Below are 72,089 nucleotides of genomic sequence, written 5' to 3'. Positions count from 1 at the left end.
TTTCTACTTCTTCCCATCGCCTGCAAATCATTACAGAGATGTGAGCCACATCCGGTATCCAATACCCAAGAAGTAGAGTTAATTGAAATGTTTACTTCGATATAGAACATACCGTTTCCAGAACTCTTCTGGGCCAGATATTCCTTGCAATTTTGCCTCCAATGTCCAGGCTTCTTGCAGTGATGACAAACATCACTAGTCTTGTCAGCCTTAACTGGTGTGGCTGCCACAACGGGATTCTGAGATTGCCTCAACAAGGGCACATTCTTCTTGGGACGTTGGAAAGAACGCTTCTTTCCCTTCCCATGTGGATCAATCTTCGTACCAGATGAAGAACTCACATAAAGAACCAGCTTCTCTTTCTTGATGGTTGATTCAAACGTAACAAGCATATTCACCAACTCCTCAAGGGTCGGCTCCATCTTGTTCATGTTGAAGTTCAACACAAAAGGATCAAATGAGCTAGGCAATGATAACAGCAACACGTCGATGGTCAACTCCGAAGGCAAGATCAGATCCATGCTAACGAGCTTATCCACGAGCCCAATCAACTTCAGGCCATGCTCATGGACCGAGGCCCCATCTCGCATGCGCAAAGTGATCAGCTCCTTGACGGTAGCATGCCTAAGAGGCCGTGTTTGCTCACCAAAGAGCTCCTTGAGATGCAAATGAATGTCAGCAGCACTCTTTGCATCCTCAAAACGCCTCTGCAGCTCATCATTCATAGAAGTCAGCATAGAACACCTGGCTATCAAGTCATGGTCACACCATTCCTTGTAAGCCTGCAATTCCTCAGGAGTGCAGTCAGTCGGAGCCTCAACAGGGGGCGACTCAGTCAGTGTATATGCTACCCTTCCCGAATTCAAGACGATTTTCAGGTTTCTTAGCCAAGTGAGGTAATTAGGTCCAGTTAATATGTGTTTGTCGAGTATTGCAGATATCGGATTGCGAATCGAAGACATTGTCAATTTTTACTGAAAAGTAAAAACAGATAAATGTTGATGACTATTTTAAAATATTTAGTAAGATATGAAGTTTGGACTTTTATTTCATAAATATGTGCTCCCACTCTTTTGACATCTTTCACTACCCTCTAGTGAAAATGGGAAACTCCTTTCCTCAGTAGGTATGTAAGGTCCAATTAGCGAATTATGATCCCGAATAGTATAAGCCAATCACAATTCCTAAAAGGTAGTTTTCAATTGCATCACAATGCAACCCTTACGTAAACTTTCGTCTCACGTTTAATTAGGACCCAATAATATGACGTCGTTCATCTTTACTTGTCAAGCCTTACCCATCGATGTAGAACCTTAATGGACGGTCGCCATGAGTTCCCACAATAATATGAGCCGAAATCATGGGAGTTCCACGTAGTTCATATCACCATGTCAATGAATGTCACAGCTTTCCGGCACCCAGAGCTCCCCCAATAATATGAGCCGAGCCCCGAGTACGAGTAGCGTTCATCATGCACCCATTGTCGATGGAAGACAAGGAAATTATAAACAAATTTATAATTCCCCTTTTCGGGCTTGATATTAGTTTTGAATCTTATTCAAAATGAGGGTTTTTAATTTTGAAAGGTCTCATCATTAATTTTATTTAAAAGCTCTCCATGTTTGATTGTATGTTTGCCGGATTCATGCAACTTTGTTATTATCATAATAATAACGCACATACTCATTATTTATAACATATCATGCATATATTATAAACAGTAAACAAACAAGGATGATCAATCGCCCAATACTAATGGCTCGTGTGAGCTAAACACGGGCCTAGGTCCAATCCTAGGGAAATGCAAGGGATGCAAATGCAATTATTACATTAGCTTCCAATATTTACATGTCTTCGATCTTCATAATCATCATGGCCACCATCTTCATATCTTGATCTTCCACTATACTAATATTTACAAATAAATATCCATGGCAAATTGGGATACATCTCATGGGGTGGGAACGGGCGATAAACCAAGCCCACTTTAAATTTGATAATTATTACAATAATTCAACACAAAATATCCTAGCATACACCTAGCGAATTGGGCTTGGGCTTTTGATCATCCTTATTGCATAATATCACATATCATACACCATCAATTAATTATCACAATAATTAATTGATCCAATATTATATATCTTGATCCAATCACTAACCGCCACGATTATAAACTAAATTAACAAAGTATACAAACACCTTTGTCTACTTTCAAATTAATTTATTTATAACTCAATTTCTTGTAAATCACCATTTACTATAAATATTTAAATTCCAACTTAAAATATTTATTTCATGAGAAAATATTTGCAACTTTTGTAATTCTAAACTTAAGGGCCCAAAAACTTATTTTTCACCAAAAACATTTTGGCCCATTTAAAATTCACAAATATGTTAGCCATCCAATGACCCAACAACTCAAGGCCCATGACAGTTTGATATTCCAAAACACTTTTGGAAACCCTAGTCGTCATCGCCGTCGCCGGAACTCCGTCACCAGATTCCGGCAACAAAAAAAAATTTTTTTTTATAATTTTTTAAAGGAACCTTCGGGGCTGCCCTTGCTGCACGAAATGGGCTGCCCAATGCTGCCCGAAACATGAAAAATTTTCGGCCTCTTTTGTTGCAAAATTTTGGTCTCATGCGGTTAGAAATCAATCTCAATATAATATCTTGTAATTGCTACACAAAATCGTAACCTTAGCTCGGATACCACTTGAAAGGGGATCGGTTACGGTGACCATATGCGCAACGGAAGTTAAAAATTTTAAATTTTACATCAAGAAATTTCGGCCACCTCATATTTTGTGTAGCAAATATGATAAAACACCAAAACATACATAGGGTGTTTTAGAATTTCCCTATCAATCTCAAGAGATTGATGAATGGCACCAACCAAGTTGTAAACAACTTGGCTCTTCAAGGATGACAAGTCTACAAGCTCTCCTTCCTTCAAAAATTAGGCCCACCACTTGCTATGTAAATCCCCTCTTAATTTGCACTAGAAAATTAAGAGGATTTTTCAAGGAGAAGAATATTTCTTCCTCAACACTTGAAGAAGAAATTGAGAGAAAAACTTGGGGAGAAAATCCCCTAAGATTTCGGCCAAGGTAGGTCTTGAAATGAGGGAGGATGAGTTGCCTTGGTTGTGGAAAAAGTTGATCCAAAAAGTTGCATGCCATGCAATATTTTAATTAAAAGTATTCCACAACCTTTCACCTCCCAAGCATGCATATCAAGTGGGCTTGTAACAATTACAATGTCCATGGACTTTTATTTAACTGTCCCAAACATATTTGAGCCCATTTATAGTTTACTTGATTTTAGTCAAGCCCACTAGTTAAATAATTATTTCCAATTGGGCTCTACAAGGTCCAATGTTATTTAATTAATTCAACACTTGAATTAATTTAATTATTTGGACTCTACTAGGCTTACTAGTGTTTAATTAATTCAACACTTGAATTAATTTAATTTAGTCCATAATAATGTTTATGAAAATCACAATTTTCAAATACATTATTCACTTGGCCTACTTTTAATTTAGGAACACATTCATAAATTAAAAGTTACATTTCTCTCATAGAAGTCATACTTCTATTTTTCCTTACGCTTATAAACTCATTTATAAGCCGTTCAACACTTTGAACTATTTTACTTCTCAACGAGATCTAGAAAGCTAGTACTTGTACGGCCCTCAATGATTCATTGATACAACTAGCCGTGGGTTCACATCTCCATGTGATTCGGACTAAACATGTCCTTATTGTTAGAGTAGGTGCCCGTCGAGCCAAGTGTTGGCCAAGGGTTCATGATTAAACTCTATGTATAAACAGTCTTTATTTTAATAATATTTGAATTTATAGTTTTGGCACTTCTTTATCTGTATACTCATGCTAGTTGCATAGATAAAGCCCTTGAATATACAAATAGTAGAAAGAATATGAGATGCTCATATGATGAGTATCATGAAACTTATATTTGTAATACTGTATATTCTAAACAGTTCCTAGTCGATTCAGTTTCCACTAAGAAGGATATAGGCCGCTCGAGTTCGAGACTAGTATTTGCGATGTGAGTACTATGTTTCATTGGTAGGGGATATTGTGATGTCCGAACATGCAGATAGGTGCTCCTTGTAGAGTGCACTGAACAACCCTCCATAAAAGGACTTTCCAAGTGGTTCTCACTTATCGAGTGGAAAAGTCCTAGTTTATGGTTGTACACCATTAGTCCTTATGACCCGGGACAACATTGAGACTCTATGTGCTAGAATTACACTTTGACTTGTTTACAGACTCTCATGGGGTCATCAGGTGGCAAGGTTGGGTGTTCTGTCGAAACATATAGGATTCGATGCATTGTAGTCGGGGATTCACCGCTTACCTACGGGTATGGATATCCTATGTGTTTTCATGTATATGTAGTTTGAAATCTCTGATCAGAGTATGGTGGTAATTATGAAAGGGGTTTCATAGATTACACCATCGATGCAACTACGACATGACACATAGTATCGATTCATTGACAACTCTCGATAAACCAATGATTGTCGAATCGATCGGGATATATGAGTTGAAGGGACCGTACTGTACGCTAACCATAATTGAATGGTTCTTGCAGGCACTATCATTTGATACCTAGGGAATCATGTAAGCGATGCTGCGAGGCGTTTAACATGATTGGTTGGGTACTATCAGACTTAAGTTCTGACGTTCTTGTTAACAAGGAGTTGATAAGTAAGAATGGAGCAATTGGGGTATGCTAATATAAGGACATGTTTAGTCCGAATCACATGGAGATGTGAACCAATTGAGGGCCACACAAGTACTAGCTTTCTAGATCCCGTTGAGAAGTAAAATAGTTCAATGTGTTGAACGGCTTATAAATGAGTTTATAAGCGTAGAGAAAAATAGAAGTATGACTTCTATGAGAGAAATGTAACTTTTAATTTATGAATGTGTTCCTAAATTAAAAGTAGGCCAAGTGAGTAATGTATTTGAAAATTGTGATTTTCATAAACATTATTATGGACTAAATTAAATTAATTTAAGTGTTGAATTAATTAAACACTAGTAGGTCTAGTAGAGTCCAAATAATCAAATTAATTCGAGTGTTGAATTAATTAAATAATATTGGGCATTGTAGAGTCCAATTGGAAATAATTATTTAACTAGTGGGCTTGAGTAAAATCAAGTAAACTATAAATGGGCTCAAATATGTTTGGGACATTTAAATAAAAGTCCTTGGGCCTTGTAATTGTTACAAGCCCACTTGATATGCATGCTTGGGAGGTGAAAGGTTGGAGAATACTTTTGATAAAAAAATTGGTATGCATGCAACTTTTTGCAACACCTTTTTCCACACCCAAGACAAGTCTTCCCCCTCTCATTATTATGTGTTGGCCGAAATTTTTGAAGGGATCTCTCTCAAAAATTTTTCTCTCCTCTTGTGTTCTTTAATAGTTGGAGAAACAAGTCACTTTTCTTTGAAAAAGCCTTATATTTTCTAGTGCAAGTGTGAGGTGGATCTACAAAGTTAGGTGGTGGGCCTAATTCTTGAAGGAAAGGAGGAGAGCCTTGTAGATTGCCATCCACTTAAGAGCTTTGTTGTTTGACAACAAAGTTGGAGCCATCATCAACCTCAAGAGGTTGATAGGTAACGATTTTTCTCAAAACACCATATGTATGATTTTTGGTGTTTGTTGTATTTGCTACACAAAATAAAATGAGGTGGCCGAAATTTCCTAGCAAAATTTCAATTTTTTTTAACTTCCGTTGCGCTTCCGGTCACCGTAACCGATCCCCTTTCAAGTGGTATCCGAGCTATGGTTACGATTTTGTGTAGCATTTACAAGATATTATATTGAGATTGATTTCTAACCGCATGAGAACAAAATTTTGCAACAAAATCAAGGCCACCTTGGGGCACATTTCGGCAGCTTGTTGCTGCCCATTTCGGGCAGCCCAAAGGGCTTCCCGAAACCCCCCCCCTTTTAAAATAAAAAAAAATATTTTTGTTGCTGGAATCCGGCGATGGAGCTCCGGCAACGGCGATGACGACTAGGGTTTCCAAAAGTGTTTTGGATTATCAAAGTGTCATGGGCCTTGAGTTGTTGGGCCATTGGATGACTAACATATTTGTGAATTTTGAATGGGCCAAAATGTTTTTAGTGAAAAATAAGTTTTTGGGCCCTTAAGTTTAAAATTACAAAAGTTGCAAATTTTTCTCATAAAATAAATAATTGAAGTTGGACTTTAATTATTTATAGTAAATTGTGATTTATAAGAAATTCGGTTATAAATAATTTAATTGGAAAGTAGACAAAGGTGTTTGTATACTTGTTAATTTAGTTTATAATCGTGGCGTTTAGTGATTGGATCAAGATATATAATATTGGATCAATTAATTATTGTGATAATTAATTGATACTGACCTCTGCCGAAAATCAATAGTAGCCCCATTTAGTGTGAGGCAATCCATGCCCAAAATCAAATCGTACTCGGTCATTTGTAATACAATAAGGTCCGCCCGTATAACATTTTTTTGCAATTTGAGTTCCACATCCTTAACCATGCTTGTAGAGACCATATGTTTGCCGGAAGGCACTGTAACTCTGAATCCCGGCTCTACGTCCACTGGTAAATTCTCAATTGCTTTACAAAGGATTCAGATATGAAAGAATGCGTAGCTCCAGAATCTAGCAAATCATAAGTAGATACGTCCGCTAACAAAATTCGTCTTGTAATAAGCGCAGTGTTTGGCTCCGCTTGCTCATCGTGCATCACACAAGTCTTTCCAGTTGTGGGTTGCTTAAGCTTTGGGCAATCATCAGCCTTATGCTCCATTCCTACGCACTTGTAGGTACCCCACATGCACTTGTCATAGTGATGGCGATCGCACTCCTTCCAAAGTGGTTTCTCAGTAGTCTTCGTGACGTTTTCTCTAGGTGTCTTTCCTTATGGTTTGTACTGTCCTGGCTGCTTCAATGGTCCCGTAAACGGCTTCTTGTTCTGCTGACTTGATTGTTGGGCACGGTTACTCTTGCGCTGCATCTCCCAGTCAATATCCTTCAGAGATTGCTCGGCTCGAAAAGCTTTAGCAATGGCAACAGTATAGTCAATAGGATGAAGAGGATCGATTAAGGTGCCCTTTAGCGCAACGGAAGTTTCAAAAAAATTTGTTTTTCAACAAGAAAATCGAGCACCCTATGCCTATAGTGTGTAGCAAATACGAAAACACGAAATAGTCATACATAGGGTGTTTAAGAAATTACCTATCAATCACAAGGATTGATGTTATGGCTCCAACTAAGGTGTAAACACCTTAGCTCTTGATGACAAGACAATCTTCAAGCTCTCCTTGCTCCAAAATTAGGCCCACCACCAACTAGCTAGTTCCCCTCTTATTTTGCACTAGAAAAATAAAATGATTTTTCTTTGAGAAGTGTATGGTTTCCTCAACAATTGAAGAAAGAAAATCGAGGAGAAAATATGATAGAAATTTTGGCCAAGGTGGAGTAGAGGAGAGAAGGGAGTTCTTTCATGGTGTGTGAAAAAGCAAAAAGCAAGCATGAGCATGCCATGCATAGATTATTGAAAAAAAGGTCCCTCCAACTCTTCACCTCCCAAGCATGCATTTTGACTTGGGCTTGTAACTATTATAAGGCCCATGAACTTTTATTTTAAATGTCTCAAACACATTTGAGTCCATTTAAACTTTACTTGATTTTACTCGAGCCCACTAGTTTAATAATTATTTCTAATTGAGCTCCACAAGGCCCAATGTTATTTTATTAATCCAACAATTGAATTAATTTAATTATTTGAACTCTACTAGGTCCACTAGTGTTTAATTAATTCAACACTTGAATTAATTTAATTTAGTCCATAATAATGTTTATGAAAATCACAATTTTCAAATACATTACTCGTTTGGCCAACTTTTAATTTAGGAACACTTCCTCAAATTAAAAGTTACATTCTCCTTATAGAAGTCATACTTCTATTTTATTTAAGCTTATAAACTCCTTTATAAGCCGTTCAACACATTGAACTATTTTAACTTCTCAACGGGATCTAGAAAGCTAGCACTTGTGTAGCCCTCAATGGTTCATTGATACAACTAGCCGTGGGTTCACATCTCTATGTGATTCGGACTAAACATGTCCTTATTCGAGCATACCCCAGTTGCTCCATTCTTACTTATCAACTCCTTGATAGTAAAAACGTCAGAACTCATGTCTGATAGTACTCAACCAATCATGTTAAACGCCTAGCAGCATCGCTTACATGATTCTCTAGGTATCAAATGATAGTGCCTGCAAGAACCATTCAATTATGGTTAGCGTACAGTACGGTCCCTTCAACTCATATATCCCGACCGATTCGACAACCATTGATATATCGAGAGTTTTCAATGAATCGATACTATGTGTCATGTCATAGTTGCATCGATGGTGTAATCTATGAAACCCCTTTCATAATTGCCACCATACTCTGATCAGAGATTTCATACTACATATACATGTGATCACATAGGATATCCATACCCGAAGGTAAGCGGTGAGTCCCCGACTACAATGCATCGACTCCTATATGTTTCCACAAAACACCCAACCTTGCCACCTAATGACCCCATGAGAGTCGGTAAATAAGTCAAAGTGTAATGCTAGCACATAGAGTCTCAATGTTGTCCCGGGTCATAAGGACTAATGGTGTACAACCATAAACCAGGACGTTTCCACTCGATAAGTGAGAACCACTTGGAAAGTCCTTTATGGAGGGTTGTTCAGTGCACTCTACCAGGAGCACCTATCTGTATGCTCGGACATCACAATGTCCCCTACCAATGAAACATGGTACTCACATCGCAGATACTAGTCTCGAACTCTAGCGGCCTATATCCTTCTTAGAGGCGGCTGAATCGACTAGGAACTGTTTAGAATATACAGTATTACAAATATGAGTTTCATGATACTCATCATATGAGCATCTCATATTCTTTCTACTATTTGTATATTCAAGGACTTTATCTATGCAACTAGCATGGGTATACAGATAAAGAAGTGCCAAAACAATAATTTTAAATATTATTAAAATAAAGATTGTTTATACATAGAGTTTAAACATGAACCATCGGCCAACACTTGGCTAGACGGGCACCTACTCTAACAATCTCTCACTTGCACTAGAGCCAACTACCCATATGCTTCAAACCCATCGATTCGCGATGCTTCTCGAATAATGGTCCAGGTAAAGGCTTAGTTAGCGGATCAGCAACATTATCTGCGGAGCGGACTTTGTCAATAGAGACATCTCCTCTTTCCACGATCTCTCTGAGGATGTGGTACTTTCTCAATACGTGTTTGGACTTCTGATGTGACCTCGGCTCCTTTGCTTGAACAATGGCTCCCGTGTTGTCACAAAACACCGGGACAGGAGCAACTCCATTAGGAATGACGCCCAACTCTTGGACGAAATTCCTTATCCAAACAGCCTCCTTTGCTGCAGCTGATGCAACAATGTATTCTGCCTCAGTGGTGGAATCCGCTGTACTATCTTGCTTGGAACTCTTCCAAGAGACAGCAGCACCATTGAGCATGAATATGAACCCAGAGGTTGACTTCGAGTCATCGATATCGCTTTGGAAGCTAGAGTCGGTAGAGCCTTCCAATTTCAGTTCTCCACCCCCATAGACCAAGAACAATTTATTGGTCCTTCTCAAATACTTGAGGATGTCTTTCACAGCTTTCCAATGTGGAAGACCAGGGTTCGATTGATATCTACTCACTACACTTAGTGCGAAAGCCACGTCAGGACGTGTAGATATCATCTCATACATGATGTTACCAATCGCAGATGCATATGGAATGCGTGTCATCGCCGCTATCTCTGCATCAGTCTTGGGAGACATAGACTTGGATAGGGACACGCCATGACACATTGGTAGATGTCCTCTCTTGGACTCGTCCATCGAGAACCTCTTCACGATGGTATCAATGTATGTGGACTGGGCGAGACCAAGCAATCTTCTTGATCTATTTCTATAGATCTGTATTCCCAATACAAAAGATGCTTCACCCAAGTCCTGCATCGAGAACTTACTCGCTAACCATATCTTAGTTGATTGCAACATTCCTACATCATTCCCAATGAGTAGAATGTCATCAACATAAAGCACCAGGAATGTCACAGCACTCCCACTGACCTTCTTATACACACAGGATTCCTCAGGATTCTTAGTAAAACCAAACTCTTTGATTGTACTATCGAATCTAAGGTTCCAACTCCTAGATGTCTGCTTTAGACCATAAATAGATCTCTGAAGTTTGCATACCATATGCTCACTTCCGACAGATGTAAACCCTTCAGGTTGAGACATGTAAATCTCTTCCTTAATATCCCCATTAAGAAAGGATGTCTTGACATCCATCTACCATATCTCATAGTCATACCATGCAGCTATGGCTAGCAATATCCTTATAGACTTGAACATTGCAACTGGAGAAAAGGTTTCCTCAAAGTCAACTCCTTGTCTTTGAGTATATCCTTTTGCCACCAATCACGCCTTGAAGGTCAATACCTTCCCATCCGCCCCAAGTTTCCTCTTGTAAATCCATTTACACCCTATGGGAACAATTCTTTCAGGTGGATCCACGAGATTCCACACTTGGTTCGAATGCATGAAATTCATCTCAGATTCCATTGCTTCAAGCCACTTGATGAATCGGCATCAGATAACGCTTTTGAAGGTCCTTGGATCACATCCATAGTTAGGCTCATCATGGCCCTCTTCAAGAAGCAGACCATACCTCATAGGTGATCTCGAGACTCTCTCGGATCTTCTAGGAGCTTGTATCTCCTCTCTTGGCTCTTCGGGTGTGGGTTCTATAATTGTGGGTGTCTCTCGAACCTCTTCGAGTTCTATCATCTCCCCTTTTCTATCCAATAGAAATTCCTTTTCCAAAAATGTCTCATTCCTAGAAACAAACACCTTTGTTTCTTGGGGATGATAGAAATAATATCCAACAGAATTCCTTGGATATCCAACAAAATAACATAAAATGGATCGACTATCCAATTTATCTCCCACTACCTGCTTCACATAAGCAGGGCACCCCCATATTCTAAGATAAGAATACTTGGGAGGCTTACCCATCCATATCTCATATGGTGTCTTATCAACTGCCTTTGAATGGACATTGTTCAACAACAGTGCCGCTGTCTCAAGCCATATCCCCAAAAGGATGGCGGCAACTCCGTGAACCCCATTATAGACCGAACCATGTCCATCAAAGTCCGGTTACGACGCTCCGAAACACCATTCAACTGCGGTGTAGCAGGCGGAGTCCACTGCGAGAGAATCTCATTCTCCCTAAGATACTCTTGGAACTCTGCACTCAAGTACTCACCACCTCGATCCGATCGAAGTGTCTTAATGCTTCGTCCCAACTGTTTCTCTACTTCACTTCTGAATTCTTTGAACCTTTCAATGGCTTCAGACTTGTATTTCATCAAATACACATACCCATACCTGGAAAAATCATCGGTAAAGGTGATGAAGTAGGCATGTCCATGCTTATTGGTGATGCTAAGCGAACCACATACATCGGTATGGATCAAATCCAATAACCCTTTGGCTCGCTCCACGTGGCCCTTAAAGGGAATTTTGGTCATCTTTCCTTTTAGACAGGATTCACAAGTCGTGAAAGCATTAATATCAGATATATCAAACATACTCAATCCCACTAGCTTGTTCATCCTTCTTAGGGAAATATGTCCTAATCGAGCATACCACAATTGTGCCGAATTTAGAGTATCTAGTTTTCGCTTGTTTGTTGTTGTTATTGTTTGGACGTTGTTTAGTGGAATATCTTTCAATTTTAAGGTGTAGAGATCGTTTTCAAGTTTTCCGGTACCAATTAAACATTCATTCCTGTAAATGTTGCAAACACCTTTGCTAAATAAACAAGAAAATCCATCTTTATCAAACATAGAAATGGAAGTAATGTTTTTCACCAATTCAGGTGCAAAAAAAACATCTCTTAACATTAACTTAAAATCATTGTTCAAATGCAAGCAAACATCTCCTACGGCCTTGGCAGCAACTCTTGCTCCATTGCCCATCCTCAAGAAGGTCTCACCTTTCCTAAGCCTTCTACTTCTTCCCATCACCTGCAAATCATTACAGAGATGTGAGCCACAGCCGGTATCCAATACCCAAGAAGTAGAGTTAATTGAAATGTTTACTTCAATATAGAACATACCATTTCTAGAACTCTTCTGGGCAAGATATTCCCTACAATTATGCCTCCAATTTCCAGGCTTCTTGCAGTGATGACAAATATCAACAGTCTTGTCAGCCTTGACTGGTGTGGCTGCCACAGCGGGAATCAGAGTTTGCCTCTTCAAGGGCACGTTCTTCTTGGGACGTTGGAAAGAACGCTTCTGTCCCTTCCCACGCGGACCGATTTTTGTACCAGATGAAGAACCCACATAAAGAACCGGCTTCTCTTTCTTGATGGTGGACTCAAAGGTCACAAGCATGTTCACCAACTCCTCAAGGGTCGGCTCCATCTTGTTCATATTGAAATTCACCACAAAAGGATCAAACGATCTAGGCAGTGACAAGAGCAACACGTCGGTGGTCAACTCCGAAGGCAACATCAAATCCATGCCAACGAGCTTGTCCACGAGCCCAATCATCTTTAGGCCATGCTCATGGACCGAGGTCCCCATCTCGCATGCACAAAGTGATCAGCTCCTTGATGGTAGCATGACTAAGAGGCCGCGTCTGCTCACCAAAGAGCTCCTTGAGATGCAAATGAATGTCAGCAGCACTCTTTGCATCCTCAAAATGCCTCTGCAGCTCATCATTCATAGAATCCTGCATATAGCACCTGGCTTTCAAGTCATGGTCACATCATTCCTTATAAGTCTACAATTCCTCAGGAGTGCAGTCAGTTGGAGCCTCAACAGGGGGCGACTCAGTCAGTGTATATGCTATCCTTTCCGAATTCAAGACGATCTTTAAGTTTCTTAACCAATTGAGGTAATTAGGTCCGGTTAATACGTGTTTGTCGAGTATTGCAGATAGCGGATTGCGAATCGAAGACATTGTCAAAAAGTACTGAAAAGTAAAACAGATAAATGTTAATGACTATTTTAAAATATTTAGTAAGATATTAAGTATGGACTTTTACTTTATTGATTTTCGCTCCCACTGTTTTGACATTTTTCACTACCCTCTAGTGAAAACAGGAAACTCCTTTCCTCAGTAGGTACGCAAGGTCCAATTAGCGAATTATGATCTCGAATAATATCAGCCAATCATAATTCCTAAAAGGTAGTTTCCAATTGCATCACTATGCAACCCTCTGCGTAAACTTTTGTCTCACGTTTGATTAGGACCCAATAATATGACGTCGTTCATCTTTACGTGTCAAGCCTTACCCATCGATGTTGAACCTTAATGGACGGTCGCCATGAGTTCCCTCAATAATATGAGCTGAAATCATGGGAGTTCCACGTAGTTCACATCACCATGTCAATGGATGTCACAGCTTTCCGGCACCCAGGGCCCCCCCAATAATATAAGCCGAGCCCCGAGCACGGGTAGCGTTCATCATGCACCCATTGTCGATGGAAGACATGAAAATTATAAACAACTTTATAATTCCCCTTTTCGGACTTGATATTAATTTTGAATCTTATTCAAAATCAGGGTTTTTAATTTTGAAAGGTCTCATCATTAATTTTATTTAAAAACTCGCCATGTTTGATCGTATGTTTGCCGGATTCATGCAACTTTGTTATTATCATAATAATAACGTACATACTCATTATTTACAACATATCATGCATATATTATAAACAGTAAACAAAACAAGGATGACCAATCGCCCCAAAACTAATGGCCCGTGTGAGCTAAGCACGGGCCTAGGTCCAATCCTAGGGAAATACATGGGATGCAAATACAACTATTACATAAGCTTCCAATATTTACATGTCTTCGATCTTCATAATCATCAAGGTCACCATCTTCCAATCTTGATCTTCCACTATTCTAATATTTACAAATAAATATTCATGGCAAATAGGGATACATCTCATGGGGTGGGAACAGGTCATAAACCAAGCCCACTTTAAATTTGATAATTATTACAATCATTCAACACAAAATATCCTAGCATACACCTAGCAAATTGGGCTTAGGTTTTTGATAATCCTTCATGCATAATATCACATATCATATTATATATCTTGATCCAATCACTAACCGCCACGATTATAAACTAAATTAACTAAGTATACAAACTCCTTTGTCTACTTTCTAATTAATTTATTTATAACCGAATTTCTTGTAAATCACAATTTACTATAAATAATTAAAATTCACTTCAATTATTTATTTCATGAGATAATATGTACAACTTTTGTAAATTTAAACTTAAGGGCCCAAAAAATCATTTTTCACCAAAAAAACATTTTGGCCCATTTAAATTCACAAATTGTATTAGCCATCTAATGGCCCAACAACTTCAAGGCCCATGACACTTTGATATTCCAAAACACTTTTGGAAAACCTAGTCGTCATCGCCGTCGCCGGAGTTCCTTCGCCGGATTCCGGACAACTTAAAAAAAAATTTATTAAAACTTAAGGGTCTGTTCGTGCAGCCCCTCAGGCTGCCCTTGCCCCCCGAAACGGGCAGCCCGAGCTGCCCAAAATCACCCCAAAAATCGGCCCTCGATTTATTGTTTTGGTTGTCTCATGCGGTTAGAAATTGACCTCAACATAATATTATGTAAATGCTACACAAAATAGTATCCTTAGCTCTGATACCACTTGAAAAAGGATCGATTAAGGTGCCCTTTAGCGCAACAGAAGTTTCAAAAAAATTTGTTTTTCAACAAGAAAACCGAGCACCCTAAGCCTATAGTGTGTAGAAAATACGAAAACACGAAATGTCATACATAGGGTGTTTAAGAAATTACCTATCAATCACAAAAATTGATGTTATGGCTCCAACTAAGGTGTAAACACCATAGCTCTTGATGGCAAGACAATCTTCAGGCTCTCCTTGCTCCAAAATTAGGCCCACCACCAACTAGCTAGTTCCCCTTTTATTTTGCACTAGAAAAATAAAATGATTTTTCTTTGAGAAGTGTATGGTTTCCTCAACAATTGAAGAAAGAAAATGGAGGAGAAAATATGATAGAAATTTTGGCCAAGGTGGAGTAGAGGAGAGAAGGGAGTTTTTCTTGGTGTGTGAAAAAGCAAAAAGCAAGCATGAGCATGCCATGCATAGATTATTGAAAAAAAGTCCCTCCAACTCTTCACCTCCCAAGCATGCATTTTGACTTGGGCTTGTAACTATTACAAGGCCCATGGACTTTTATTTTAAATGTCTCTAACACATTTGAGTCCATTTAAAATTTTACTTGATTTTACTCCAGCCCACTAATTTAATAATTATTTCTAATTGGGCTCCACAAGCCCCAATGTTATTTAATTAATCCAACACTTGAATTAATTTAATTATACTAGGTCCACTAGTGCTTAATTAATTCAACACTTGAATTAATTTAATTTAGTCCATAATAATGTTTATGAAAATCACAATTTTCAAATACATTACTCGTTTGGCCAACTTTTAATTTAGAACACTTCCTCAAATTAAAAGTTACATTTTCCTTATAGAAGTCATACTTCTATTTTATTTACGCTTATAAACTTCTTTATAAGCCGTTCAACACATTGAACTATTTTAACTTCTCAACGGGATCTAGAAAGCTAGCACTTTTGTGGCCCTTAATGGTTCATTGATACAACTAGCCGTGGGTTCACATCTCTATGTGATTCGGACTAAACATGTCCTTATTCGAGGATACCCCAGTTGCTCCATTCTTACTTATCAACTCCTTGATAGTAAGAACGTCAGAACTCAAGTCTGATAGTACCCAACCAATCATGTTAAACACCTAGCAGCATCGCTTACATGATTCCCTATGTATCAAATGATAGTGCCTGCAAGAACCATTCAATTATGGTTAGCGTACAGTACGGTCCCTTCAACTCATATATCCCGACCGATTCGACAACCATTGGTATATCGAGAGTTTTCAATGAATCGATACTATGTGTCATGTCGTAGTTGCATCGATGGTGTAATCTATGAAACCCCTTTCATACTTACCACCATACTCTGATCAGAGATTTCAGACTACATATACATGTGATCACATAGGATATCCATGCCCGAAGGTAAGCGGTGAATCCCCGACTACAATGCATCGACTCCTATATGTTTCGACAAAACACCCAACCTTACCACCTAATGACCCCATGAGAGTCGGTAAACAAGTCAAAGTGTAATGCTAGCACATAGAGTCTCAATGTTGTCCCGGGTCATAAGGACTAATGGTGTACAACCATAAACCAGGACGTTTCCACTCGATAAGTGAGAACCACTTGGAAAGTCCTTTATGGAGGGTTGTTCAGTGCACTCTACCAGGAGCACCTATCTGTATGCTCGGACATCACAATGTCCCCTACCAATGAAACATGGTACTCACATCGCAGATAATAGTCTCGAACTCTAGCGGCCTATATCCTTCTTAGCGGCGGCTGAATCGACTAGGAACTGTTTAGAATATACAGTATTACAAATATGAGTTTCATGATACTCATCATATGAGCATCTCATATTCTTTCTACTATTTGTATATTCAAGGACTTTATCTATGCAACTAGCATGAGTATACAGATAAAGAAGTGCCAAAATAATAATTTCAAATATTATTAAAATAAAGATTGTTTATACATAGAGTTTAAACATGAACCCTCGGCCAACACTTGGCTCGACGGGCACCTACTCTAACATAGGATCAGTCATCTTAGACCTGGGCATAGATTCTTAGCTAGGGATTCCAGTTTGACAGGGAGTAGATTCAAGGAGCACATCTCGACGGATTGTCAGCCTCAATCCATCAAAGAAATGTCGTAGATTTTCCACAGCATCATTGGCAATCAAAGGCACAAAATGACAGCCCCTATCTCGATCGTCCTCGGTCTCCTTTCCCCAGCCTATTATCGAATATTCGAATAAAATCTACAGTTCATAAAATCATGCAATTAGACATTTAATCATATAATATGCATCATGTAAGCATTTAAAATCAATTAAATAAAATAATTAAGCAATTTCAATCGTTTGAATGCATGTGGTTTATACGGGTTAGCTTACATTATAATTATATTAAATATTAACCTTCTTTTGAACTGATTAATATTCTTATAAATCATATATACTAAAATGTTTTTTTATTTCAAAATAAATTTAATTTCCATAAAAGATGTCATTTTGACGACATTTTATTTCAATTAATCTATTTTAAAATACACACAAACTTAGCATTATTTGAACAGTTGAATATTGAAATGTAAAAAAAAGGGAAATTATGTACGGGGTACGCTTGGGCGGCCCAAAATCTCGTCCCTGTGCGCGTGCGACTACCTGGACAGTCATGGGCGCAGGGGGAGCCCTGAAAGGCGCCTCTATGCATCTACGTCTGTTTGGTAGCACCATATGTCCATTTTTGTGAAAAAATTTTACCAAAATATTCGATTTTCCTCTAAAACATCTTTTTTTTGGAACAAAATTGGATAGAAAATCGAAGTCTCATACAGAATCGTTAAAATTTTACCAAAATCTCTTTACAAAAACTATAATTTTAAATGATTTGTTTACAAACAAAATACTTTCCAGATCTGAAGCCAAGTAAAATAAATTAAACAAAATTTTCTTTCCAAATATGGAACTAAATAATATCCAAAATCTTTAAACAAATCTCTATTATTCAAGTATGAGTGGCTCTGATACCACTTGTTATGGAATTTTCATAAACCACATAATCCATCATGCTAAATTATGAAGAATTTGATTGAAAACTTGAGCGAAAGCGTATCTGAAGCGATAATTTTGAATTTTTTTAGAACGTGTCTTGATCTCCCAGATCTACGCACTCTTTTATTTGAGAGAATCTTTTAGTTTTCTCTTCTCAATCATTTTCTTAATGGGTAAGAGAATAGTGAACATGATGTCGTGCGATCTAGGGATCATGACTCATATATAGATAATGTCTATCATTATCTTGTTATATTTCTACTTTATCATAAAAATAGAAATTACACTTATGTCTCTACACATCAAAGACTCGCAACCTATTAGATACATTAAAGTCCAATAATCAAAATTTTAATTGATCACTTTAATTTTGGACTTAACTTAATAGACAACTCACAACGTATAATTATTCACATTTAAACTCATATAAATAAAATTGATCCATCACATAATAGTCATTGATATGATTTTGAATAATAGTTTTTATTTCAAATTCATTCTTTAAATCATTCTTATATCAATCAAACATACATGCTTTTTGAAGATGATGATATCTAAGATTTAAATTCATCTCGCTTATTTGGACACACTTGAAATCCATAAATTTGAAATCGTTTCTTTCTAGTTTTAACTTGTTTATTAACCGATGTCATGGATTTCAAATTCCTATAAAATGGACGAATTTGAAATCTTTACTCGAATCTTTTTTTCAAGTCATTCAATTTCTCATTCTCAAGGGCAACAAATTATATCTTCTATTTTTTGTTCTCACAGCCAATTACTAGTAACTTTATTACAGTCTCATATACATGCAGGTTTTAAGTTAGTTTCCACTTTGGTGGCTCTATTAATCCAGCACTCTCTCGATGCTCAAGTTTTCGTGGTTGTTTCTGTTGTGTTCCTCCGGGAGACTCCGACAAGGCCAAACCCATCGGTCTCTTAGTCTCTCTATCATTTTCGATCCATTTGGTGGCCTTTTGACACTACTTCTTGCAGAAGAAACTTCCAAACCTAGTGCCAGAAACAAGATCAATAAACAATTAGTTTTAATGGATTTATCTAATTTTTTCGTCAATAAATTAAAATCGAAATCAACCCTTCTATTTGAGCGAGGGAATAGATTTAAAACCATGGAAAAAATTATCAAATTTAAAAGAGCTTAAAACATGAAATATGTGTTAAAATATAAGTTAAGAGACCAAGTAAAAAAAAAAAGGAATAACCTTTGGTCAAAATCGATCGGAGCAGTTCTCCTACTCTTCACATGATTTCTCGGTTTATTTTATCCTACCCATGTGGGCATTGCCCCATGATAGGATGGATGGTCAAAATTTGTCCATGCATATATAGAACCCACTTTTTTTTTTTTGAAATTATATGCGTAGCAAAATCTTACCCGTTGAAATTGAAGTGAGGGTAGTGCCCAGGATCTCATTAACCTGATTTCTCATCTTCAAAATATTGACCTAATCTTGCCATCCTTTCGGCGGTCAATTCCAATAAACAACTACTTCACCATATATATATTGGAAATTAATTAATTAATTCGTAGATGATTTTTTTATAAATTTTTTGTGCGAAATTTTTTAAAAACTTTTATTTAGATTGCGTAAAAGGGCATATATTGATCAATTACTTTAATAACACTCTTAATGAAACTTTTTTTGATTAATCAAATTGGAGAAATGGTCACATAGAGCAATCAGGGACATGATTTTAACATTAATAAAATGTGAATTGTAATTCAAGAATAACATATAAATTAAAAGGCATGCTTTATGTTCACTTCTTGCAACAACAATTATAAGACTAAATATTTAATGAACGAACCAATAATATTGGATTGCAAACTATCTAGTGACTTCTGCTAACTAGATATCGATGTATAATTTAAATATTTTATGAACAATCGGATTGTGAAATATGTAATGAATCTACGTTAAAATTGATATATGATTATTATTTTTCCCATATGGTCATCAATACACATAACATGTGCTTATACAAACTAGATTAGTCAATACTAACAATACAAAGTATATAGAAGGGAGCAGGTATGCAGGTGCTTCTAATCCAACTTCTATCAAGTTGTCCATTTTGTCTATCCATTTAGTTTCAACCGAAAACAGCTTACTTTCCGGGCAGACCCCCAGACGGGGACGATTGATCGTCTTATCTCAACATAATTTTAAATTTAACGTAAAAAAATAATCATGTTTCATCCCATCTATACGCGAGATCGCCCCCGTCAAGTACCTGAAGCCATGAACTTTCTACAAGATTTTTTTCCTAAAATCCCACCAACTCCACCCCATTCTTCCTCCCTCTCAATATGTGTTTGAACCACATTCTATAAATACTCACCATTTGTACCTAAAAGTTTCATCAAAACCAAGAACGCGTTTCTTCTCTCAATACATCTTACATCACTGCAGCAAATTGACATCGAATGGCCAAGTCTATTATAATCAACATGTTAATGTTATCTCTCACTCTACTGGTTCTTGCACCTTTTGGCTTCTCCATTAAAACCTATGGAAGCTATCTTTATCCACAGTTTTACGATCGATCATGCCCGCGAGCCCAACAAATCGTTTATTCTATCATTTCAAGAGCTGTCGCTAGAGAAGCTCGTATGGCTGCTTCGCTTCTTAGACTTCATTTTCATGACTGCTTCGTTAAGGTTTGTCACTCTACTTAACATCACAGCCATGCATGGCTTTTTATTAGAATTTTTCACGGTATATATATTAATGTTTTTTATACGCAACGTACTACGTAGTCTGATGCTAAAATATATTTTATTTGACTTGGCAGTTGTTGTCCAAGTAGGAGCAAAACTTGTCATTTTTTAAATGCGACATTAGTTTTTATTGATTCTATCTAGGGGTGCGATGCATCGGTACTTCTGGACAGCAGCGGAAGCATAATCAGTGAGAAGCGGTCGAATCCTAACACGAATTCGGCCCGCGGATTTGAAGTAATTGATGAGATTAAATCGGCACTTGAGCAAGAATGTCCTGACACAGTTTCTTGTGCTGATATCATGGCTCTTGCCGCGAGAGATTCCACAGTTCTTGTGAGTACAAAAGCATGAAAAACAAAATGTTCCAAAATATGATTATACAAATTCATAATCGAATATATATATATATATATATATATATATATAATGATGATGATACTTCTTTTTCACAGGCTGGTGGACCAAGGTGGGAGGTCCCATTGGGAAGAAGGGACTCTCTTGGTGCCAGTCTGAGTGGCTCAAATAGCAACATTCCAGCTCCTAACAATACGTTTCAAACCATCCTCACTAAGTTTAAGCTAAAAGTTCTTGATATTGTTGATCTTGTGGCATTATCTGGTAAATTTTATTTGACTTTTTTGTTCCTTGTTTCAATGTATTTGACAACTCTTTTCTGTTTTAGGAAGCCATACCATTGGAAAATCAAGATGTGTCAGCTTCAGGCAAAGGCTCTATAACCAAAGTGGGAACTCACAACCTGACTTCACTTTAGATGAATCCTATGCATCCCAGTTACGTGCCACGTGCCCGCGTTCCGGTGGGGATCAGAATCTATTTTCATTAGATTTTGTCACCCCAACCAAATTTGACAACAGCTACTTCAAGAATTTATTGAGTTTCAAGGGGCTCTTGAATTCTGATCAAGTACTGGTTACCAAGAATCAAGTGTCATTAGAGTTAGTGAAAAAATATGCTGCGGATAACGAGCTTTTCTTGGAACAATTCGCCAAGTCCATGGTGAAGATGGGAAACATTTTTCCACTGACAGGTGCCAGAGGAGAAATCAGGAAGAATTGCAGAAAGATTAATAGCTAAAATGCCGATATTCACTATGTTTTCAAGAATCAATAAATATGCATACATCTATTTCTGATTTCTTATGTATCCTTGATCTTCCTCATTTGGTTGTTTAACTAGATGATATAAACGATTCTGTTTAATTTACGATCTGTAGTGGGATTATACACAAAAGCACTTTGTGCTATGGTAATGAGAATATTGTTTATGTCATAGCTTTGTGTTCCGAGTCTATTTTTCACTTGAGACAGGTGAGGGTCATTACTATTCGGTGAGCGTGGTCAGTACTATTTTACAGTATCACATGTGAGACAATTCCGCGTAGAATCACTCATATGAAAAAATATTATTTTTTATGTCAAAATATTATTTTTAATTATAAATATAGACATGATTGATCGATTTCACAAATAAAAATATCTGAGATCGTATCACAATAAACATATTATTATAAGAAAGTATTGTATATTTAATCGGGCTTTCAATATATATATAAAAAAATTTATTTTAAGTAATATAAATCTAATAATATCAAGTCAAATTCTAAATAAAACAATATATAAATATGTTTATGTAATAACAAACTTTCCAAATAACAATTGCACAAAGTTATAATTATTCCTGGTTTTACGCAATTGAATTATATATTAAGTTTTAGTATCATTGGATATTATGTGAACTCTAATTTAATTTCATCTTATTCATATCAAGATATTTTTTTTGTGTTGAATGAATTTCAAATTTTTTATTTTTTATGGATAGCGTGTCATATAACAATTTTTTTTTTAAAATAATATTTAAACACTGTTTTTACCCTTTAAAATATCAAAGCATTAATTTAGCCCGATTAACCCTCTATTTAAATGCATGTAATTACAATCAAACAAATATTGGTTAAACTCTCGCTAGAATATCTTATTTTTAATATATATTAAATCAACCATATAATTTAAAAGGAAGGAATTCAAGCAATCGATTCCAGATTTTTTGTTGTATAATAATAATAATAAGAAAAACGATCAAATCAGCTGTTGCTTGATCTTCCCCTGAAGCTGCTGAGAGACCAGGAAACTCAAAAAAGTAGGCAGCCACGCCTTCTCCCCCTGCCTACATATATTTGGTCTTGTGTGCGTGTTCTATATTCTTGTATAAGTTTTTTTGTTTATGTGAATTGGTGAGATTACGGAGAAGATTTTTTAAAAAATTAAATTTTGACAAATTCCCTTTCGTATAGTTAGGAACCCGGAAGAGAATTAACAGGTAATTTTCGGAATTTTAAGCTGAATGCTCTTGTTAGAGGTTGTCTGCCAGTAAATATTCATTTGATTCTATGATGGGTTGTTGAATTCGATTTTTAATAGTTGAAATATTCGATGCCTTGGTCCATTATTTACTTGATTCTTCTGTTTGATATAGGGATGTAATCCTCTAAGGGAAAGAATACCTGACACTTCTTGGACTCGTCGTTCAGGCCACAATGGCTGATGGGGATGATTTTACCTTTTGTCGAGTAAGTGTTTTGTGTTTTCATGATATATTTTATCTTCTCGTTGATAAAGTATCGATCTTTGAAAAAATATGGTACTTCTTGATACGGGCAGTTGGGATGCGCTAACTTTTGTCAAGGAGTGTTTTATTTGGCTTACACATTAGGGTGATTTCTAATATGTTTCCAGTAGACGGCATTATTTTATTTTTTTCCCATGAGTATCTCTTTTCATTCGAGGGGAACAACTGCCTTGCTTATTCCCTCTTGGCCTTTGCTAAGTTTCAGAGCTTATACACCTTTCACCTTGTTTTTCTTCTTTAACTTTCAGTTGTTCTTTCTGTTAAAAATTTAAATATAGTTCACGTGACTAGGTTGAGAAGCCTGTAGATGGTGTTGAAGATCAGCATGTTGCCGTGGGTATTGGTGGAATTCGTATAGACGATAAAAATGCTAATGGTAGTCAAGATAGTGGTAGTATATGGAAAGCTGGTGTTCCTTCTCAGAAAACTGTAGGCACGTTGACTTTTAATGTCATTGATGCATCAACCCAGGAAGTAATGAACGAGCGGCCCAAGTTGGATTTAAAAGAGGTTGCTGGAAGTACAAGTAAGGAGCCGCTGGAACAGAAAACTCTTGTGAAGAAGCCCATGCCCCGAAGAAAGGTTCCTTATGAGATAGGGTATAGCCCACTGGACTGGCTTAAGCTCACAAGAACGCATCCTGACCTGGCAGGTTATGACCATTTGTGGATTTTTGATTGGGTATTTGGTGTTGCACGAATTCTATGATCATGATTTCCGATGAAATTATTTTTGGAACTTGGTTGTTTTGCCATTATGTTTGAAAACGAGAATATTTCAGTAGTGATTTTAAGAGTCTGGGTGCCTGATGTTAAGATGTTGTCAGCTAAGTTAGTGGTGATCAGTTGCTCGTTTGAATATTTAAGAGTTCCATTAAATCTTTCTTTTTGATGTTTCTCATCTTTCCTCTGAGAAGCACTGTTGGCCATTTTTCCTTGTGTAGTTTTCTTTAAATCACTCATAACTAACGTAAGTTGCCCTAAAGTGCATTGATAATTGTAGCGTCCTTACCCGAGTCACTGCTAAGCAGACTAATAAGCATGCATAATTAAACTTGATAACAACAATTAAACAACGTAAACCAAATAACTTAATCATCTTACAACCCAAACGAAAATAGAACAATAATCTTAGTTTTAATCGTTAACACGATCAAACCGAAATCATAATCATACACAAGAATACGAGAAACCAAATAAAACCTCCACTAGATTACCTCTGAAAACCCAACTGCTATGGCCGCTACTCTGGCCACTCAAACCGTCCAACCTCAGACCTGTCCCGTGGAATTAGGTGTCCAAGATGAAAACAAGGACGTGAGCGACAATCGTCAAATACGAGAATGTACAAGTACACAAACTGATACGATGCATATGAAATTCAATATGCTCGGATATCAAGGAATATGTAAGGTCCAAAATACGATAGCGTAATCCAACTGCATGCAAATCTAGGGAAAATAGAAAATGACTAATTAAATGGTTTTAATGTACATGAATTAATTATGGTATGTATGTTAACATGTTTAAAATGTAGCTTTATTTTAGAATGCATAAAAACTGTGCTTTTAAAGGGTATTCGAGACACGATCGAAGAACGGAGACCGGAGACCTATGAGAGAAAATATTTTATTAAATGATTATTTTTAATTATTTAATATATGATATATGTTACACGATATTTTCATAAAGGAAGTGTTTTGAGGTTTTTATACGCCGAGTCGTATTTTTAAACGATATTCGATTTTCGACGAAAATATAAACTTTTCGAGAACTCGGCCATTATTTTCACAAACTTTCCTGAACAAAATATTTTAAATATTAACTAATGGGCTTAATGGGCCTAAGCTTATACCACTTGTTATATATCAAATTTTAAGCCAAAACCCTTCCCCAACCCCACAAAACACACGCCCCCCTCCCCTCCAAATAATACTAGGACTCTCCTAGCAGCAAACCACACGCATACACCCACGATTTTGGAAGGAAACTCACGAAAATTTTGAAGAAAAATCAGCAAGGTCCATCTTCGCCAACGTTCTTCTCATCGCCAAATTGTTTTCGACCGTAATATACGCAAAGACACGCTTTAATCTTTTTTTCTCATCTATCACACAATATTATATGTTTGATGCATGTTTGCATGAAAAAATATGAACCCTTGAATTTATATTCGTTTTTATGCCATGCTATGCCAAAAACTCATGATTTCATGATCCAAAACTCATGTTAATGGTGCATGAAGGGGCTGCCACCATAGGGCCATGGGACTGGACATGAAGGAGGAAGGGGTTGCTCGAAAATAGAACCCTTGTGGGCAAGGACTCTTCGACTAGGAGTCTTTGAGGGCCACGGCTACTAGCTATTGTTAGGGTGTGTCCAGGAGACCTAAAAGGAACCTGCTGGACCGAGCCCTGCGGCTTCTAGGCGTGGAGGGCTCGGTCCAGCAGGTTCCTTAGGGGTTAGACATGGTCCTAGGAGGGTCAACCAAGGTCTGGACATGGTGGCTAAGGGGCTGGAGTCGAGGCAAGCCAAGGAGCGAACCGAAAAGAGCTAGGGTTTTGTGTGCAGAAATTTCAGTAGGTAGCCTAGGCTGGTTCGAGGGTCCTAAATGGTTTGATTTGGGTTGAATATGGTTTATTTAGGTGTTATTAAGTTTTGGTTCAAGTTTGGTAAAGTTTGGTTAAGCTTCGAGTCAATACGAGTCAAAATCGGGATGTACGTCTAAGTTTAAAAATAAATCGAAGAAATTATCGAAAAGCTAATTTTAAGCCTGAGGAATGTGTAATGGAGTGTTTTAAGGTAATAGTTTAAGTTTGGAATGATTGGGACGTCGTTACGAGGTGTAGGGATAATTATGGAAAATTATAAGTCTAGGGGCAAAACGGTCATTTTACACCAAAAAATTGTTAGACGTCCTGGCAGTGCCCTGAATGCTGTAATATATGTTAAAATGTGTATTTCAAATGTTTATGGAATTTTATGATGAAATGTTAATGTTAAAAGACATGTTTCATGCTTGGTTTAAAAAAAAAATGATTTATACGTGCATGAGTTTTTATAAGTGATGGAAATATGAAAAGTTGAAGGAGGGAAATTGATTGTGACTAATACGATGATACGATGATACGATGATATGTAAGGCCAAGGTTCAGTTGACGGATGTGAGTGTCGCTGATGTCCCCGTCGCCCGGTACCGTGGTAATACGTAGATGGATCCATCGACCTTCAGCTAATACGAAAGTCACAATTGAGGATCTGAATTTGATAAAAAGGGAAACATATACGTATATGATGAAAAGAAATATGGTATGATATGTTGAAAGGAAAACGTTAAAGTTTATATTCATGAAAAGCTATTTTATTAAAAGTATTTTCACTGTCGCTTGTGAATGTGTATGTATTACTTGATATCATGGTTAGGGTTTGCTGAATCAATAGACTCACTAGGTGTGATCGATGCAGGTGAGCATGAGATTGATATTGATGGAGGTCTTGATGGTTGATCTTGCTGGACTGAAGGTGCACACAATCCGAGGACCGTCGCTAATTTTTCGCAAATAGAACTATGTTTATGATTTATGATTTCTTGAAGATTTTATGATTATGATGCTTTTTAGAGGTTTTTTTGAAGATGTTAGAGTTAAGTTTATTTTTGAAATAATGTTAGTTTAGATTGGTTGACGTTTTACGATTTTATGCTTTGAATTACTTTCTTTTTTGTTTTAAAATAATAGTTGGTTGGTTTATTTTTAAACGGTGCAAAATATTCATATTTTAAATTCTTTGTGTTCGGCCGAATGAATTAGAAAGAAAAAAATTCTAGTACTTTTTAAGAAAAACTAGTAGTAGACGTTTCAGATGAGTATAGAATCTCATGGTAAGTCTAAAGGCGCCTGAGTGTGTAGTATCTGATCTGCCCTAGACATGTTTTAGCTCCGACACTCATCATCAAGACGTGGACCTATCATGTCCAGGATCATGAGACCTGCGGGTCCCGTCGGACATGTGTCTCGATACCCAACCATGCACAATACAGAAAAAAGGCTGAGCGGCCCCACAAACAAGGCTTATATCAAAAGATATCATGCCCAATGTAATATATCATGCATAATATGTCAAAGCAGTAAAATATGTACCATGCAACAAAGAAATTCATATAAGTGCGTATACTACGCTTGGATATCTTAGTCAGTACATCACGTACCTCACTAATACGGATACTCCGAGCACATATGACTCTCTAACTCCCTAGTCACCTGTGCGGTACCTCGACGTTGCCATTGCACTAGAACAAGTGGAATGGTCTTGATTCTGAGCTTCTTCTCTTTCTTACCCAAGATCAAAAGCGGCTTCTCGACATAAGCCAAGTCTTCTTCAAGTTGAACATCTGTAGGATCAAGAAGGTGATATTCATCTGCTACATACCTTCATAGCAATGATACATGAAAGACATTATGAATACTGGACAGATACGGCGGTAAAGCCAATCGATACGGCAAATTTTCAACACATTCCAAGATCTCGAAAGGTCCAATGAATCTTGGGGACAATTTTCTTTTAAGTCCAAATATCATCACCATGCGGAATGGTGAAACTTTGAGGTCAACTTTTTATGCTGGCTAAAACTGTATGGGTCTATGCTTAGTTTCACGTAACTCGCTTGACGATTCTTTGATCTGTCATAGGCATGTTTAGGATCTCACACTCATAATCAAGATGTGGACCTACAATGTCCAGGGTCATCGGAGCCCGCTGGTCCCGTCGGATATTGTAGCTCTCGATATCCATCCATCCACAATACAGAACTGGGCTGAGCAACCCAAACAAACGAGGTATATCTCAAAATATATCAGGCTCAACGTGATATGTCATGCATAATATGTCAAAGCAATAAAACATGTATCATTTAACAGATAAATATGCAACATATAAGTGTGTATGCTATGTTCGGATATCTCAATCAGTATATCATATACCTCACTAAAACAATCTGACAAAAAGTTTACTCGTCTGAACCTACCTGATACCAACATATTGAAATTACTATCATGCTAGATCCAGAATTGCAAAACATGGTTCAAAGTTCTTCCTAATGATCCTTAAATCGCTATTTAAGACAATAGGATTATAGCTGTGTCCATCATCAGGGGGCTGATGACGTCTCGATCTGAGTCTCCCGGTTCACCGACTTCCCTCGAGTCGACTTTAGCTCCGAAGCTTACGGACACTATACTATCCTAGAACTGGCTAGAAAACCTAAGGTTTATGGCTAGAACTCGAGAGAGTAACTGGAGGAAAGCGGTGTAGGAAAGAAATGAAATCATCTTCCATTTATGGGATGTATGCGGACTAGTTCTGAAGATCCAAACTCAATCTTATCTGTCACGTGTTATAATCTAATTCGTCTAGTTGGATTTCTCGGGTTAATGTGATCTGAAGAAGATTGAGTGGTCAATTTTAAATTCGGTGGATCCCAACATGTTGATCCTCAATTAAGGAGTTCCTTAATAATGATTAATTAACAACTCTTTAATCATGTTTTAATTAGTATTTCATTCAAATAAGGATTCGAGTCATTACAATAATTCAGCTTGAGAATAATGAAATCAGATTGAGGGTTGAGTGTGAATTAATAGAATAAAATATATTTGAGACTCACTAGATCAATGAACATACACTTGTTTATATAAAAGAATATCACCCTTAAAGATAAAGGAAACTATCATAATCAAGAATAAATTACAGCTACAATAAAATCCCTCCAAGTTACGGATTACAATCAATCTAATCCTACAAAATGTGTATTGATATTCTTTCCAACAAATCCATATCTTGACACTCCCCCTCAAGCAGGTGAATGGATTTCGTCCATTCCAAGTTTGCTAACCATTTGTTGGAATATGACTCAGTTGCCCTTTTGTAAGTATATCTGCCAATTGATCTTTAGATGAGATGAACGGTGTGCAAATCAGTCATTTATCCAACTTCTTCTTTATAAAATATCTGTCCATTTGAATGTGTTTGGTTCAAGCATGTTGAATGGGGTTATGTGCAATGCTAATTGCTGATTTCTTATCACAATATAATCTCATAGGACCTATCAACTCGATTCGTAAATCATCCAAGATTATTTTTAATCATAACAGCGCATATATCCCAAGCACCATTTATCTAAATTTAGACTCCACACTTGACCTTGCTACTACATCCTGTTTTTTACTCCTCCATGTTACAATATTTCCACCCAGAAATGTGCAGTAGCCCGAGGTTGATTTTCGATCAACTATAGAACCCGCATAGTCCGCATCTGTGTAGGCTTCCACTGTCATGTTTTCCCTGTTCTTGAACTAAAGTCCTTTTCCCCTTTAAATGCCTTAGAATTCTGTTAACAGTTTTGAGATGCATTTCCTTTGGATTATGCATGAACTTACTGGATACATTTACAACATAAGGAATGTCAGGTCTCGTGTGAGTTAAATAGATCAACCTTCCTACAAGTCTTTGGTAGGAATTCTTACCCACTACTGCTTCTTTTGGTACATAACATAACCCGTGGTTAGCTCGATTGATGTCTCAGCTGGCTTACATCCCAACATCCCGGTTTCTGTCAATAAATCCATAACATATTTCTATTGTGATATAAAGATTCCCTTCTTCGAATGAGCCACTTCGATTCCTAGAAAATACTTTAGCCTACCAAGATCATTTATGTCGAATTCCTTTTCTGAGCACAGTCTCAATCTTTGTATTTCTTCGGCATCATTCCCAGTTACTATGATATCATCCACGTATACAAGTAATGTAATCACTCCCCTATCTTTGAATGCCGCACAAACAATGTATGATCCCCTTGACCTTGCTTATAACCCGATGCAATCATCATGTTTGTAAACTTTCCAAATCAGGCCCTTGGAGATTGTTTAATTCCATATAGGGCCTTGTTTAACTTGCAAGTCATCCCATCTGTAGATTTAAAACATGGGAGAAGCTCGATATAAATCTCCTCTTCAAGATCACCATGTAAGAAGGCATTTTTTACGTCATATTGCTGCAAATTCCAGCCAAAGTTGGTTGCCAATGACAACAAAACCCAAACTGTATTCATTTTTGCTACCGGAGCAAAAGTTTCCACGTAGTCTTTGTCGTAGGTCTGAGTATATCTTTTCGCAACCAATCGTGCCTTGTATCTTTCCAATGAACCATCTGACCTGTATTTAACAGTGAACACCCATTTACATCCAAGCGTTTTCTTCCCTTTAGGCTTCTCAACCAATCCCATGTTTTAGTTCGTTCCAACGCTTCCATTTCCACTTTCATGGCATTCTCCCACTTCTCGTTTCCTAATGCTTCAGTTAAATTTTTGGGAATGGGAATGGAGTGAACTTTGTGCTAAATTCTGGTAGGATAGGAAACTATGCAATGGATGTTTGGTACAAGATCTAATTTCCTTCCTAAGTGCTATTAGTAAATCAGAATCATTTGGCACTGATGAAGTATGGGTTGTTTCCTCGGGGATTGGTGATGTTACGGTTTCTTCCTCCATAGGATTACTAGTTGGTTGATGTTGAACTAACTTGTGGTGCATTTCAGGTGATTGAACTGCAGCTCGAATAGGAGAAGATCGAACATTTTTGGCTGAAGTGTCAAGTCTTGGCCTTCTAAAATAAACTTGTAGTGGTTGTGTAATGTCTTGAGTTCCTCGTTCCTTTATCATTCCGTTTAAGGTTTGGATTATCAACAGATGTTGGTGGCATAGTGATGGGATTAGGTAGACTAGGACTAGAAAATTCAAAAGAAAACGTTTCATGTTATCTATCTTCAGCCAAATTCTCCCCCTGAAGATAGGTACTTGGAAAGTAGGATGTTGACTCATCAAATGTGACATCCGCTGAGACAAAATATCGTTTTGTGGGAGGATGAAAACATTTGTACCCATTCTGAGAGGAGGAATATCCAATGAAGACACACCTAAAAGCTCGGGGCTCGAGTTTGCACCTTGTGTGGATGAATGTGAACAAATGCAACACTGCCGAAGATTCAAGGAATCAAATTGTTCGATGCAGTAAAGTTGGGAAAAAATTTAGTGGGGGTTTCTAAAGGGCTTTTAAATTAAAGGACCTCTGTTGGAAGTCGGTTTATGAGATAAGCTGATGTGAGGACAGTTTCTCCCTTGAATTGCTTGGGTACATTTTTGTGAAATTAGGATGCCCTCATGACATCAAGAAGGTGGCCATTTTTCCATTCAGCCACTCATTTTGTTGGAGGGTATGAACACAAGATATTCATGAATAATATCGTGTTTTCGGAAGAAAGGAAAAAAAATTGATTAAAGTAGTCCCTAGCATTATGGATCGAAATGTTTTTATTCCAACCTCAAATTGAGTTTTGACCATGTCAGAAATTTTGAAAAATGGTGCTGACATCGGACTTATTTTTCATGAGGTATATCCAATCACTCGAGTACAGCCATCAATAAACGACAGAAACCATCGTGCCCCAGAAACATTAGGGCTCCCCAAATGTCGCTATGAATAAGAGAAAATGGGGCAAAAGTCTTTGTATTACTGATTGGAAAAGAAGAATGCGTGTGTTTAGCAAGCTCGCATTCAGTACAATGAAAATTCTTAACCAAAGACTCATTAACCAACGATGGAAACATAAATTTCAGAACATGAATTGACGGGTGACCTAAGCAACGGAGATAAAGCCAAACTTTATCTTTATTTGGAACGGCAGAAAAAAACGATAATGGGGAGGAACTAGCAACACTGGCAGCATGCACATAACTTTCTTCCAGATGGTAAAGACCTTCTCGTTCACTAGCATGTCCAATCTTCCTCTTTGTGCCAAGTTCCTGAAATATACAATGAGATGTGCAGAAAATCACATCACAGTTAGAATCTTTGGTGAGTCTTTTAATAGAGACCAAGTTGGCGAGAAAGATGGGAACATGAAGAACATTTCTAAGGGTGAGATTATAATTTATGTAAATATCTCCTTGGCCAGATTGGCTACTGTGATTTTCTTTTGACTAGGGCAAGGTTTGTAAATGATGAATTTTTTAGAGCAAAAAATCATATGGTTGGTGGCCCTTGAATCCATTACCCATGTGTTGAGATTTGAAGCATTAGAATGACAAGAGGTAGAGGATATACCTGACAATGCTAGTGAACATGTACCTGCTCCAGATGGTCCTTCAAGAGTTCCCAAAAAAATTTTAACTTCTCAATGTCTTCCTTGTTGAATGTGGGATGTGGTGTATGTTCTTTGCTGCCTGAATGACCATTAGCCATATGGGCTTGCCCTTTGTCTTTCGCATTCTTGCTGAAAAAATCCTTGTTCGGATTTGGAGGCATCCCATTCAATTTCCAGCAAGTCTTTTTGGTATGGCCTGACCGCCTGCAGTAACTGCACCAAAGAGAATCCTTTGACTGCTTGAGTGGAGGTTTCGATAATACTGCAGGCTATTGTCTCCTCCAAAGGGCTGCTGATGGACTGATTTATTCACTAAGGCTGATCCATTTGAGGCATGATTTTCAAGCATAACACTTCTCCTTCCTTCTTCAGTACGGATGATGGAGATGGCTTTGTGTAAGGATGGTAAATCTTCCTTCCCCAAGATCTGTATCCTTACAAGATCAAATTCAATATTAAGCCCTGCAAGGAAATCGTAAATCCGCTCCCTTCCAATGAATCTCTTGAGAACAGTAGCATCTGGACTGCATTTCATCTCGGTGCATTGATAGTGCTCCAACTCTTGCCATAAGCCTTGTAACAGATTAGAATATTCGGTTATGGTGGTACGGGTTCCTTGCTTAGTGGCTGAGATTTTGGCGTGGATTTCATAGACCTGGGCTGCATCATGAACCTTTGAATATGTTTGCTTGATTGTATCCCAGATTTCCTTGGGTGTACCAAGGAACATGCACGTATCACTTATTTATGGAATCATCGAGTTCCACACCACGACATCACTAGGGAATCTGTTTCATCCCATGCTGCAAACTTCGGGTCTTTTGAATCTGGCCCTGTGCCAATTACATGGCTCAACTTTCCATGTCCCTTCAATGTTGTTCGAATGAGTTGCAACCACTTCAAATAATTTTTTCCATTCAGTCGATATGCAGTGTGAATATTTTGCAAATCACCAATTAAAACGATGGCTGAATGCTCAGTGGAGTGCACATCGGTTTTGGAATTTTTTTCTAGTGCCGTCCGTCATAATTAAGAAATCGGATCGGATGATTCTCAATATCAGTCTGCTGGCTCTGATATCATGTGAATTAAACAAAGAAAATATATATTTCACGCACTAAATCAATGAACATACTCTTGTTTATAGACAAGAATATCACCTTTAAAGATAAGAAACCTATCCTAATCAAGAATAAATTACAACTACAATAAAATCCCTGCAAGTTATGGATTACAATCAATCTAATCCCATAAAATCTGTATCGATATTCTTTCCAACAAATCCATATCTTGACACTGAGATGTCTAGGAACTGATTATTCCGGGTATGAGATGATTGGCATTTTCTTCTCCGCATTGCAACTTTTAGCATGCTTTATGCCAATTCCTCTCCGTGTTTTTTGGACAGTTTTCTTAGGTGTCTGCCTTAGATTTGGATAATATTTTGCCCCTGTGTAGTAATAGATTTATAATCTGATTCCCAATCACAATATTACTGGTCTTCGCGTTATATTAGCAATGTTTTATATTTCCACCGCCTGTACTTCTGCTCACAACATGCAGTTGTGTCTTTTTTGGGATTTTTTTCTGAAGAGTGCTGATCAAACCTATTAAAGTATCTAAAATTACTTCAAATGTCTGTTTTTAATAGGGTGATCCCTTTTATGTTGTCTCCATGAAAGTTGAAGTTGAAAAAAATTCTAGAGCAAGTATGTGTAGCTGACTTCTTTTGGTTTTAAATTACCTTTTATCAGGATCGAATGGGCAATCAAATAGAAGACTTATAACTATGGATGAAGTTAAACAACACAAATCCGAGGACTCCATGTGGACCGCTCTTAAAGGCCATGTCTATAATATTGGACCATACATGAAGTTTCATCCTGGAGGTAGCTATTAGTTGTGTTCAAACGATTTTTTGTCCTTCTAAAATGGCGTTTGTGTGATTCTTATTAAGGCTTTTACAGATAAAACAGTGAATATTGTCACATTTCTGACATCTGGGTTTGCCTTGTTGCATGGGAGGGATAAAAACCTATGAGATATTATTCCTTTGTAATCTGTAACCATATGAGTACTCAATTTGGTTTCCTAAGAATTTTTTACTATGGATGCCACTCCATTAATTTGGACTATCATTTAGTTTAGCATCGTGTATCATTGAGATTTTGTCTTTGCAAATTTTTTAAAATCATGATCTTGTTGCCATCACATACTGAAAATTTGACTTTTTTATGCTAAAATCATGATATCATTTTCTTCAATTAAAATGGCACTTGAATAATCTGATTATATGTTTCAACAAATCCAAACTAGGACTTCTAATCGGCATTGGAGTTAAGATTGGTCGCCTTAGGTCAGATTATATATAAACATAAGTATATGTACTTGTGCATGTATCCATATGTGTGTTGTATTCTGATATTGAGTTTCTGTACTATTAGTGTAAGATTTTGGAATTAGGATTAGGGTTTTAGGTAGAAGCGATGAATGTTCGTCTCAAGCCTGCACTACCTTTTATCATCCTTAAAATGTTCCTGATTACTTTCTTGTCTATGATACTCTTGTATTTCTTTACCCTCGTATGAATTGTGAGTTGACGTGAACGTATCAGCGTTTGCTATATTTTCCTGCCATTTTATTGGCTTACGACCTTACCTTTGGGTACGAAAGCTAAATTTCTGGGAAAGTCTATCTTCAGTTTCTTCTAATCCTAAGAAAATGATTAAGCAAAATTAATAGACGACAAATGTGAATGCGGGGTCAGGTGCCTTACTTTCCTAAGAAAGTAAGAATGGAGAGATTAATTAGTTATTGTCGAAAGGGGGGAATTGTTTCCTTTCACCATTGACCAATGAAAAAAATACTATGTTTAGGTGAAAATATCTGTATCAAATGCTATAGTTGACTTAAATCTTCTAAATCATATAGCAATCCAAGCACCATATTTCGATCACTTATTAGCAAGGGAAACTGTTGATCTGCTACACTTTGACATGATCGTGCTTCATTAAACCTTCAAGTTAACTAGTGTTTTTATTGCTAGTACATCTCCATGATGCTTGTGTGCTTAAAGTTTTAATTGATATGCTCGTGTCTATCTAATCTGTATTTTCTATAAATGTCTAGCTTGGCTAGGTGGGATGGCCAAGCCATGTTTCTTTGGGTTTTTCTTCTCCATCTTACGATTTCGAAATTGATTAAAGAATGGTTGGTAAGGACAGCATATTATTTTAACCTCGAAGAGCCTTTTAATTTGTTTTATGCTTTTTATTTCATGTTGATTATTTCTCATAAATTGTTGGCTGCTTAATTTTGAAGTGTTTGGAATTTGAATGAGTTTTTATTCTTGTTTCTTCTGAAAGGATCGATGTAGTGTTCCTTGGCTTATCTATACGGACTTTTGTGTAGTGATGCCACAATTATTGTAATGTCCAACTGGTTCCCATATATTGATATGAGATGCATTCTGCTTGCAAAGCTTTTCACGATATTTTATAAGTTATTGTCTTAGGTGAGGACATGCTGAAGAAAGCTGTTGGGAGAAACAGCACATTGTTATTTAGTATCCTCTACCACCACCTAGGTTTTTTCTCAGTTTCAGTTTGAGTAATTTATATACAACATCCGGAGCTCGTAAAAGTTGTGATCCTGATTCTTTCTACAGATAAACACCATGCTTGGGTTAACGCAGAAGTTTTATTGGAGAAATGTCTCGTGGGCATTTTAGACGAGACCAAGTAGAGATACAATATTCGTTCTACAATTCCATAAGAAGCTACGGAGATAACAAAGAGATCAGTTATTTCCGGGTTTTCGTCATCTGGAAGATAGATGCAAGGCATTCAAAAATGTAGTATATTTGGATGCTTTTAATGCTAAAATAGAGGAGGAAAACTTTTTCAAAGGCATATGAATGACGGAGATGTGTTGTTTCAATGTTGATTGTGACTGTGGAACATTCAAAGGCTTCTGCTTCTAACAATGGTGACCAAGGTTGATTTTTTTTTTAATTACAATTACATTGTTTTTCATCTACTTCTCTTTAATTTTTCGGTCGCTTTTCGTGCTCACCCGTTGGTGTTTAAATGTTTGTCTGACCTCGTCGAGATTTAGCTAATGACTGTATTTGGTGAAACATGGAAAAACGGCCAAATCCTATAATTGACAGATGGCTGAACTAATAGAATTTTGTTGATTTTAAACAAAATCCAATATCATGACTTAAACATGCCCCCGGGAAGTATGAAATTTGGCCCATCTTTTTATACGAGATCGTTTAAAGATTTAGCCTAGTACAATGACGTAAAAAAAATCCAAAATCAAGGTTGAATTCTACCTATAAGCTCGTAATAATTCACATGTTTGTTATCAAATTTTTTATTGTTTTTGCTTTTGACATATTTAATTGATATTTTTTGTTATTTTGTTGTAAGGGAAAATTTTATGGTCTTGGAGCAAATTTGAGCTAAACATGTAATTTTTATCACATATTAAATTTTTAAGATGGAGCTTTGGAAGAATGATCAAAACAGAAGGAGTCTGGAACAAGGTGTGGTCACGCCTTGTGACTGCTTCGCAATTGTCTTGTAACTGAATGGAGGAGCTCGAAAATTACGGTGATAATACCATATTTTAGGCGTATTAATTGTGGTATTTGAATCATTAAATGTTTTTGGAGAGCGGAATATATTATTGAGATAATGAAATATTTGATAAAATTTTATTCCATAAAACGCTAGTTTCCTTATTGATAGACCTAATATATTTCTAATTTCTACTTTTTGGCTTTTTCCTTAGTATTTAATCTCTTTACTCCACATCAACTTCATGTAAAAGAAATTAGATAAAAGTGTGGGTTTTACATCTTCTCTCCACAACTCTAGGCTATGTTTTTACTTTTAATTCAATGAATATTTCTATTATTTCAAACTTATCAAAGGTTTCTGCATTTTAGTTTAATATGTTTGTTTGTTCAAGTATCTATTGGTTTATAATTTATTTATATATCTATATGAATATTATATGTCGATTAATCTGACAATTTATTTTGACGTATGATTGCTATATATGAATTCCGTGATCCGTAATCGTCATGAATAATTGATATGTGAATAGCGAGAGATTATATTTGTTGTGCTATCATAACATAAGCTAAATAAATCAACAAAACTGTATTTATCAATTGCAGCTAACTCGATTTTTAGATTTTCAGGATTAAATATTTTTCGTGGAACGAAAAATATTATCTTTAATTAATACAGAACGCTATTGTGTCCAGTTGATTAACGATAAATTTTGACTTGATGTTGGTTTTGGAAAATTAAATTAAGAAAACACAAGAATTTTAGCGGCTATCCCTATAATTCTAAGATTAATTATTTGAAACTGTATGACTAAACAATTTGTTAGTCAATTACATACAATTGAATAGTAGAACCCCTTAAATCAAAACTCAATAAGACTGAATTTTCTCTTTCATTGATCATTCTGCTATTTAATTGTGGGGCCCATAGCTTCTAATCGTTATTACAATGCAATTTGATTAGGATTAATTAATTACAGCATAAAACGAGTTTAAATTTTCTTTACAATGAGCCCAAAATATCTTATTTGAATACTGAAAATAATATTTAATCTCATATCATAAAACATGCCCACACGTAATCAAAGCCAACCACATACAAACAACTCATATCCTCGGGACATGCCCCGGTATATAAATGCAAATACATATACACTGGGATAGACCACTAAACCTCAAATCAACCGTGATTCCCTCCAGAAGTACCATCTACGGTCTCCTGATAACCTGGAGTACCTGTCATTGTCAACATACAAAGACAACAACAGCCCCCTCTGTGGTGAGCAAAGCTCAGTCTGAAACAATCACAATATATACCACAGATATCTAAACAATGATATATGATATGCAATGCATGTATGTCGTGGAGGTATCAGGTCAAATGCCCATCCACTGAGCACATGTCAGAATCAATCGAATCTCTATCAAATCAATGCTCGAGCTGGCACACCGACCTCAATCAGGGATACTCGTATGATAACGTCGACAAAGCGCTATCAAATTTCAAATCTCAATCAATCATCGGGGCCACTAATGACAATGCTTTAAGGGCCACATAATGTCAAACATAGCATCGCGTTCACAAACCCTAGAATCAAATCCAATTATATCAAGGCATCCAAGGATCATAGCTCAACGTGTATGTCATGTATGCCACATCAAATCAATAAATAAGGCATACAGACATATATTCTCATTCCAATCCATCAAATCAATCCAACATATATCATATGATACAGATACCTGTCGTATGTTACTTGGTCGCAACATACATCAATTTTTCGTTCCAGTCGATGTAGCTTGACGGTATCAGTATAATAATCTATCTACATCAATAACATATTCATTTCAATCAATAACATCATTCAAAATCAACAATATCTTTGAAATTTATATCAAATTCAAATCATAGCATAATTCAATTCCGACTGTAAAACTTAGTTTCTGATCGGTTATTCTACCGTTTGTGAGCTATTCGAAGCTCGATTCGATAAAAGCTCGTTTGAGCTCGTTTAATGAGGCTCGTTAAGATAAACAAACTAAACTCAAGCCTTACAGTATTCGGCTCGTTAGCTCGTGAACATGTTCGTTGGTAAGTTCATGAGTAATCGTTTAGATGAAAAAATAATAGTTTTCATATTTGATTTATTGATTTTGCATATTATTTATGAAATATATAGAAAAATCTATTCAATTTATTTATTATAATAAATTTACAAATTTTAATAAGAATAATATATTTTTCTTTAAATATATAATTTATTTTTAATTAATTTAATAAAAATTTAAATGTATAATTCATATTTATTAAGCTTGTTTAGGCTCGATAAAAGCTTGAATAAGCTCGTGAGCCATGCATATATTCGTTAAATAAAGCTCGAGCTCGGCTCGATTATAAACGAACCAAGCTCAAACATTCAAGAGTTAAGTTCGGCTCGACTCGATTACATCCCTAGTCGCAAAATCGAAAAAAAATCGAAAACCCTCTTTCTCTTTCCTCTTCCTCTTTCTCTCTGTCTGTGTACGTTCATTTGAATTGTAAATGAAGGTTATCTTTTTTTTTTAAATATTATATTAATAAAATAATATAATATAATATATACTATTTAACACTTTAACATCGATATATCCCTTTGGACCAGTCAAACGATCAAATTTTCCATAACTAAAAACATGAAACTTCTATATCTTTGAGTTTTCTTCGTTATATCCAAATCTCATATCATTTGGAGTTCATATGACTAAGATATGTCACTAATTACCATTTTACCTTTAAAATTAATTCATTATTTTTCAACTTATTTACGAAAATACCATCAAATAAATTGAATATTTTTCAACTTATTTACAAAAATGCCATCAAAACTATTTTATTCTCGGGGTTCTCACATTTCTCCCCAACTTAAAAGATTTCGTCTTCGAAATCTCAAACATTTCTATATACGTAACATTATCAAACATATAATATGTCACCAGTTATAGTAAATATCAAAACTAAAATCAGTAAATAGATCACTATACATTGAATACAATGGAACAGGTGAAATAGAATCAAACAAGTGCGGATATGATTCTCGTATCTTGCTTTCCAATTCCCACGTTGACTCCTCTACACCATGTCGTGTCCATTGCATTCGAACTAGCGGAATCGATTTATTACGCAATACTTTCTCCTTCCGATCCATAATGCAAACAGGTTGTTTAACATAGGAAAGAGAAGGATCAAGTTCAACCTCATCAGGTTCAAGTACATGTGATGGATCTGGTTCATACTTTATCAACATAGAAACATGAAATACTATCATGAATGGCAGATAAAGCTGGTGGCAATGCTAACCGATAAGCAAGATCCCCAACTCGATCAAGGATCTCATATGGACCAACATATCGAGGTGATAACTTCCCTCGCATTCCAAATCGAACAGTGCCTCTGAAGGGAGATATTTTCAAAAACACTTTATCACCTTTCTGGAATTCTAAGGGTCGTCTTCGTTTATTCGCATAACTCGTTTGACGATTCCTGAGCAGCTTTCATCCGCTGTCGAATTAACTGAACCTTATCATTTCAGGTTCAGTCAATTGTCTTTCACCAATTTCATCCCAGAATAACGGTGACCTACATCGTCTCCCGTATAAGGCTTCAAACGGTGCCATACATATACTCGTTTGAAAGCTATTATTGTAAGAAAATTCCACCAATGGTAAAGCATCTTGCCATCTCATTCTGAAATCCATCACAATCGCACGTAACATAACTTCTAACGTTTGAATCGTACGCTCAGTCTGGCCATCAGTTTGAGGATGATAAGCAGTACTCATAGCCAAACGCGTACCCATAGCTTCTTGAAAACTACCCCAGAATTTAGAAGCAAACCTAGGATCACGATCTAATACAATGGAGACTGGAACACCATGCAGTCTCACAATATTCTCGATGTATAAACGGGACATTCTCTTATAAGGATAAGTCCGCTCATACGGAATAAAATGTGCAGATTTCGAAAGCCGATCAATAATAACCCAAATAGCATCACAGCCTTTGGGCGAACGAGGTAAATGAGTCACAAAATCCATAGCAATATGTTCCCAATTCCATTTCGGGATTTCGAGACTATGGAGTAATCCTCCGGGTTTCATTCTCTCGGCTTTCACTTGCTGGCAGACAAGACATTTCGAAATAAATTCAGCAATGTCCTTCTTCATGCGTCTCCATCAGAATTCAGATTTCAATGTCAAATACATTTTCGACCTCCAGGGTGAATACTGTATTTGCTACAATGTGCTTCTCGAAGAAGGGCATATTTCAAATCAAAATCATCAGGAACTACCAGCCGACCATTAAGTCGTAAAGAACCATCAAAAAAAATCTGAAATCCAGACTGATGTCCTGCAGATACAAGTTCTTTCGACTTCTGAATATGAGCATCGTTTCGTTGGGCCTTTCGTATTTTCTATATCAAGTTCGGCTCAATTTGCAATGCTGAGACAGTGACAGAATTCCAATTCGAGTGAAAAGTCCAACCAGAAGTACATATTGAAAGGGATCGATTTTAGGTGCTCAAATGCGCAACGGAAGATTAAATTTTTCGAAAATCATACATTTTCAAGAGCATAAAACCGAACACCTCTACTACTATGATGTGTAGCAAATACAAAAACACAAAATATGACATTCATAGTGTGTTTAGAAAATATACCTATCAATCTTAAAAGATTGATGTTGGCTCCAACTTAGTTGATATACAACTAAGCTCTTGAATGGCAAGACAATCTTCAAGCTTCCCTTTGAGCCCATCTTGCTCAAATATTAAGCCCACAACCAACAAGCTAGAACCACTCTAATTTTGCACTAGAAAAATTAGAGCATTTTTCTTTGAGAAGTGTTTTCTTTCCTCAACTATTGAAGAAGAAAAATGAGAGAAAAACTTGGAGAATCCCTCATGCAAGTTTCGGCCATGCCCTTCAAAAATAGGAGGAGAGAAGACTAGTCTTGGTTGTGAGAAAATGTGTGAATTCCAAAGGCATGTCATGCCTTGGATGTTGCAAAAGTTGTCTCCCAACTTTTCACCTCCCATGCATGCCAAGTCTTATTTGATTTTTAACAATTAAAAATCCATGGACTTATTTTAATTATCTCAAACATATTTGAGACTAATTAAACATTACTTGAATTCACTCAAGTCACTAGTTGAATAATTATTTTTAATTGGGCTCTACAAGGCCCAATATTGTTTAACTAATCCAACACTTGAATTAATTTAATTATTTGGACTCTACTAGGTCCACTAGTGTTTAATTAATTCAACACTTGAATTAATTTAATTTAGTCCATAATAATGTTATGAAAATCACAATTTTCAAATACATTATTTATTTGGCCAACTTTTAATCTAGGAACACTTCCACAAATTAAAAGTCGCATTTCTCTCATAGAAGTCATACTTCTATTTTATTTATGCTTATAAACTCAATTACAAGCCAGTTCAACACATTGAAAATTTTACTTCTCAATGGGATCTAGAAAGCTAGTACTTGTGTGGTCCTCAATGGTTCATTGATACAACTAGCCGTGAGTTCACATCTCCATGTGATTCGGATTAAACATGTCCTTATATAAGCATACCCCAATTGTTCCATTCTTAATTATCAACTCTTCGATAATAAGAACGTCAGAACTCAAGTCTGATAGTACCCAACGAATCATGTTAAACGCCTAGCAGCATCACTTACATGATTCCCTAGGTATCAAATGATAGTGCCTGCAAGAACCATTCAATTATGGTTAGCGTACAGTACGGTCCCTTCAACTCATATATCCCGACCGATTCGACAACCATTGGTTTATCGAGAGTTGTCAATGAATCGATACTATGTGTCATGTCGTAGTTGCATCGATGGTGTAATCTATGAAACCCTTTTCATAATTACCACCATACTCTGATCAGAGATTTCAACCTACATACACATGAGAATACATAGGATATCCATACCTGAAGGTAAGCGGTGAATCCCCGACTACAATGCATCGACTCCTATATGTTTCGACAAAACGCCCAACCTTACCACCTAATGACCCCATGAGAGTCGGTAAACAAGTCAAAGTGTAATTCTAGCACATAGAGTCTCAATGTTGTCCCAGGTCATAAGGACTAATGGTGTACAACCACAAACTAGGACTTTACCACTCGATAAGTGAGAACCACTTGGAAAGTCCTTTATGGAGGGTTGTTCAGTGCATTCTACCAGGAGCAGCTATCTGCATGCTCGGACATCACAATGTCCCCTACCAATGAAACATGGTACTCACATCGCAGATACTAGCCTCTAACTCGAGCGGCCTATATCCTTCTTAGCGGCGGCTGAATCGACTAGGAACTGTTTAGAATATACAGTATTCCAAATATGAGTTTCATGATACTCATCATATGAGCATCTCATATTCTTTCTACTATTTGTATATTCAAGGACTTTATCTATGCAACTAGCATGGGTATACAGATAAAGAAGTGCCATAATAATAATTTCAAATATTATTAAAATAAAGATCGTTTATACATAGAGTTTCATTGTGAACACTCGGCCAACACTTGGCTCGACGGGCACCTACTCTAACAATCTCCCACTTGCACTAGAGCCAACTACCCATATGCTTCAAATCCATCGATTCGCGATGCTTCTCGAACAATGGTCTAGGTAATGGCTTAGTTAGCGGATCAGCAACATTATCTGCGAAGTCGACTTTGTCAATAGAGACATCTCCTCTTTCCACGATCTCTCTGAGGATGTGGTACTTTCTCAATACGTGTTTGGACTTCTGATGAGACCTCGGCTCCTTTGCTTGAACAATGGCTCCCGTGTTGTCACAAAACACCGGGACAGGAGCAACTCCATTAGGAATTACGCCCAAATCTTGGACGAAATTCCTTATCCAAACAGCCTCCTTTGCTGCAGCTGATGCAGCAATGTATTCTGCTTCAGTGGTGGAATCCGCTGTACTGTCTTGCTTGGAACTCTTCCAAGAGACAGCAGCACCATTGAGCATGAATATGAATCCAGAGGTTGACTTTGAGTCATCAATATCGCTTTGGAAGCTAGAGTCGGTATAGCCTTCCAATTTTAGTTCTCCACCCCCATAGACCAAGAACAATTTATCGGTCCTCCTCAAATACTTGAGGATGTCTTTCACAGCTTTCCAATGTGGAAGACCAGGGTTCGATTGATATCTACTCACTACACTTAGTGCGAAAGCCACGTCAGGACGTGTAGATATCATCCCATACATGATGCTACCAATTGCAGATGCATATGGAATGCGTGTCATCGCCGCTATCTCTGCATCAGTCTTGGGAGACATAGACTTGGATAGGGACATGCCATGACATAATGGTAGATGTCCTCTCTTGGACTCATCCATCGAGAACCGCTTCAGGATGGTATCAATGTATGTGGACTGGGTGAGACCAAGCAATCTTTTTGATCTATCTCTATAGATCTGTATTCCCAATACAAAAGATGCTTCACCCAAGTCTTGCATCGAGAATTTACTTGCTAACCATATCTTAGTTGATTGCAACATTCCTACATCATTCCCAATGAGTAGAATGTCATCAACATACAGCATCAGGAATGTCACAGCACTCCCACTGACCTTCTTATACACACAGGGTTCCTCAGGATTCTTAGTAAAATCAAACTCTTTGATTGTACTATCGAATCTAAGGTTCCAACTCCTAGATGCCTGCTTTAGACCATAAATAGATCTTTGAAGTTTGCATACCATATGCTCACTTCCGATAGATGTAAACCCTTCGGGTTGAGACATGTAAATCTCTTCCTTAATATCCCCATTAAGAAAGGCTGTCTTGACATCCATCTGCCATATCTCATAGTCATACCATGCAGCTATGGCTAACAATATCCTTATAGACTTGAACATTGCAACTGGAGAAAAGGTTTCCTCAAAGTCAACTCCTTGTCTTTGAGTATATCCTTTTGCCACCAATCGCGCCTTGAAGGTCAATACCTTCCCATCCACCCCAAGTTTTCTCTTATAAATCCATTTACACCCTATGGGAACAACTCCTATAGGTGGATCCACGAGATTCCACACTTGGTTCGAATGCATAGAATTCATCTCAGATTCCATTGCTTCAAGCCACTTGAATGAATCGGCATCAGATAATGCTTCCTTGAAGGTCCTTGGATCACATCCATGGATAGGCTCATCATGGCCCTCTTCAAGAAGCAGAACATACCTCATAGGTGGTCTCGAGACTCTCTCGGATCTTCTAGGAGCTTGTATCTCCTCTCTTGGCTCTTCGGGTGTGGGTTCTATAATGGTGGGTGTCTCTCGAACCTCTTCGAGTTCTATCATCTCCCCTTTTCTATCCAATAGAAATTCCTTTTCCAAAAAGATTGCATTCCTAGAAACAAACACATTTGTTTCTTGTGGATGATAGAAGTAGTTTCCAACCGAATTCTTTGGATATCCCACAAAGTAACACAAAATGGATCGACTATCCAATTTATCTCCCACTACCTGCTTCACATAAGCATGGCACCCCCATATTCTAAGATAAGAATATTTGGGTGGCTTACCCATCCATATCTCATATGGTGTCTTGTCAACTGCCTTTGAATGGACATTGTTCAACAACAGTGCCGTTGTCTCAAGCGCATATCCCCAAAAGTATGGCGGCAACTCCGTGAACCCCATCATAGACCGAACCATGTCCATCAGAGTCCGGTTACGACGCTCCGAAACACCATTCAACTGCGGTGTAGCGGGCGGAGTCCACTGCGAGAGAATCCCATTCTCCCTAAGATACTCTTGGAACTCGGCACTCAAGTACTCACCACCTCGATCCGATCGAAGTGTCTTGATGCTTCGTCCCAATTGCTTCTCTACTTCACTTCTGAATTCTTTGGAACCTTTCAAAGGCTTCAGACTTGTATTTCATCAAATACACATATCTGTACCTCGAAAAGTCATCGGTAAAGGTGATGAAGTAGGCATGTCCATGCTTAGTGGTGATGCTAAGCGGACCGCACACATCGGTATGGATCAAATCCCAATAACCCTTTGGCTCGCTCCACATGGCCCTTAAAGGGAATTTTGGTCATCTTTCCTTTCAGACAGAATTCACAAGTCGTGAGAGCATTAATATCAGACATATCAAACATGCCCACTCCCACTAGCTTGTTCATCCTTCTTAGGAAATATGTCCTAATCGAGCATGCCACAATTGTGCCGAATTTAGAGTATCTTGTTTGCGCTTGTTTGTTGTTGTTATAGCTTGGACATTGTTAAGTGGAATATCTTTTAATTTTAAGGTGTAGAGATCGTTTTCAAGTTCTCCGGTACCAATTAAACATTCGTTCTTGTAAATGTTGCAAACACCTTTGCTAAATAAACAAGAAAATCCATCTTTATCAAGCATAGAAATGGAAATAATGTTTTTCACCAAGTCTGGTACAAACAAAACATCTCTTAAAACAAACTTAAAATCATTGTTCAAATGCAAGTAAACATCTCCTACAGCCTTGACAGCAACCCTTGCTCCATTGCCCATCCTCAAGAAGGTCTCACCTTCCCTGAGCCTCCTACTTCTTCCCATCATCTGCAAATCATTACAGAGATGTGAGCCACAGCCGGTATACAATACCCAAGAAGTAGAGTTAATTGAAATGTTTACTTCAATGTAGAACATACCGTTTTCAGAACTCTTCTGGGCAAGATATTCCCTGCAGTTATGCCTCCAATGTCCAGGCTTCTTGCAGTGATGACAGATGTCAACAGTCTTGTCAGCCTTCACTGGTAGTGGCTGCCACAACGGGACCCGGAGTCTGTCTCTTCAAGGGCACGTTCTTCTTGGGACGTTGGAAACAACGCTTCTTTCTCTTCCCACGTGGATCGGTCTTCGTACCAGATGAAGAACCCACATAAAGAACCGACTTCTCTTTCTTGATGGTGGACTCAAAAGTCACAAGCATGTTCACCAACTCCTCAAGGGTTGGCTCCATCTTGTTCATATTGAAATTCACAACAAAAGGATCAAACGAGCTAGGCAGCGATAACAGCAACACGTCGGTGGTCAACTCCGAAGGCAACATCAAATCCATGCCAACAAGCTTGTCCACGAGCCCAATCAACTTTAGGCCATGCTCATGGACCGAGGCCCCATCTCGCATGCGCAAAGTGATCAGCTCCTTGACGGTAGCATGCCTAAGAGGACGTGTTTGCTCTCCAAAGAGCTCCTTGAGGTGCAAATGAATGTCAGCAGCACTCATTGCACCCTCAAAACGCCTCTGCAGCTCATCATTCATAGAAGCCTGCATATAACACTTGGCCTTCAAGTCATGGTCACACCAATCCTTGTAGGTCTGCAATTCCTCAGGAGTGCAGCTAGTCGGAGCCTCAGCAGGGGGCGACTCAGTCAGTGTATATGCAATCTTTTCCGAGTTTAGAACGATTATCAGATTTCTTAGCCAAGTGAGATAGTTAGGTCCGGTTAACACATGTTTTTCGAGTACAGCGGATAGCGGGTTGCGAATCGAAGACATTATCAAAGTTTTGTACTGAAAAGTAAAACAGATAAATGTTAATGACTATTTTAAAATATTTAATAAGATATAAGTTTGGACTTTTACTTTATAAATGTTTACTCCCACTTTTTTGACATCTTTCACTACCCTCTAGTGAAAACGGAAAACTCATTTCCTCAGTAGGTACGCAAGGTCCAATTAGCGAATTATGATCCCGAATAATATCAGCCAACCAAAATTCCTAAAAGGTAGTTTCCAATTGCATCACAATGCAACCCTCTACGTAAACTTTTGTCTCACGTTTGATTAGGACCCAATAATATGACGTCGTTCATCTTCACGTGTCAAGCCTTACCCATCGATGTTGAACCTTAATGGACGGTCGCCATGAGTTCCCCCAATAATATGAGCCGAAATCATGGGAGTTCCACGTAGTTCACATCACCATGTCAATGGATGTCACAGCTTTCCGGCACCCAGGGCCCCCCAATAATACGAGCCGAGCCCCGAGTACGGGTAGCGTTCATCGTGCACCCATTGTCGATGGAAGACATGGAAATTATAAACAAATTTATAATTCCCCTTTTCGGGCTTGATATTAATTTTGAATCTTATTCAAAATGAGGATTTTTAATTTTGAAAGGTCTCATCATTAATTTTATTTAAAAGCTCGCCATGTTTGATCGTATGTTTGCCGGATTCATGCAACTTTGTTATTATCATAATAATAACGCACATACTCATTATTTATAACATATCATGCATATATTATAAACAGTAAACAAAACAAGGATGATCAATCGCCCCAATACTAATGGCCCGTGTGAGCTAAACACGGGCCTAGGTCCAATCCTAGGGAAATGCATGGGATGCAAATGCAACTATTACATTAGCTTCCAATATTTACATGCCTTCGATCTTCATAATCATCATGGCCACCATCTTCCAATCTTGATCATCCACTATACTAATATTTACAAATAAATATCCATGGCAAATAGGGATACATATCATGGGGGTGGGAACGGGCCATAAACCAAGCCCACTTTATAAATTGATAATTATTACAATCATTCAACACAAAATATCCTAGCATACACCTAGCAAATTGGGCTTGGGCTTTTGATCATCCTTCATGCATAATATCACATATCATACACCATCAATTAATTATCACAATAATTAATTGATCCAATATTATATATCTTGATCCAATCACTAACCGCCACGATTATAAACTAAATTAACAAAGTATACAAACACCTTTGTCTACTTTCAAATTAATTTATTTATAACCGAATTTCTTGTAAATCACCATTTACTATAAATATTTAAAGTCCAACTTAAAATATTTATTTAATGAAAAAATATTTGCAACTTTTGTAATTCTAAACTTAAGGGCACAAAAACTTATTTTTCACCAAAAACATTTTGGCCCATTTAAAATTCAGAAATATGTTAGCCATCCAATGGCCCAACAACTCAAGGCCCATGACACTTTGATATTCCAAAACACTTTTGGAAACCCTAGTCGTCATCGCCGTCGCCGGAGCTCCACCGCCGGATTCCGGCCAACTTGGCAAAAATTTTTTTTTTTTTTTATTTTCAATGGGGCTGTTCGGGCAGCCCCTCGGGCTGCCCTTGCTGCCCGTTTCGGGCAGCCCCTCGGGCAGCAGCTTGCTGCCGAGATTACCCCCAAAAACCGGCCTTGATTTGTCACAAAATTACATCTCATGCGGTTAGAAATCGACCTCAATATAATATCATGTATATGCTACAAAAACTAGTATCATTAGCTCTGATACCACTTGAAAGGGATCGATTTTAGGTGACCGAAAGCGCAACGGAAGCAACAAAATTCCGAAATCATATGTTCTAGCATGAAAATTTCGGCCACCTTGTGTACTAGGGTGTAACATATACAAAAACACAAAATATGACATTCATAGTGTGTTTAGAAAATATACCTATCAATCTTAAAAGATTGATGTTGGCTCCAACTTAGTTGATATACAACTAAGCTCTTGAATGGCAAGACAATCTTCAAGCTTCCCTTTGAGCCCACCTTGCTCAAATATTAAGCCCACCACCAACAAGCTAGAACCACTCTAATTTTGCACTAGAAAAATTAGAGCATTTTTCTTTGAGAAGTGTTTTCTTTCCTCAACTATTGAAGAAGAAAAATGAGAGAAAAACTTGGAGAATCCCTCATGCAAGTTTCGGCCATGCCCTTCAAAAATAGGAGGAGAGAAGACTAGTCTTGGTTTTGAGAAAAGGTGTGAATTCCAAAGGCATGCCATGCCTTGGATGTTGCAAAAGTTGTCTCCCAACTTTTCACCTCCCATGCATCCAAGTCTTATTTGATTTTTAACAATTAAAAATCCATGGACTTATTTTAATTATCTCAAACATATTTGAGACTAATTAAACATCACTTGAATTCACTCAAGTCACTAGTTGAATAATTATTTCTAATTGGGCTCTACAAGGCTCAATATTGTTTAACTAATCCAACACTTGAATTAATTTAATTATTTGGACTCTACTAGGTCCACTAATGTTTAATTAATTCAACACTTGAATTAATTTAATTTAGTCCATAATAATGTTTATGAAAATCACAATTTTCAAATACATTATTTATTTGGCCAACTTTTAATCTAGGAACACTTCCACAAATTAAAAGTCACATTTCTCTCATAGAAGTCATAATTCTATTTTATTTATGCTTATAAACTCAATTACAAGCCGTTCAACACATTGAAAATTTTAATTCTCATCGGGATCTAGAAAGCTGGTACTTGTGTGGCCCTCAATGGTTCATTGATACAACTAGCCGTGGGTTCACATCTCCATGTGATTCGGACTAAACATGTCCTTATATAAGCATACCCCAATTGCTCCATTCTTAATTATCAATTCTTTGATAATAAGAACGTCAGAACTCAAGTCTGATAGTACCCAACGAATCATGTTAAACGCCTAGCAGCATCGCTTACATGATTCCCTAGGTATCAAATGATAGTGCCTGCAAGAACCATTCAATTATGATTAGCGTACAGTACGGTCCCTTCAACTCATATATCCCGACCGATTCGACAACCATTGGTTTATCGAGAGTTGTCAATGAATCGATACTATGTGTCATGTCGTAGTTGCATCGATGGTGTAATCTATGAAACCCTTTTCATAATTACCACCATACTCTGATCAGAGATTTCAACCTACATACACATGAGAATACATAGGATATCCATACCTGAAGGTAAGCGGTGAATCCCCGACTACAATGCATCGACTCCTATATGTTTCGACAGAACACCCAACCTTGCCACCTGATGACCCCATGAGAGTCGGTAAACAAGTCAAAGTGTAATTCTAGCACATAGAGTCTCAATGTTGTCCCAGGTCATAAGGACTAATGGTGTACAACCATAAACTAGGACTTTTCCACTCGATAAGTGAGAACCACTTGGAAAGTCCTTTATGGAGGGTTGTTCAGTGCATTCTACCAGGAGCACCTATCTGCATGCTCGGACATCACAATGTCCCCTACCAATTAAACATGGTACTCACATCGCATATACTAGCCTCTAACTCGAGCGGCCTATATCCTTCTTAGCGGCGGCTGAATCGACTAGGAACTGTTTAGAATATACAGTATTCCAAATATGAGTTTCATGATACTCATCATATGAGCATCTCATATTCTTTCTACTATTTGTATATTCAAGGACTTTATCTATGCAACTAGCATGGGTATACAGATAAAGAAGTGCCATAATAATAATTTCAAATATTATTAAAATAAAGATCGTTTATACATAGAGTTTCATTGTGAACACTCGGCCAACACTTGGCTCGACGGGCACCGACTCTAACACATATATCCTCATGTACTTTGACGACATTGACAGAAGCTAACACAGAATCATGCACCTTACGACTAAGGACATCCGCAGTAACATTCACCGATCCAGGGTGATACTGAATCTCACAATCAAAATCCTTCAGGAGATCCATCCATCTGCGTTGCCTCATATTCAAATCAGATTGAGAAAATAGATATTTCAGACTCTTATGATCCGAATAAATAACAAACTTTTCTCCGTATAAATAATGGCGCCAAATCTTCATTGCAAATACAATGGCGGCCAATTCAAGATCATGAACAGAATAACGAGTTTCATGAGATTTCAATTGACGAGACGCATAAGCAACCACTTTGCCATGTTTCATCAGAACACAGCCCAGACCTTTACCAGACGCATCTATACACACTACAAATCTCTGGTACTCGAGGGAATAGTAAGCACAGGTGCTGTAGTCAATCTCGTCTTCAATTCTAGAAAACTAGCCTCACAGTCATCTGACCAAATGAATCTCTGATTCTTCTGTGTCAGTTGAGTAATAGGTTTAGCTATTTTTGAAAATCCTTCAATAAAGCGACGATAATAAATAGCCAAACCCATGAAGCTACGGATCTCAGGAACATTCGTAGGTATCGGCCAATTCAATACAGCTTCAACCTTCGCAGGATCAACTGATATGCCATGTCTCGAAATGACGTGGCCCAAAAATACTACTTTGTCCATCCAGAATTCACATTTGGACAATTTAGCATATAAATGGCTAGTACGAAGAGTTTGAAGTACCAGTCTCAAATGTTCAGCATGCTCCTTTTTCGATTTCGAATATCATCAATAAATATAATAACAAATCGGTCAAGATAATCTCGAAAGACACGATTCATTAAATAAATAAAAACAGCAAGAGCATTCATGAGACCGAAAGGCATAACCAAGAACTCATAGTGGTCATACCTGGTACGAAAAGTCGTTTTAGGCACATCTTCTTCTCGAACTCGTACTTGATGATATCCAGAACGAAGATCAATCTTAGAGTAAACAGAAGTACCTTGAAGCCGATCAAATAAATCATCAATACGAGGAAATGGGTACTTGTTTTTCATAGTATCCTGATTCAGTTGCCTATAATCGATACACATTCGCATCGTACCATCTTTCTTTCGAACAAAAAAAACCGGAGCTCCCCAAGGTGATACACTCGGTCGAATATATCCCTTATCGAGAAGATCCTGTAATTGTTCTTTCAATTCTTTCAATTCCAGAGGTTCCATGCGATAAGGAGCTTTATAAATAGGTGCAGTCCCCGCCATAAGATCAATACTAAACTCAAATTCTCGATGAAGAGGAAAATCAGGAATCTCATCGAGAAATATATCCGGGAAATCTTTCGCAACAGGAATATCAGATAAAGATGGCTCCTTCTTCGAGACATCAATAGCATAGATAAGATAACCCTCATCTCCGCTATTCAAAAGTCGAGACATTTTCAAAGAGGATACCAATGAAATTTTAGCTTGGGAACCTTTGCCATAAAAATTCCATTTGGGTCCATCAATAGGTCGAAATCGAACCACTCCATGAGAACAATCAACAGTTTCTCGATTTATTGTCAAGATATCCATGCCAACAATACAATCAAAGTCGTGCATTGGGAGGACAATCAAATTCAGAAATATCACATTGTCCTCATATATCAATACACAATTATGCACAACTTGCTCAGACAAAATAATCTTTCCTGCTGGCGTGGCTATCGACAAAGTATCATAAAACGGAGTACATATAATATCATGCGATGCAACAAATGCATGAGATATGAATGAGTGGGATGCTCCTGTATCAAATAAAACACATGCAGGATAATCGCAAAGCATGCATATATCTGCAATCACACCACCAGGAGCTTCTTTCGCCTGATCCTCAGTCATAGCATACACTCGAACTTGAGGAGGGACTTGAGCAGACTGACCACTCGGTCCTCGAAATCGTGGAACATTCGACTGCTGGAAAGAGGGAACAGGAACAGTAGGACTCATCATACTGGGGCCACCTCTAAATCCTAGCTGGGGTTGAGAAGAAGTCGTACCCCTATTCGAACATACTCTAGAGAAATGGCCTTCCTGTCCACACTGATAACAAGTACCAAACATACCTCGACACTGCTCGATAGTATGTCTGCCTCCACAATTACTCCAGTAAGGAGTAATCACAGGACTCCCTCGCTGGGATCCACTCGAAATCAAAGAAGATGAAGAAACAGTGGAACCAATCTTCTTAAACTTCCTACCTCTCGGACGCAAGGTAGGCTGCTGAGCTGTCACTGGAGGTGGAGGAGTATACTGTGGACCTCCTCGCCTTAGTCCAGCTTCGTACGGCCTTAGCTCGTTCGACTGCCTCCGCGTAGCTCGTAGGTAAACCAGAAATGACAAAAGTATATATTGCAGGATGTAAACCATTTACAAACCTGTTATATTTTGCTTTTGCATTCGCAGCTACGTGAGGTGCATATTTCAACAACGTAGAGAATTTCGAAGCATACTCTGCAACAGTCATCGTTCCCTGGTGCAGACTATTGAATTCATTCTCTTGGGCAGTATAATAAGAAGGAGGGGAATACTGCTCCAAAAACTGGGCCTTGAAGATATCCCAGGTGACTTCAATACCAGCTTTTTTCAATCCAATCTCAGCGGCTTCACACCAAGATTTTGCTCGGTCTTTCAATTGATAGAGGGCAAGCTTCATTTGCCGAGCCCTTAGAATATTCAACAATATTAAAAAAATGCTCGATATCCTTTAACCAGGCCTCTGCTCTTTCAGCACTCTCAGTGCCAAAGAACCTCGATGATTTCAAATCCTGGAATCGAGCCATCACTAAGTCCATGGACATTCCTTTGAATTGTCCAACAATCCTCTCAGTACTACTACTCGCAATCTCATTTGTGGGATCCATCTACAAATCAAAGGATGAATATCACAAATCAATATCAATTACACATCATCATCTCATATCATCAATCTCATCAACAACTTACTCAAGCTAAATCAAGTAGGAGCAAGTAATACAAATAAATCAAACACAAGCGCACAATTCATTTGTGCCTATTCAAGTGTACACAAGACTCAATCGAGCATTTCCAGCCATGCTCTGCTACCACTCTGTGTGGGGCCTTAGCTCCTAATCGTTATTACAATGCAATTTGATTAGGGTTAATTAATTACAGCGAAAAACGAGTTTAAATTTTCTTTACAATGAGCCCAAAATATCTTATTTGAATACTAAAAATAGTATTTAATCTCATATCATAAAACATGCCCACACGTAATCAAAGCCAACCACATACAAACAACTCATATCCTCGGGACATGCCCCGGTATATAAATAAAAATAGATATATACTGGGATAGACCACTAAACCTCAAATCAACCGTGACTCCCTCAAGAAGTACCATCTACTGGTCTCCTGATAACCTGGAGTACCTGTCATTGTCAACATACAAAGACAACAACAGCCCCATCTGGGGTGAGCAAAGCTCAATCTAAAGCAACCACAATATATACCACAGATATCTAAACAATGATATATCATATGCAATGCATGTATGTCATGGAGGTATCAGGTCAAATGCCCATCCTCTGAGCACATGTCAGAATCAATCGAATCGCTATCAAATCAATGCTCGAGCTGGCACACCGACCTCAATCAGGGATACTCGTATGATAACGTCGACAAAGCGCTATCAAATTTCAAATCTCAATCAATCATCGGGGCCACTAATGACTATGTTTTAAGGGCCACATAATGCCAAACATAGCATCGTGTTCACAAACCCCAGAATTAAATCCAATCATATCAAGGCATCCAAGGATCATAGCTCAACGTGTATGTCATGTATGCCACATCAAATCAATAAATAAAGCATATAGACATATATTCTCATTCCAATCCATCAAATAAATCCAACATATATCATATGATACAGATACCTGTCGTATTTTACTCGGTCGCAACATACTTTAATTATTCGTTCCATTCGATGTAGCTTGAAGATATCAGTATAATAATCTATCTACATCAATAACATATTCATTTCAATCAATAACATCATTCAAAATCAACAATATAAGTTTCAAATATCTGTTGAAATTTATATCAAATACAAATCATAGCATAATTCAATTCCCACTGTAAAACTTAATTTTTTATCGGTTCTACCGCATATATAATCAGAATTAATAACAGCTGACAAAGTCTCAATCGTTAAATTCCCTAATTATAATAAATTGGAAATAATTCAAAATAACATCACTATAATCATCTCTTCTTCGTTAAAATCATACACTAGTCAACAATCTTCAGTTTCTTACGATTTAACAATTTATCGGATTTATTCCGAAAATCGACGAATTTTAAACATCACCAAAAATATAAAATTTATACCTCAAATCGAAGATCTCGTATCAACGATCCCAGAACTGAAGTCAGTTCGTCGATTGGATAAACCGACAAGTCGCAAGACCGAAAAGAAAAATCGAAAACCCTCTTTCTCTTACCTCTTTCTCTCTGTCTGTCTACGTTCATTTGAATTGTAAATGAAGTTTATCTTCTTTTTTAATTTTAATATTATATTATCTGAGGCTTGTAACTAAAGTGAATCTGATACGTGACGTTGTTTTACCAAATTTTTCCTTAGTGGCTTTTGCACACATGGAGGTTATTGGTTTCCAGCCTATATACCATCTTCAACTCCTACTGAGCTAAGAAAAGGAAGAATTTAAATTCCAGAATAATAATGAATATAAGGTTCTTATTTGAAACTTTTACAAAACATAAAGGATTTATTAAAGATATACCAAAGAAATTAAACAACTGAGGATTTTATCCGAGATCCCGTAAAAATATAAATTCATAAAAATCACCCATAAACGCCTTAAACGCCATTTCTCGGCTAAGCAAGCTGAAGGGCTACAACATGAATTTATTTTTCCTGGTTAAACTCGAACTTTGTGTTTACCATTTCCTGGTTCATCTTTTTACCTTATGTTCTAACCAAATACTCTTATATTACATTAAATTCCAAAAATTTAAATAAATATTTTATTATCTCAATTTAATTCAAAGTTACAAATAAATATAGATCATGTCCTAGTAAGGTAATAATTTAGCACGAATACTTTAGCATGTCATTGTAATGCCCGAGATTTTATATCGTGTTAAATTACGATTATTGATTTTAATCGAAACGATTATGAAAGGGCTAATTGAGACACGAATTGAAAGTTTGCATGTAAGATTGTTGATGCGAGAGCCGAAGGTCTCGCGCATATGCGCGAAGAGTAAGCACGCATATGCGCGAGTAGTGCGGAAGCCCATGATGCGGGACATAACACTGGGCGCACATGCGCGACTTGTATACGCGCACATGCGCGAGAGGTCCAGAGAGTTGGGCGCATATGCGCGGAAATGTGTCGTGCATATGCGCCAGCAGTTGGGAAGACACGCGCCGAGACTTAAGGTCTCGCGCATATGCGCCGGTTGATGTCGTGCATATGCGCGAGACGTGTTGAGTGAAGGATGTGCCATTTGCCTTGCTGCATGCACGAGATATATATATATATATAGAAAAATCTCTACGCCGTTTGTGAGAAATCCGCCTGTCCGATTTTGAATCCGACTTCAGTACTGTGTTCCTATCGACGTAGGCTACAACTGGACGTAAGTTTTGCTATGTTTTGATATGATTTGAAATTATGGTATTGTCAGAATCTGATATGATTCATATATGATGTTCTTGTCATGTTAGACATCGTATAATCGAAACCGGACTGGAGAACAGATACCATATGAAATTGTTATGATTTTCGGAGTTGTTTTGGAATCGATTTGATATCAGAATTGAATTGTTACCGATTATGAGATGTTAGAATTGATATGTGACTGAGATGATATTGCTGGGTATATTGAGACTATGACGTTGTGCTGTTGAAACTGAATTTGATTGAATTCTGATTATATCCAGTGTTGTTTGAGTGGTGTATTAATACCGTACCCTCGATATTGTTATTGTCAGACTGAGTATTGACAGGCTTGGGAGTTCGAGACTTCGACAGAGTCAGAGTATCAGAAAGAAAGGTATAAATTAATGTTGAGTTGGGATTGCACAACTCGAGTGAGGTTTGACTCGAGTCTCCTTAAATCACATACTTAGTTTATTGCATTGATATTTATAATTGATGAGATTGATGTTTGTAGTCTATTGATTTATAGCCACTGCATGTATTGACTACTGATACGCTAGTCATCGGCTGATTCGCCTAGTTACTGTATGCATGTATTGACCGCTGATTCGCTAGTCATTGGCTGATTCGCCAAGTTACCAGCTGATTCGTCTGGCTATCGGCTGATTCGCCTAGTCCCTGACTGATTCGTCTAATTATTGGCTGATTCGCTTAATCCTTGACTGATTCGTCAATTCTGTGGCTGTTTCGCCCAGACACTGGATATAGGAATTATATCGATGCCGTTTAGGGTTGTGTCATTCCTATCGACTGAGATTCGATATAATTCTCAATATTCAAAACCGGGATCCCTAGATTAGGAATGAGTCGAGTGTGAGACGACGCGTTGTTTGAGTCAAGTCTGATACGACTAGTTGATTTACAGTTTTTGTATCATACATGTTTGTTGATTGGCTGCATGTGAATGATATTTGTTATATGCTTTTGTATATGTTTTTATATGATTGCATGTTTACATTGTTTATACTGTGATTTATTCTCATCGGAGTTATCCGGCTGTTGTCTTGTTTTGTATGTGTGCATGACAACAGGTGGGACAGGTTCAGGGGTGAGAAGATGAAGAGAGATCGTGATTAGAGTGGATGCTCCGGACTTGGTTTAGAGATAGGGTTAGACACGTGATATTAGCTGTTAAACCTTAGTTGAATAAATGTATGTGGTACAGGACTTGTACGTTTATACTGAGATGTATATACGTTTTATTTCACTACATTCCGCATTTTAAAAAAAATTTAGGCCCTGTTTTATAATTGATTAATTAGTCCCAATGATGATTAAGAACATGATTAGCGTCCGGGTCCCCACAACAGGTGGTATCAGAGCGATAGATCCTTTGGACTGAGATAGAAGCTAGTGAGCGGGGTAGATTGAGTTTTCTTTCCTTGCTTGTGATTGCTAGTATGCTTTACTGCTTTATATAATACATGTTACTTGACTCATCTGAATTGATTTTGTAATATGTATTGTTGGAAACAAATTTGAACCGATTCTCGATCAGCAGTAAGATGATCGGAGGAGGGACTGAATTGAGACAGGGTCAGCTGAACATTGAAGAATATGTGACCAAGTTCTCTACCTTGTTGAAGTTTGCTCCACATGTGGCTGGAAATGACGAAGCTGTTGCTGATCAGTTCATCAATGGCTTGAATCCCGATATATTTACATTGGTGAACACAGGGCGACCGAATAACTTTGCTGATGCTATGAATAGAGCAAAGGGCGCTGAAGCGGGCCTGATAAGGCAGAGAGGAGCTGCAGATATTCCTCCCGCACCGAGACCACAGCAACCACCTCCCCGATTTGAGAGTGATAGTAGCAGTGGTGGAAAGAAAAATTTCCTGAAGGCTAGAGGAAAGCAGTTTAAGAAGTCTGGCGGCAGTTCTTCTAGCTCCAGTGGTTCCAAACAGAGTTATACCGGAACTTACTGCGGAAATTGTGGAGGGAGACATTCCACTGAGCAATGCCAGGGAGTACTTGGTAGTTGCCACTTCTGCAAACAACAGGGACATTTTGCCAGAGTGTGTCCACAGAAGGGTTCTCAAAGATTCCAGGGAGCCGAATCATCTGGATCAGCGGCACAGTGGAGTAGACGATCAGCTGCTGTTCCTTCATTTCAGCCAGCACCATCTCAGTCACAGCATAGGCCAGGAGGAAGCCAGACAGTTGGCCAGCCTCCTAGACAGCAGGCCAGAGTATTTGCTTTGACCGAGGAGCAGGCTCAGGAAGCACCAAATGATGATGTTGCAGGTAACTGTTCTTGATGTAGTTATCCTTCTTTTGTATTGATAAATACGGATGCTTCCCATACGTTTATTCTTGAACGATTTGCATTGAGTCATGCATTACCTGTTGAGTCTTTATCTACTGTAGTGTATCTCTTTACCGGTTAGGGAGAGTTTTTATATCAGTGAATTCTGTAAAATATCGTATACTACAGTAGAATGAGAATGAGATTGAGTTAAATCGTGTGGTAGCTTGTATTGTACTAGTGTTGTCTGGTTTTGAGACTGCATTACTGATATTGATATGCTGACCAAGTAAAGAGCTACCCTAGATTAGTTCCAGAAGGTGGTGAGAATCGGACCTGAGATGGCCAAGGGATGAATTGTGTACGATAAGGATTCTAGATTGAGAATTCATTTGATAACTCGTACTATCTATAACTCGATTATTATAGAAAGGAACAGAGGGACTCCTTATGTATTCAGTTGATTTACTGAAGTTGAGTCTATCATTGACTGATTTACCAATGATAAGAAAGTTAATAATGTTTTCCCCGATAAGACTTCTGATTCGATTCCAATCAGAGAGATTGATTTTAGCCTTGATTTGATATCAGAAACAGATTGCATCCTGATTGAGACAGATTGCATTCAGGGTGTGTTATATCTGAAGATGATGTATCTGTTGAATTTAGCAGAATTAAACCGGAATTATTTGGCCGAGGTGGATATCAGTGTCAAACATTTGCGGTTTATGAGTTTAGCATATCAGTACCGATGAGTGATGTTTTGAATCTGATTGAAGCTTGCTGTTGTTTTGAATCCGTGTTTGAATCAGGTAAGTAATACTGTATTGTATATGAATAACCAATCTGTTGTTTCAGATGTTCCGAATTTAAAATGATAAATATTGCCAGACAGTGTGCAATAATCCATGCGTTATGCATTTTGATAGCTGAAAAGGTGTTGATAGAATGCTTGAATCTGCATATATAAGGTGTACAGGATGATGTACAGATAAGATCAGACGATCAAGAGTTATGTCAGAAGAGTGATTAGACTGCATTGAATGCCAAAATTGACTATATCATACCATGATTTTCGGTTGATTTTGTATTTTTGGCAGAATATATTATAAACTCCTTCACCTACTATCTATAGATTGACGGATAGTCGGAGCAAACTATCCGGATACTGGAGAATATCCAAGAACTGTAGTGCTGGATTTTAGCACTAGTTGACATGATTTATTGTCATTTATGAATTATCGTACAACCACAACTATCAGACGAGTATTGAAATGAATTCTTTCGAAGCGTTGTACGGAATGAAATGTTGATCCCCTCTTTATTGGGATGATATCTCTGAGGTTCCTGAGATCGGACCTGGCATGATCAGAGATATGACTGAAAATGTGAAGCTGATTCAGAAGAAAATGAAGGCAGCCTAAGACAGACAAGCCAAATATGCCAATGTCCGACGACGACCGTTGGTATTTGAGGCTGGAAACCGAGTATTTTTTAAAATTTCACCTTTCAGATGAATTGTCAGATTTGGCAAGAAAGGGGAGTTGTCTCCACGATAGATTGGGCCGTATGAGATTCTTGAGAAGATAGGAGATCGTGCCTATCGACCAGCTTTAATCGCCTTCATTATATGGGATACAGGACGTTTTTCATGTTGTTCTTGCGAAAATACCTATCTGATGCTTCACATGTCATCCAACCCAATGAGGCCGAGTTGAATGAGACATTGAGTTATTTCGAAAAGCCGATTCAGATTCTTGATCGGAAGGAAAAGTAGCTCAGAACGAAAACTATTCCACTTGTGAAAGTTCGGTGGAGTTAACATGGCATTAAAAAAGCTACTTGGAAAACTGAGTCTGATATGAGACAGAGGTTCCCAGTTTTATGTCACTAAGGTGAGTGGTTTACTTAACTTCTTCTATATACCTTCTTATTGATACGATTGATTGCCTGTGATTTCGGGGACAAAATCGTATCTTAGGGGGGGAGAAATGTAATGCCCGAGTTTTTATATCGTGTTAAATTACGATTATTGATTTTAATCGAAACGATTATGAAAGGGCTAATCGAGACACGAATTGAAAGTTTGCATGTAAGATTGTTGATGCGAGAGCCGAAGGTCTCGCGCATATGCGCGAAGAGTAAGCGCGCATATGCGCGAGTAGTGCGGAAGCCCAAGATGCGGGACAGAACACTGGGCGCACATGCGCGACTTGTATACGCGCACATGCGCGAGAGGTCCAGAGAGTTGGGCGCATATGCGCGGAAATGTGTCGTGCATATGCGCCAGCAGTTGGGAAGACACGCGCCGAGACTTAAGGTCTCGCGCATATGCGCCGGTTGATGTCGTGCATATGCGCGAGACGTGTTGCGTGAAGGATGTGCCATTTGCCTTGCTGCATGCACGAGATATATATATATATATATATAGAAAAATCTCTACGCCGTTTGTGAGAAATCCGCCTGTCCGATTTTGAATCCGACTTCAGTACTGTGTTCCTATCGACGTGGGCTACAACTGGACGTAAGTTTTGCTATGTTTTGATATGATTTGAAATTATGGTATTGTCAGAATCTGATATGATTCAAATATGATGTTCTTGTCATGTTAGACATCGTATAATCGAAACCGGACTGGAGAACAAATACCATATGAAATTGTTATGATTTTCGGAGTTGTTTTGGAATCGATTTGATATCAGAATTGAATTGTTACCGATTATGAGATGTTAGAATTGATATGTGACTGAGATGATATTGATGGGTATATTGAGACTATGACGTTGTGCTGTTGAAACTGAATTTGATTGAATTCTGATTATATCCAGTGTTGTTTGAGTGGTGTATTAATACCGTACCCTCGATATTGTTATTGTCAGACTGAGTATTGACAGGCTTGGGAGTTCGAGACTTCGACAGAGTCAGAGTATCAGAAAGAAAGGTATAAATTAATGTTGAGTTGGGATTGCACAACTCGAGTGAGGTTTGACTCGAGTCTCCTTAAATCACATACTTAGTTTATTGCATTGATATTTATAATTGATGAGATTGATGTTTGTAGTCTATTGATGTATAGCCACTGCATGTATTGACTACTGATACGCTAGTCATCGGCTGATTCGCCTAGTTACTGTATGCATGTATTGACTGCTGATTTTGTAACGCCCCGAAAATTTTAAGGTCCACGCAAACCACATGCAAGCAATTATTAAATTCTTTTGTATTTAAATTAATTGTTTTAATTGCATGAATTAATTATGTGTGTGTATTTACATGTTTAAAATATATCTTCTACAATGTTGCATAAAAACTGTATTTTAAAGGATATTCAAGTTGCGATCGAGGAACGGAGACCAAGGGCTGAAAAATAGAAAATGTTTTTATTAAATAATTATTTTTATTTATTTTAAGTAAGGGTGTTGCTTTTTCTTATTTTTGAAATAAGAAGTTTTGAGGTGATTTTATACGACGGGACGTAATTTTTATCGGTGTTAGATTTTCAACAAAAATGCAAACGTTTTGGCAACCCGGCTAATAAATTCACAAACTTATTTAAGCAAAATTATTTTTAATATTTTAATTAATCCCAAATGGGCCTAATTAATATCTTAATGGGCCTAATCCATGTTAGTAGATTAATTAAGTATTTAAAAGGCAATTCTCCCCAAACTTCCCCCACAAACTCACGCCTCAATTTTCAGAATTTGTATCTCCCAAAACACTCCAAAAGTCACGACACACACACCCCTAAATATTTTAAGAAGAAAAACGTGAGCTTCAAGGGGAAAAAGTATCAAGTTCTTCAAGGTTTCAAAACCAAGGTCTCTCGTCGCCGTTCTTCGCTTCGTCAACGGATATTCGTGCGTTAAAAAATGCAAAGGCACGCCATACATCTCTTTTTCTCATCCATCATATCATATTATTGTTTGAATTATTGTATGCACGAAGAACATGAAATATCTTTCATAATTTTCGGTATATTGCATGTATACATGAAGAAACATGATTTTCGAACCCAATAATGTGTATATTGTTTGGTTAAGGGGCTGCCATGATTAGGTAAGGTTTAAGGGTGGTTTCTAAATGTTTTAAAGAGTCCTAATCACATAAATAGGCTGCACATGAAAACAATTAGAAGCTGGAACGTGGGACGAAGAACAAAGAACCGTGAGTGTGTGTTGTGGTTCAAGGGGATCGAGAGTTGTGCATGGGGCTTGGGGGCTGGCCAGGGCTTGTTGGGGGCTTGTCCAGGGTTAGGTTCGAAGGCTAGGTAGGGTCATAGGGCGGCTAGGGTCGAGGGAGGTGGCTGGGGAAGAGTCCACGTGAGGTGGGACTCTCCCCCATGCGCTGTGCTCTGCTGGGTTTCGGGAGGGGGCTGCAGCGGGGTTAAGGGCGAGCTGGGTAGGTCCATCAGGGTCCAAGGGTCATGGTCAAGGGTCGGGCATGGGGCTGGAGTGGCTGGGTCGCTGCTGGCTCGAGGAAACAATGGAAGCCGTGAGGAAGAGCTTGAACGCGCAGCTGCTGGTGTGGCTTCGTGCAGAGCTTTGCTGCTTGGTTCAGGGGCTTGGGCTGGGGGTGGCTCGGGTCTGGGACTGGTCTAGGGTCAGTAAGGGTCATGGGTGCTCAATGGTTAAGGGCTGGTAGAGTCCTAAGGTGGCTAGGAGTCTTGGTGAGGGGAAGGGGATTCACGCACACACAGCACATGCAATTGGGTTGGTTTCCAGGAGGTTTGTTCGTGGGTTAGAGTCATGTTCTTTGGGCTGGGGTTGCACAGTAGGGTCCCTAGGTGGGTTGGCTAGGTTTTGGTTCGAGGTGGCTCGGGCGTGGCTCGAGTATTTTGGGAGATGGCTCGGGTGGTTCCCTTAGGTGTCATATTTTGAAATTAAAGAACTAAAAATGAATCCAAGGGTCCACGGGGGTGGCTCATGACTTGGAAGGGTAGAATAAATCATAAAAAAGTTATGTTTAAAATTTGGGATCAAAATATTGAGTTTTGGATTTATTCGGAATTTAATCGCCGCACGAAACGCTAATTAACGGGTTAATTGAAACGTCTAGTTTTATGCTTAATAAAATTATGAAAAATTAGGTTTAAGCTTAAATAATTATTATAAGTCTAAGTTTTAAATTTGGGAATTTTATATTAAGGTTTGGTTTAATTCGGGATTAAAACGCATTAATACGTCACATTTAAAGATTAATTGAAAAAGTATAAGTTTTAAGCCAAATAAAATTATGAAAAAATTCATGTAGGCTTAAATAATTATTTGGTACATGTTAGAGTCATGAAATAAAGATAAAAGTCAAAACCAAGGAACTTTACGTCTAGGGGTAAAACAGTCTTTTTACACCTAGAAATTAGTAAACGTCATGGCAGTGCCCTAAATGCTATTTTTATGAAAATGTGATTATTTTTAAATTTGCCTAAATGCTATTTTTATGAAAATGTGATTATTTTTAAATGTTTATGAATTGTTTATGATTAAATGATGATTTTTAAATGTCTAAGGGATTTTTATGATTTAAGAAGACATTTAAAATACATGTTGCATGCTTGGTTTCAAAAATGAAAAACGTAATGATATTCATGATTTTTCTAAAGTGATGTGAATGAAAAATGTTGAAGGAGGTGAAATAATTGTGACTAATTCGTTAATGTTGGCGACGTCGTGAGGGTTATGGTCCCAGTGGGAGCCTGACGATCGTGTTTCCATCATTGCGAATATGTGGTAACGGATATGTGATAATGGTTTTGTGGTAACGGAAGAATTGGAATATCGTGAGGGAAAAAGGCCCCAGAGGGAGCCCATTTATGGGAAAAGGCCCCAGAGGGAGCCCCGACGATCGTATTTCTATTCGAATCATGATAGGCCAGGGCCCAGTTGACCGGTGAGAGTGTTGCTGGTGTCCCCCGCCGCCCAGTACTGTGGTTTTATGTAGATGGATCCATCGACCCTCATGAGCATGATCATGAAAGTCACAATTAACGATCTGAATTCAACAAAGAAAAAAAAAAGAAAATGTTCATGATTATGTTTAAGGTTTTATGTCATGTCATGTTGAGGAAAAGGAAATTCATGTTTGCATGTCATGAAAATGTTTATGTTTAAAGTTTTATGCATCATGAAAATGTTTACGAAAATGTTTATGCATCTTCATGAAAACGATATTTTAAGTACAAGTATTTTTCACTGTTATATGTTAACTGTATTACGTAGTACTTGTTATAAAGATTATGGTATGTTGAGTCTTTAGACTCACTAGGTGTGATGGATGCAGGTTATCATTATAATGTTAATGGAGGTCTTGATGGTTGATCCGACTGGACTGAAGGTGCACATGACCCGAGGACCGACGCTAGTTTCCGCATATATGTTATGATTTATGTTAAAAGATTTTATGACTTTTATCATGATTATGAGTGGTTTTTGAGAGGTTATAGTATGGGCTATACTTTTCAAATGTTATTTTAGATTTAGAAAAATGTTAGTTGGTTGTTTATTTTAAAATGATGTCAAAAATATTTTATGAGATTTTATGGTTCGGCTGAATGCTATGTGAGGTTTTAAAAAAAAAAAATTTATAGTTCTTTTAAAGCAATAAAAATGACAGGACGTTTCAGTTAATATCTGAGCAAAGGTCCTGTAAAGGGTTGTGCCACCATCAGCGCCAGAAAGATCAGTCGTCAAGTCTCAAAGTTGTAAGTTTTTACATGATTTATATGATTTATATGTTGTCACCTGCATGACTACATGAATTATATGTTCACGTCACATGTTTAATAGCTTCATGATAATATATGATTTATATGCTTTGGAATTTTTTTATACGTGATATGATATGAAATAAGAAATTATTTGATTTCAACGCATGTTGGCTTCGTGGTGGAATTGGACTATGTTGATTTTGGGTTTTAGTATTGACGTTCTACTTTTGGAGAAGTCAATCGTGATTATTATGAATGCTTTGTAGATTTTCTAAGAAAATACTTATGGTTCGTGGTTATTAGTTGAATTAATTTTTGGGAATTAGACGTAAGGAATAATGATTCGAAGGCTGCAAGGATATTTGGGAGTATAGAAATATATAAATTGGGATCTTAAGTTTGATGAAAGGTAAGATTGGTTATAGGAATTGATTTTTTGATAAATAAGGTTAAATTTATCGAAATTATGTCATGGGAAAACTGTAGAAGAAAATTAAGAATACCGAGAATTTATGGGTTAACTGTAGGATTTTTGAAATTAAGGACCAATTAAGATAATTTTTGAGGAAATTAAGAATTTATTTTGCAAATATTAAGGAATTTGGGGACTAGTGTAGCAATAAGCGATAATTAAATGGTTTAAATGATAAGAATTTTGAGGATTTAGACTTTTAAGAATATTTGAAACTTTGGGATACCTTGGTTATAGTATTATAAGAAATGTTGATCATGGGTTTTTAAGGATGAATCGATATTAGTCTTGAAGATCTAAGTGTTAGCGAATGTTGTTTGGGATTTTAAAATTGAAATTTTATAAGTTGATGAATATTTTGGGTATAAAATAAGGAAAATAATATACGATAAGTATAGTCATCCATCTTTAAATATTGGGAATTGTAAGAAAAATTGAAATTCGAGTTATAATAGTAATAGCACTATGGGCCTTTTTAAGTTGCGAATTGCAAAATAAGGATTTAGAAGGTAAAAACAATTGGGATCAAGGAGACGTAAGGACATTCTAGAATTTAAGTTTTATCAGAGTAGCGTATCGGAAGCGTGGATTTTTGGGATACTAGAACTAAAACTAAACATTGGGTTATTAAGGATAAGCGAATTTCGAGGACGAAATTCAATTTAAGGGGGGAAGATTGTAACGCCCCGAAAATTTTAAGGTCCACGCAAACCACATGCAAGTAATTATTAATTTCTTTTGTAATTAAATTAATTGTTTTAAATGCATGAATAAATTATGTGTGTGTATTTACATGTTTAAAATATATCTTCTACAATGTTGCATAAAAACTGTATTTTAAAGGATATTCAAGTTGCGATCGAGGAACGGAGACCGATGGCTAAAAAATAGAAAATAATTTTATTAAATAATTATTTTTAATTATTTTAAGTAAGGGTGTTGCTTTTTCTTATTTTTGAAATAAGAAGTTTTGAGGTGATTTTATACGACGGGACGTAATTTTTATCGGTGTTAGATTTTCAACAAAAATGCAAACGTTTTGGCAACCCGACTAATAAATTCACAAACTTATTTAAGCAAAATTATTTTTAATATTTTAATTAATCCCAAATGGGCCTAATTAATATCTTAATGGGCCTAATCCATGTTAGTAGATTACTTAAGTATTTAAAAGGCAATTCTCCCCAAACTTCCCCCACAAACTCACGCCCCAATTTTCAGAATTTGTATCTCCCAAAACACTCCAAAAGTCACGACACACACACCCCTAAATATTTTAAGAAGAAAAACGTGAGCTTCAAGGGGAAAAAGTATCAAGTTCTTCAAGGTTTCAAAACCAAGGTCTCTCGTCGCCGTTCTTCGCTTCGTCAACGGATATTCGTGCATTAAAAAATGCAAAGGCACGCCATACATCTCCTTTTCTCATCCATCATATCATATTATTGTTTGAATTATTGTATGCATGAAGAACATGAAATATCTTTCATAATTTTCGGTATATTGCATGTATACATGAAGAAACATGATTTTCGAACCCAATAATGTGTATATTGTTTGGTTAAGGGGCTGCCATGATTAGGTAAGGTTTAAGGGTGGTTTCTAAATGTTTTAAAGAGTCCTAATCACATAAATAGGCTGCACATGAAAACAATTAGAAGCTGGAACGTGGGACGAAGAACAAAGAACCGTGAGTGTGTGTTGTGGTTCAAGGGGATCGAGAGTTGTGCATGGGGCTTGGGGGCTGGCCAGGGCTTGTTGGGGGCTTGGCCAGGGTTAGGTTCGAAGGCTAGGTAGGGTCATAGGGCGGCTAGGGTCGAGGGAGGTGGCTGGGGAAGAGTCCACGTGAGGTGGGACTCTCCCCCATGCGCTGTGCTCTGCTGGGTTTCGGGAGGGGGCTGCAGCGGGGTTAAGGGCGAGCTGGGTAGGTCCATCAGGGTCCAAGGGTCATGGTCAGGGGTCGGGCATGGGGCTGGAGTGGCTGGGTCGCTGCTGGCTCGAGGAAACAATGGAAGCCGTGAGGAAGAGCTTGAACGCGCAGCTGCTGGTGTGGCTTCGTGCAGAGCTTTGCTGCTTGGTTCAGGGGCTTGGGCTGGGGGTGGCTCGGGTCTGGGACTGGTCTAGGGTCAGTAAGGGTCATGGGTGCTCAATGGTTAAGGGCTGGTAGAGTCCTAAGGTGGCTAGGAGTCTTGGTGAGGGGAAGGGGATTCACGCACACACAGCACATGCAATTGGGTTGGTTTCCAGGAGGTTTGTTCGTGGGTTAGAGTCATGTTCTTTGGGCTGGGGTTGCACAGTAGGGTCCCTAGGTGGTTTGGCTAGGTTTTGGTTCGAGGTGGCTCGGGCGTGGCTCGAGTATTTTGGGAGATGGCTCGGGTGGTTCCCTTAGGTGTCATATTTCGAAATTAAAGAACTAAAAATGAATCCATTGGTCCACGGAGGTGGATCATGACTTGGAAGGGTAGAATAAATCATTAAAAGGCTATGTTCAAAATTTGGGATCAAAATATTGAGTTTTGGATTTATTCGGAATTTAATCGCCGCACGAAACGCTAATTAACGGGTTAATTGAAACGCCTAGTTTAAGCTTAATAAAATTATGAAAAATTAGTTTTAAGCTTAAATAATTATTATAAGTCTAAGTTTTAAATTTGGAAATTTTATATTAAGGTTTGGTTTAATTCGGGATTAAAACGCATTAATACGTCACATTTAAAGATTAATTGAAAAAGTCTAAGTTTTAAGCCAAATAAAATTATGAAAAAATTCATGTAGGCTTAAATAATTATTTGGGACATGTTAGAGTCATGAAATCAAGATAAAAGTCAAAACCAAGGAACTTTACGTCTAGGGGTAAAACAGTCTTTTTACACCTAGAAATTAGTAAACGTCATGGCAGTGCCCTAAATGATATTTTTATGAAAATGTGATTATTTTTAAATGTTTATGAATTGTTTATGATTAAATGATGATTTTTAAATGTCTAAGGGATTTTTATGATTTAAGCAGATATTTAAAATACATGTTGCATGCTTGGTTTCAAAAATGAAAAACGTAATGATATTCATAATTTTTCTAAAGTGATGTGAATGAAAAATGTTGAAGGATGTGAAATAATTGTGACTAATTCGTTAATGTTGGCAACGTCGTGAGGGTTATGGTCCCAGTGGGAGCCTGACGATCGTGTTTCCATCATTGCGAATATGTGGTAACGGATATGTGGTAATGGTTTTGTGGTAACGGAAGAATTGGAATATCGTGAGGGAAAAAGGCCCCAGAGGGAGCCCATTTATGGGAAAAGACCCCAGAGGGAGCCCCGACGATCGTATTTCTATTCGAATCATGATAGGCCAGGGCCCAGTTGACCGGTGAGAGTGTTGCTGGTGTCCCCCGCCGCCCAGTACTGTGGTTTTATGTAGATGGATCCATCGACCCTCATGAGCATGATCATGAAAGTCACAATTAACGATCTGAATTCAACAAAGAAAAAAAAAAGAAAATGTTCATGATTATGTTTAAGGTTTTATGTCATGTCATGTTGAGGAAAAGGAAATTCATGTTTGCATGTCATGAAAATGTTTATGTTTAAAGTTTTATGCATCATGAAAATGTTTACGAAAATTTTTATGCATCTTCATGAAAACGATATTTTAAGTACAAGTATTTTTCACTGTTATATGTTAACTGTATTACGTAGTACTTGTTATAAAGATTATGGTATGTTGAGTCTTTAGACTCACTAGGTGTGATGGATGCAGGTTATCATGATAATGTTAATGGAGGTCTTGATGGTTGATCCGACTGGACTGAAGGTGCACATGACCCGAGGACCGACGCTAGTTTCCGCATATATGTTATGATTTATGTTAAAAGATTTTATGACTTTTATCATGATTATGAGTGGTTTTTGAGAGGTTATAGTATGGCTATACTTTTCAAATGTTATTTTAGATTTAGAAAAATGTTAGTTGGTTGTTTATTTTAAAATGATGTCAAAAATATTTTATGAGATTTTATGGTTCGGCTGAATGCTATGTGAGGTTTTAAAAAAAAAAAATTTATAGTTCTTTTAAAGCAATAAAAATGACAGGACGTTTCAGTTAATATCTGAGCAAAGGTCCTGTAAAGGGTTGTGCCACCATCAGCGCCAGAAAGATCAGTCGTCAAGTCTCAAAGTTGTAAGTTTTTACATGATTTATATGATTTATATGTTGTCACCTGCATGACTACATGAATTATATGTTCACGTCACATGTTTAATAGCTTCATGATAATATATGATTTATATGCTTTGGAATTTTTTATACGTGATATGATATGAAATAAGAAATTATTTGATTTCAACGCATGTTGGCTTCGTGGTGGAATTGGACTATGTTGATTTTGGGTTTTAGTATTGACGTTCTACTTTTGGAGAAGTCAATCGTGATTATTATGAATGCTTTGTAGATTTTCTAAGAAAATACTTATGGATTCGTGGTTATTAGTTGAATTAATTTTTGGGAATTAGACGTAAGGAATAATGATTCGAAGGCTGCAAGGATATTTGGGAGTATAGAAATATATAAATTGGGATCTTAAGTTTGATGAAAGGTAAGATTGGTTATAGGAATTGATTTTTTGATAAATAAGGTTAAATTTATCGAAATTATGTCATGGGAAAACTGTAGAAGAAAATTAAGAATACCGAGAATTTATGGGTTAACTGTAGGATTTTTGAAATTAAGGACCAATTAAGATAATTTTTGAGGAAATTAAGAATTTATTTTGCAAATATTAAGGAATTTGGGGACTAGTGTAGCAATAAGCGATAATTAAATGGTTTAAATGATAAGAATTTTGAGGATTTAGACTTTTAAGAATATTTGAAACTTTGGGATACCTTGGTTATAGTATTATAAGGAATGTTGATCATGGGTTTTTAAGGATGAATCGATATTAGTCTTGAAGATCTAAGTGTTAGCGAATGTGTTTGGGATTTTAAGATTGAAATTTTATAAGTTGATGAATATTTTGGGTATAAAATAAGGAAAATAATATACGATAAGTATAGTCATCCATCTTTAAATATTGGGAATTGTAAGAAAAATTGAAATTCGAGTTATAATAGTAATAGCACTATGGGCCTTTTTAAGTTGCGAATTGCAAAATAAGGATTTAGAAGGTAAAAACAATTGGGATCAAGGAGACGTAAAGACATTCTAGAATTTAAGTTTTATCAGAGTAGCGTATCGGAAACGTGGATTTTTGGGATACTAGAACTAAAAATAAACTTTGGGTTATTAAGGATAAGCGAATTTCGAGGACGAAATTCAATTTAAGGGGGGAAGATTGTAACGCCCCGAAAATTTTAAGGTCCACGCAAACCAC

General features: G+C 37.4%; 2 protein-coding genes across 6 annotated transcripts; both read left to right on the top strand.

Moving 5' to 3' along the window:
* The first annotated feature begins 20,058 nt into the window (after nucleotides 1-20,058).
* On the top strand, nucleotides 20,059-21,949 carry LOC142526808 (peroxidase 72-like). Its single transcript, XM_075631414.1, has 4 exons — nucleotides 20,059-20,594; nucleotides 20,799-20,990; nucleotides 21,110-21,275; nucleotides 21,340-21,949. Exons 1-4 carry the CDS (start codon nucleotides 20,361-20,363, stop codon nucleotides 21,750-21,752), a joined length of 1,005 nt encoding a protein of 334 aa, XP_075487529.1. The 5' UTR covers nucleotides 20,059-20,360; the 3' UTR covers nucleotides 21,753-21,949.
* A 723-nt stretch (nucleotides 21,950-22,672) lies between these two features.
* On the top strand, nucleotides 22,673-36,534 carry LOC142527266 (cytochrome b5 domain-containing protein RLF-like). Of its 5 annotated transcripts, XM_075632014.1 has the most exons (7): nucleotides 22,673-22,814; nucleotides 22,973-22,994; nucleotides 23,151-23,244; nucleotides 23,595-23,955; nucleotides 34,255-34,389; nucleotides 36,015-36,086; nucleotides 36,168-36,534. In XM_075632014.1, the coding sequence occupies exons 3-7, from the start codon at nucleotides 23,212-23,214 to the stop codon at nucleotides 36,242-36,244; spliced, it is 678 nt and encodes a 225-aa protein (XP_075488129.1). In that variant the 5' UTR covers nucleotides 22,673-22,814; nucleotides 22,973-22,994; nucleotides 23,151-23,211; the 3' UTR covers nucleotides 36,245-36,534. The 5 variants fall into 5 exon arrangements, with proteins under 5 accessions (XP_075488129.1, XP_075488127.1, XP_075488131.1 ...); XM_075632012.1 differs by lacking the exon at nucleotides 22,973-22,994 and having other exon boundaries at nucleotides 22,675-22,814; XM_075632015.1 differs by lacking the exon at nucleotides 22,973-22,994 and having other exon boundaries at nucleotides 22,677-22,814; nucleotides 36,015-36,065.
* The last annotated feature ends 35,555 nt before the right edge of the window (nucleotides 36,535-72,089 follow it).

This window comes from Primulina tabacum, chromosome 15 (genome assembly GCF_025594145.1).
Source record: "Primulina tabacum isolate GXHZ01 chromosome 15, ASM2559414v2, whole genome shotgun sequence".
NCBI lineage: Eukaryota > Viridiplantae > Streptophyta > Magnoliopsida > Lamiales > Gesneriaceae > Primulina > Primulina tabacum.
Note: the sequence above shows the minus strand (reverse complement) of the source record. Positions and strands in the feature narration are given on the sequence as shown.

What these genes read in the sequence shown, in the direction of transcription:
- LOC142526808 (XM_075631414.1), top strand. Translation starts at nt 20,361, where the DNA reads ATGGCCAAGTCTATTATAATCAACATGTTAATGTTATCTCTCACTCTA. An exon ending in CGAGAGATTCCACAGTTCTT is followed by an intron (nt 20,991 to 21,109) that starts GTGAGTACAAAA and finishes TCTTTTTCACAG; the next exon opens with GCTGGTGGACCAAGGTGGGA. An exon ending in TGATCTTGTGGCATTATCTG is followed by an intron (nt 21,276 to 21,339) that starts GTAAATTTTATT and finishes TTTCTGTTTTAG; the next exon opens with GAAGCCATACCATTGGAAAA.
- LOC142527266 (XM_075632014.1), top strand. Translation starts at nt 23,212, where the DNA reads ATGGCTGATGGGGATGATTTTACCTTTTGTCGA. An exon ending in ATGATTTTACCTTTTGTCGA is followed by an intron (nt 23,245 to 23,594) that starts GTAAGTGTTTTG and finishes TCACGTGACTAG; the next exon opens with GTTGAGAAGCCTGTAGATGG. An exon ending in AACGCATCCTGACCTGGCAG is followed by an intron (nt 23,956 to 34,254) that starts GTTATGACCATT and finishes ACCTTTTATCAG; the next exon opens with GATCGAATGGGCAATCAAAT.